This window comes from Humulus lupulus, chromosome 9 (assembly GCF_963169125.1).
Source record: "Humulus lupulus chromosome 9, drHumLupu1.1, whole genome shotgun sequence".
NCBI classification, from domain to species: domain Eukaryota; kingdom Viridiplantae; phylum Streptophyta; class Magnoliopsida; order Rosales; family Cannabaceae; genus Humulus; species Humulus lupulus.
The window spans coordinates 116,241,317-116,313,405 of NC_084801.1; the positions used below are offsets into that span (position 1 = coordinate 116,241,317).

General features: G+C 43.5%; 1 protein-coding gene across 1 annotated transcript; it reads right to left on the reverse strand.

Moving 5' to 3' along the window:
• Positions 1-24,274: 24,274 nt before the first annotated feature.
• LOC133799959 (uncharacterized) lies at positions 24,275-25,282 on the reverse strand. Its single transcript, XM_062237943.1, has one exon. The coding sequence runs from the start codon at positions 25,280-25,282 to the stop codon at positions 24,275-24,277; it is 1,008 nt and encodes a 335-aa protein (XP_062093927.1).
• Positions 25,283-72,089: the final 46,807 nt, after the last annotated feature.

Consider the following 72,089-nt stretch of genomic DNA (forward strand, 5'->3'; position numbering starts at 1 on the left):
GCATCCTCTCTAAACATATGGCTGGCACAAGCTACCCTCTCATTCCCTTCCACCCTCATGAAATCCAGGATGGAAGAAATCATGTTCATCCACTGCTCTGCCCGCAGTGGGTCTGGTCCACCCTCGAAGGTGGGAGGATGTTGCTTCTTGAACCTCTCATACAAGTGTTCCCACATTTTCTCCATAACAAGCTGAATTGGCACTGGCGCCACAGCCTGTTGAACCTGCAACCCAATGCCCTGAGGAGAGGCCTGTTGCCTCAGCTATCGAAGCTCTTCTTCTATTTGGTGAAGTCTAGCTTCCATTTTGGAAAACAACTGTTGCCAATTCTGTGGGGCAGGTGGAGGGTCCTTGACCCTGATTGTCATCCTCGGCCCTATTGCCGCAGAGTTTGACTGATCGCCGAGGCATTTCAACAATATGTCTGTCATCAATGACGCCGCCCATCAGGCATGATAACAACATCCAAAACCACCTTCAAATTCAAATTAACCAGCCATAAACAACAGTCCACAATACACAAATAACATACAACACTCAAGGGGGCCATGCCCTAACATCATGCATATGTTAACACATTCATCAAGCTTTATATGAAATAATCAGGCAAACAGAGCACTTAAGCACCTAATCAAGCATATAATTCAATCGTTACCAACCAACCCTGAGTTGAGCTTGTCACTGGCAGCGAGCGTACATCTTCGGTCAATCTCCAGGAACCATAAACCTTGGCTCGCTCTGATACCAAGTTGTAATGCCCTACTTTCTTAGAGCCATTACTAAGTGAGTTTAAAATGTGCTAATCACTCGCTAATCGAGGTTTTAGGTTAAAAGTGTAGCTAAGTTGAAATAACCTGTTCCAGTCATTAAATATAAAACATTTGATTACTCATTGAAATCTCATAAAGTTTTACAATGGGGATCCCAAAACACTGTTTAGAAAATATTTACAACTCAAAATACAACCAGGGTCTACTAAACAACAAAATTCAGGTTAATACTTATCGTTTCCCAACCGTGGTAGCCAGGCAGGCCAAACATGTACACGTCGCTTCACGCTCTCCGTACTCATGGTTTGTTGACCTTTCCCTTGCCCTTACCTGCACCATAGAGCACCCGTGACCCGAAGCCCAGCAAGAAAACTCAACACAAATAATCAACATATGCATATCTATCAATCAGCATATAACAAAGCCGCCAACGGGCTAAACATATAGCGGCCATGCCGTCTCAGGAGCTTTACCAGGCCCTGGGTTCACGGGGTACACCGTGAGGATGACTTAAGCATCTGAGAAGGGTCTCACCATAACGGCTTGCACTCCACGTGCTCAATGCCATTCCTGGCCCTTTTTCGTACTCAGCCTTGCACTCCATGTTCTTAACGCCATTCCCGGCCTCTTCCCGTACTCGGCATCCTGCCGATCTCAACCTTCGCTGTTCCTGGCCTTCACCGTTCATTCACAAATATGCAATACATAGCATATAATCAAAAAATACTTAAACAAACACATAACATAAACAATAGGGCTGCGCCCTGCAATTCAATCACATAGGCCTGTACCCTGCAATACAAACTATAGGGCCACGCCCTGCTCTACGGGTACAACCGTTTTCTTACCTGTGTCCCAAGCTATTTGAGCACCGCAATCACGAGCACAGTCCTCTAACTAAAGCCTTGAAGAAATCCTAGTCACAACGCATGAATAAATATCAACTATCAAGTTCTAATCCATTAAATAGCTTCGAGGCATAACTCTAGCCTTCGGGACCTTGATTTCTACCAAGCTGGGTAGTAGAAACCTTCCCGAGCCCTAACGTTCAAGTTCTCGAGCTAAAAACCCTCAAAAAGCCAAAATCATGCATTTGGGCCGCGACCCACCCCCCTTAAGGGTCGCGGCGCGCCCTAAATCAGAGGCAAAATGCCTCTCATCCGACAGACTCGGGCCGCATCACCCAAACTTGCGCCGCGACGCCTGGGCAATTCCCTGAAGTCCCTCTGGCCTAAAAACTCAAGCAGGCCGCGGCGCTAATGAATAGGACCGTGGCTCAACCCCAAAATCCAAAAAATTTCCTCCATTTTGGACCTCTAGATCTCCTGCAATTCAACCCAAACCTATACTAAAACAATAATTCAGTCCCAAACCACTCGTACCAAACTCAGGGCAACATATAAGCTTAAAAAAACCAAACAAAATCCCACTATAATCTAAGTTCAATTATCTAGGTTCCAACCTTCAAAATTCCAACAAAGCAAGGAAAGTTAAATAGGATTCCCTTACCTCTGCACTTAATTCAGACTCTGAACGAATTCCTTGAGTTCTCAAGCTTCCAATTCACCAACTCCTTAGCCCAAATCCCCAAAGTTTCCTCCAAAGCTTCAACAACCCAAAAGAGATAGAGAATCGATGGAGAGAGAAAGGGAACCAAAACTTAGTTTTCCATCAGTTTTATTTCTAACCCCTCCTAGAATCCTAGCTGCCTAGACATAAGCCTATCCCTTAACCAAAAGTCTAAAATACCCCTTAAACTTATCCTCAAGTAACCCAAGGGAAATTCTGTCATTTGTCGTGTCTCGCTAATTCCTCGAGTGATCTTATAAATCATTGTTTAATCCCGACATGTCCAAATCATTACTAAATTACTACCCGTTACTCAATAATTCTCGAACACATATAATATTCCCAAAATACCCCTAGGCTCCTCCCGAGCCGGGTATTCGACCCCGTTGTGACTTTCTAGCTAAACTGCTCCCTAAGACTGTCTTGGATCATGCATCACAAACATATCACCACTATCACGTGGTAACACTCATAATACACACAAATATTGCATTTATGCTCTCAACAGGCTAAAATTACAAACATGCCCCTAACAACCAAATGGGGCCCACATGCATATTTAATTCACCTAAACATGCATTTATAATCACATACTCATCAAATTCACATATTAATATAATAAATCAATTATTTCCCTCTAGGCATGCTAATCAAGGCCCTAAGCCTTATTAGCAAATTTGGGACGCTACACTGTTCATCTAATCCATCGAACAACTGGGGCAGTAGTCAAATTTAAAAGACATGACTCAACACTCCTAGTGCCCATATCTGATATAAAAGGCAGTTTTCTGCTTATTCCTCTCCCTGATCTTCAGCTTGTTATAACCAGATCGAAGATCCACCTTGGAGAATACCATCTTACTCAATAATTGAACCTTTAGTTCCTATAACTCTGCTGAAGTTGTTCAATATAGTGCCCTAGACCTGCTTCCATCCTTGGAACCAACATAACCACCATTCTATCTCTTTGTGTAGAGGTACCCCTGAAAAATCCCTGGAAGCACATCCAGAAACTCACAGACTAATCCAGTATATCCTGGTCCCACTGGCACAACCTGAGTGGTATCCACCACACTAGCTAAGAATCCTATGAATCCCTGCAATAGGTCTCTTGCTCTAAGTAAAAATTTCTTGGTCATGTCTTTTGGTTTGACCAACGCCCTGACAACTTTTATGGATCTAATGAACAGGGTGGTCAAGGACTTCTTGGATCAGTTCGTCATTGTCTTCATCGAAGACATCTTAGTATACTCTAGTTCAGAGAAAGAGCATGAGCGACATCTTCGTCAGGTTTTACAGAGGCTAAGGGAGCATCAGTTATATGCTAAGTTTAAGAAGTGTGAGTTTTGGTTGCCAGATGTGACTTTTCTTGGGCATATAGTTGGTGCAGAAGGGATTAAGGTGGATCCATCCAAGGTGGAAGCGGTGAGAGATTGGCCGAGGCTAAGGAATGCCTCGGAGGTGCGAAGTTTCCTCGGGTTAGCAGGTTATTACAGACGGTTTGTAGAAGGGTTCTTGAAGATTGCTTCACCAGTGAAAGATTTGACACGGGAGAACCAGAAGTTTGTTTGGTCAGAGAAGTGTGAGGACAGTTTCCAAGAATTAAAGCGACGACTTATTACTGCACCTGTGTTGAGTCTTCCTTCGGAGGAAGGAAAGTTTGTAGTATACTATGATGTATCGAGGATGGGTTTGGGCTGTGTGTTGATACAGAATGAGAGGGTTATAGCTTATGCATCGCAGAAACTGAAGGAGTATGAACAGTGATATCCTGCCCATGATTTAGAGTTGGCGGCAGTGGTATTCGCACTGAAAGTTTGGCGGCATTACCTGTATGGGGAGAGGTGTGAGATATACACTGACCATAAGAGTTTGAAGTATTTCTTCACCCAGAAGGATCTGAACATGAGACAAAGGCGTTGGTTGGAGTTGGTTAAGGATTATGACTGTGACATTCTCTATCACCCAAGGAAAGCCAATGTTGTGGCAGATGCATTGAGCCGGAGGGGCTCGGGGCAGTTATTTAGTTCCGTTAAAATCTCCAGAGAGTTAGCAGATGAGATGGATAGGGCAAAGATAGAGCTGGTGGTGGGCCGGTTGGCCAATGTTACCTTGCAGTTGACCCTGTTAGAGCGAATCAGGGAAGGTCAATTGGTAGACGTACAGCTACAAGAGGTTCGACAGAATGTCTTAGCGGGGGTAGCTAAGGATTATTCTGTTTCTGAGGCTGGTATGCTTCGATATCAGGGGAGGATTTGTATTCTGGTAGATGAAGGGATCAGATGAGAGATACTGGATGAGTCTCACACAACGCCATACTCGCTTCATTTGGGTACCACGAAGATGTACTAGGATCTACGAACATTATATTGGTGGCCCGGGATGAAGAAGGATGTGGTAGAGTATGTGGCCAGATGTTTGACATATCAGCAGGTGAAAGCTGAACATCAGCGACCAACAGGGTTGCTTTAGCCTTTGGGTATTCCTGAGTGGAAGTGGGAAGATATTACGATAGATTTTGTGGGAGGTCTACCCAGGACAGTGGGACTTTGTGACTCGGTGTTGGTAATAGTGGACAGATACACTAAGTCAGCTCATTTTCTGCTAGTTAAGTCAACTTACACAGTGGAACAGTAGGCAGAGTTGTATGTGAGGGAGATAGTTTGTCTCCATGGGGTTCCTAAGTCTATTGTATCTAATCGAGACCCTATCTTTACATCTAAGTTCTGGGGAGCTCTGCAGAGAGCTATGGGGACTCAGTTGAAGTTTAGCACAGCTTTTCATCCTCAGACTGATGGACAGTCTGAGAGGACGATTCAGGTGTTGGAAGATATGCTTAGGGCGTGTGTGATTGACTTCGAGGGGTCTTGGAGTAAGTATCTCCTGTTGATTGAATTTTCGTACAACAACAGTTATCAGTCCACGATTGGGGTTGCCCCTTATGAGATGCTATATGGAAGGAAGTGTAGGTCACCCATTCATTGGGATGAGTTGGTTGAGAGGAAATATTTGGGGCCAGACATGGTTCAGAAGACCAATGAGGCTATTGAGAAAATCCGAGCCAGAATGCTTGCTTCGTAAAGTAGACAGAAAAGCTACACTGATCCCAAGCGTAGGGACGTGGAGTTCCAGGTTGGGGACCACGTATTTCTGTGAGTTTCACCATTGAGAGGGGTAAGGAGGTTTGGAGTAAAGGGCAAGCTGAGCCCTCAGTTTGTTGGACCTTACGAGATTTTAGAAAGGATTGGATAGGTGGCTTACAGGTTGGCCTTGCCACCGTCGTTGTCAGGAGTTCACGATGTATTCCATGTCTCTATGTTGCGGAAGTATGTCTCAGATTCGACGCATGTATTGAGGTATAAGGACTTAGAGTTGCAGACAGATTTGTCCTATGAGGAGCGACCGGTTCAGATTTTGGACCGGAAGGATAAAGTTCTATGGAATAAGAGGATTCCATTAGTTAAAGTGTTGTGGAGAAATATCAAGGTCAAGGAAGCGACCTGGGAGCTAGAGACGGTGATGCGGGATCAGTATCCCGAGCTATTCAGGTAAATTTCGATGAAGAAATTCTTAGTAGGAGGGGATAGTTGTTACAACCCAAAATCACTAATAAGGCTTAAGGGCCTTGATTAGTGTGTCGGGAGGGCATAATTGATTTATGTGTGAATTTATTAAGTTTAATGCGTGATTATATGATAATCATACTAGTATGTTTATATGAATATAAATGTGACTATATGCTATAATTGTGAGAACCACATTATTATGTGGGTAAATCTGCAGCATGCGACTTGAGGCGACCCTAGGGAGCTAGTTAGCGGGAAAGGCTTAATATTTGACTTTCGGCAAGTCAAGGGGTATTTTAGGTATTGGATGGTTATTTAGGTTATCGGGTTATGGAAATAAATAATTGGAGATATATTTGAGGTTAGGAAGTCTCAGTGGGAATACTGGGGAATTTTACCATTTTTCCCTCGGGGACGTTTTCGGTACCCCGAGCCTCGGGATTAACTTAATTGCCTAAGTATAGACTAAGTAAATCACAGAATTCGGTGGAACATTAGGAACCGACCTTCTTCCCTATTCTCTTTCTCTCTCAAAGGAAAACCACTAGAATCTAAGGAGAACTCAGTTGGAAACTTTGTGATTTGAGCTAGAGTTTTGAGGGATTAGCTCAGTTTTAGGAAAGGAATTCAACCAGGACTGAGGTAAGGATTGAATCACACTTTTGTTGTTGAAATTATGTGGTTTTGATTGAGTTCTAAGGGGTTTTTGGGTTTTGAGCTTGAAAACTGAATTGAAGCTAGGAACTTGGGAGTTAGCTCAGAAACTGCTTAGAGAATTGATTCTGCAGTGAAGGTAAGCTCGAATTTATGGTTTAATATCTTAATTCTGATGTGTTCATGGCTGGTTTTAGTGTTCTTGAGCTTTTGGGTTTCAGAGATTGAAGTGGGATTTTGATAAGTTTTTAAGCTAGGTTTTCATTGGGTTATGTTGCTGAATTCATGTTAGTATTTTTGTGATAATTGAGTTTTGGAATTGGGATAGTTTTGGATGGTTTTGAGTGTGTTTTGAGAGTTAAAAATGGAGGTTTTTCTGGGTTCGAAGGGGTCAGGCCGCGGTATAGTTCTTGGTGAGCCGCGGCCCTCTGAAGCTAATGCATGCTGAGGAAGGAGGGCGAGCCGCGACATGGGGCTTGTAGGGCCGCGGCCCGTGTCTGGTTTTGGGCGTGGGGGAGCCTGTGGTTGGGGCCATGCCATGGCATGGGCGGCTTGTGCCGCGACCCTTAAGGGAATTTGGGATTTTGGGATTTTAAGCATGGGAATTTAACCTAGGGTACTCGGGATCGAATCTACTACCGTGCTTGGTGGAATTCGATGTTTTGGAGATTAGAACTTTGTCTAGAAGCCCTTCTTTACAATTATTGATGGTGTCCCTTATCTTGGTTGTGAATAGGTAATAAGCTAGGGCTCGGGATTCGGATCGTGCTCAATAGGCATCGCTCGTAATCGATGCACTTGGAAACTAAAGGTAAGAAAACTGCACCCGGTTGTGGATTTATAACGGGACTAAGGGTTCCATGTTTGTATGCTTTATGAAGGATGGTATTATGCCATGTAAATAGTAAACAAACAACCTAATAGTGCCGAAGTTTTCACTAGCGCACAGGGCACGGCTCGGCCACTGGTAGCTGAGGACAACTTATTATGCACTGAGCTCGATTTAAGCGGGCCGGAGTCAGTGGGTTAAACAGAGGGTGCGACCTAAGGTGTCGACCCTGATTACCGTGTGACTTGATTGTTATTATTGATTGGTAGATAGTTATGCTGTATAGCTGAGTCTATGATTGAGTCTTCGTGTACCGCCCTGGATAGCCAAGACCGCTACACTGTGTACTTATAAAAGTGCAGGACTTGCTAATCAAGTCATTAGTTTGAAAACGTGTCACTAAACATGTAGCAGCTAAGGTTAAAAAGGTTTTGGTCTTAAAAGACTCATTTCATATATTTACACTGTAGAAAACACGGGATCCCATACAAAACAAAGTTAAAATAAGTTTACAGACTCCCAAAATTACATATGTAACCACTAGCCATACTAAGGCAAAACAGACAGTTTTTAGGTTCCACGTCCTTGCCTACACATCAATCGTGGCGGCTGAGCACCTGGCTATGTACATTCTGCTCGCTGGGCTCTCCAATCAGGGCTGATCTAACTTGCCCTCGCCTTTACCTGCACCTCATAGCACCCGTGAGCCAAGGCCCAGCAAGAAAACATCATAGATAACTCAAACAATAACAACAGACAAATAGCTCAGTAAGCATATATTCTCATCAGATAATCCTCAACAAGTATTCAGCATATACAAACCAATACAGGATACATTCTATCACAAATAATATTCATATCACATAATATTTAGGGACGACGACTTAGGCCGCACCCTCTGTTTAACCCACTGACTCCGGCCCACTTAAACCGAGCTCAGTGCATATTAAGCTGTCCTCGGCTACCAGTGGCCGAGCCGCACCCTGTGCGCTAGTGAGACCCTTGGCACCTTTAGGTCGTTGGCTCACTAAATGGCTTGCATGGCATAATACCATCTTTTCAAGCATCTACAATAGGGAGCCCTTAGTCTCGTCTCATATATTCAACCAGGTGTAGTTTTCTCACCTTTAGTCTATACGATTATCGAATTACGAGCAACGCCCCTCAAGCACGATCCGTTCCCGAGCCAAAGCTTTTATCACCTAGTCACAACCAAAGTATAGGGTTTCATAAATATTCAAATATATGTTTCCAGTTACAAAACTAACTTCCGAGACTCCTAATTCCACCAAGCACGGTGGTGAAACCAAACCTGAGCACAATAGACCACTTTCCCATGCTTAAAACCCTCAAAATCTCAAGTGTACAACCAAGGGCTGTGGCCCCCAAAGCCTAGCCGCAGCCCTTCCCCAAAACAGAACCTACTCCCTCACTAAACCAAACACGTGCCGCGACCCTTGCCTTGGGCGCCGCGGCGCGCCCCCTTGGCCGAGCCCCCTTGGCTTCCTCGCATGCTAGGGTCGCAGCGCTCTAGAACAGAGCTGCGGCCCTCCCCTTCGAACCCAGATTTTACACCATTTCTAAGTCTGAAACCTCACCTTAAACCATCCCAAAGCTTTCCAACTCTTAACCAATTAATTCCCAACTTCTTTAGCATGATCTAAACAACATAATTCCCAAGAAAACACAGCCTAACACACTCTAATCTCCTCCTTTCAATTTCTGAAACCCAAGTGCTATAAACACTCAAACCAGCCACTCAAACCCAATTTAAAACCTCTAAACTTGGAGTTGAAACTTACCTTTATTGTAGAATCACTTCACCAAGCTATGGCCAAGCTAAGCTCCCAAGTTTTTCCCTCTTAATTCTGCCTTAGAACATAAAAATCATACTTGTTTCAACACTTAACTAAAACCCAACTAGAACTCAGAATTCAACCACAGAAAATAGAGTTAGATGCTTACCTTAATCCCTGCTTCAATTCCTTGATTTCCCCTGAGCTAAACCTCCAAATTCTCACCACCAAACTCAGAAATCCCAACGTGTTTCCCCTGTTTTCTGTGTTCTTTTTCCTTCCCTTTGTTTTCCTTAAGCGTGAGAGAGGGAGAGTTGAGTCTAAATTTAAGTCGGTTTGTGTTTTCTTCTAAAGGCTTCCTTAAGTGTATCTCACATATTAAGTTAATCCCGAGGCTCGGGGTGCCGGAACCGTCCCCGAGGCCAAAATTGTAAAATTCCCCAATATTCCCGCCTAAACATTCTAACCTCAAATATATCTCCATATATTTATTTCATGTCCCGATAACCCAAATCACTATCCGCTATCTAAAAGTATCCCCGACTTGTCCAAAGTCATATCTTAAGCCCCGTTGTGACTTTTCCTACTATCTGACCCTAGAATCGTCTTGAGTCGTGCTCAGCGAACCTATCCACATAATAATGTGGTTCTCACATATCATATTAACACATAATATAATAAGTTATCATATAAACATTATTAAGCATATAATTACTCCATTAATGCCCTCCTGGCACACTAATCAAGGCCCTTAAGCCTTATTAGCGAATTTGAATCGTTACAACTATCCCCTCCTAATGAGAATTTCGTCCTCGAAATTTACCTGAATAGCTCGGGATGCTGATCCCGCATCGCCGTCTCTAGCTCCCAGGTTGCTTCCTCGACCTTGCTATTCCTCCAGTACCTGAATCATTCTCTCAGACTGTCCATCAGTCTGAGGATGAAAAGTTGTGCTAAACTTCAACTGAGTCCCCATGGCTTTCTGCAGAGCTCCCCAGAACTTAGAGGTAAAGATAGGGTCTCGATCAGATACAATAGACTTTGGAACCCCATGGAGACAAACTATCTCCCTCACATACAGCTCTACATACTGTTCCACAGTATAAGTTGAACTAATTGGTAGGAAATGAGCTGACTTGGTGTATCTATCCATTATCACCCACACCGAGTCATGAAGTCCAACTGTCCTGGGTAATCCTCCCACGAAATCCATCGTAATATACTCTCACTTCCACTCTGGGATACCCAAAGGCTGCAGTAATCCCGCTGGCCACTGATGCTCAGCCTTAACCTACTGACATGTCAAACATCTAGATACATACTCAACTACATCCTTCTTCATCCCGGGCCACCAGTATAATGCCCATAGATCTTGATACATCTTCGTGGTACCCGGATGAAGTGAGTATGGCGTAGTGTGGGACTCATCCAATATCTCACGCCTAATCCCCTCATCTGCCGGAACACAAATCCGTCCCTGATACCGAAGCAAACCTGTCTCCGAAACTGAATAATCCTTAGCTGTCCCTGCTAAGGCATGTTGCCTACTATCCTGTAACTGTACATCCACGAACTGACCCTCCTTGATCTGCTCCAACAGGGTCGACTGTAAAGTGACATTGGCTAACTGGCCTACCACCAGTTCTATCCTTGCCCTAACCATCTCATCAGCCAATTCTCTTGAGATCTGAGTAGAACTATACAACTGTCCTGGGCCCCTCCGGCTCAATGCATCTGCCACTACGTTGGCTTTCCCAGGGTGATAAAGGATATCACAATCATAATCCTTAACCAACTCCAACCAACGTCTCAGTCTCATATTCAGATCCTTCTGAGTGAAGAAATACTTCAGATTCTTATGATCAGTGTAGATCTCGCACTTCTCTCCATACAGATAATGACGCCATACCTTGAGTGCAAACACAACTGCCGCCAACTCTAAATTGTGAGTCGGGTACCTCTGCTCATACTCCTTCAGCTATCGAGACGCATAGGCTATAACTTTCTCGTTCTGCATCAGCACACACCCTAAGCCCAACCTCGATGCATCACAGTAAACCACGAACTTCCCTTCCTCCGAAGGAAGACTCAACACAGGCGCAGAAATAAGTCGTCGCTTCAATTCCTGAAAGTTATTCTCACACTTCTCTGACCAGACGAACTTCTGATTGTTTCTTGTCAACTCTGTCATCGGCAAAGAAATATTTGAGAACCCCTCTACAAATCGCCTGTAGTAACCAGCCAACCCAAGGAAACTCCGCACCTCCGAGGCAGTCCTCGGCCTCGGCCAATCTCTAACTGCCTCTACCTTGGACGGATCCACCTTAATCCCTTCTTCCTCAACTATATGTCCAAGGAAAGTCACCTCTGGTAGCCAAAACTCACACTTATTAAACTTAGCGTATAACTGATGCTCCCTTAACCTCTGTAAAACCTGTCGAAGATGCTGCTCGTGCTCTGCCTCTGAACTGGAGTATACCAAGATGTCGTCGATTAAGACAATAACGAATTGGTCCAAAAGTCCTTGAACACCCTGTTCATCAGATCCATGAAAGCTGCTGGGGCATTGGTCAGACCAAAAGACATGACCAAGAACTCATAATGCCCATAACGCGTCCGGAAAGCCGTCTTTGGTATATCCTCATCCTTGATCCTCAGCTAGTGATAACCAGATCGAAGATCAATCTTTGAGAACACCGTCTTACCTTGCAGCTGATCGAACAAGTCATCAATCCTTGGTAGAGGATACTTATTCTTAATGGTCAACTTGTTCAATTCTCTGTAATCAATGTACATCCTCAAGGTCCCGTCCTTCTTCTTAACAAACAGTATCGGTGCGCCCCATGGAGAGTAGCTAGGCCTGATAAATCCTAAATCCAGAAGTTCTTGCAACTGTATCTTCAACTCTTTCAGTTCTGCTGGTGCCATCCTGTATGGTGTCCTAGATACTGGTTCTGTCCCCAGTGCCAACTCAATCTTAAACTGTATCTCCCTACGCAGCGGCAACCCTGGCAAATCCTCAGGGAAGACATCCAAAAACTCGCACACCAATCTAGTCTCGCCCGGCCCTGCCGGCATAACTCTGGTGGTATCCACCACACTAGCCAGAAAACCTATGCATCCCCCCTGCAACAGGTCTTTGGCTCTCAACGCTGAAATCATAGGTATGCGGGGTCCAGACACTGCACCCACAAAGACAAAAGGGTCCTCGCCCTCCAGCTCAAAAGTAACCATCTTCTTCCTACAATCAATCGTAGCCCCATATCTAGCCATCCAATCCATTCTTAAAATCATATCAAAATCTCCCAAATCTAATTCAATCAAATCCACCGAAAGTTCCCTACCATCAACCATCACTGGCAGTGCCCTAATCCACCTCCTAGAGACCACCAGCTCCCCTGTAGGCAACAAAGTCCCAAACCCTGCAGTCCGATACTCACTAGGTCTACACAGTCTATCAATCACTCTACTAGAAACAAAAGAATGTGTAGCACCAGAATCAATCAATACTGTAAAAGGAAAGCCAACACTAGAAAGCTGACCTGTCACTACTGAGGGACTAGCCTCAGCCTCCGCCTGAGTCAAGGTGAATACTCGAGCTGGAGTCAAGCTATCCACCTTTCCCGCTTCGCCTTTCTTCACCGTTGGGCAGTCTTTCCTGAGATGCCCCCACTGCCCCACACACAAAACATGCCTTGGCCCGACACTTGCCCAGATGGCGTCTTCTACACCTCGGACACTCTGGATAGGTCTGCCATACCTCACCGCCACCCTGACGGCCACCCTGACCACCCCGACCTCTCCTATTAGAACTAGGAGCGGTTGACGTGTCAGGAGTCTTCCTCTTGAAGTCACTGGGGCCTCCGCCCCTACCTGTCCCTGAATAAGGAGGCACTGCCCTGCGGCCCTCACGCTTCACTGCGCTCTCCTTCCATATCTTGTTCTCCGCTTCCTCTGCGGTAAGAGCCCTCTCAACGGCCTGGGCATAAGTTGTCCCTCCAGGTACCATGGTAATCCTAACATCCCGACCTATCATGGCATTAAGCCCCCTGATAAAACGATCTTGCCTGGCGGCATCAGTAGGCACAAGATCTAGTGCAAACTTCGCAAGCCTATCAAATTTCAGGGCATACTCAGTAAAAGTCATACTGCCCTATACCAAACTCACAAACTCGTTGACCTTTGCTGCCTTAATAGCAATGTTGTAGTACTTCTGGCCAAACAAATCCTTGAAACCTTCCCAAGTCAGTGTGGCAACATCTCTGGTCTGCGATGCCACTTCCCACCAAATACGGGCATCCTCCCTCAACATATAAGTGGCACAGGCCACTCTATCCTGTCCCTCAATTCTCATAAAATCCAGAATTACTGTAATCATGGTTGGCCACTGCTCGGATTTCAATGGATCCGGTCCTCCCTCAAAGACTGGGGGTTGCTGCTTCCTGAACCGCTCATATAACGGTTCCCACTTGTTAGCAACCTCCCCAGCCTGCACAGCTGGTACCACTGTAGGTGGTAAAGAAGGAGCAGCACTCCCTGATGGAGCCTGCTGCTGCAGAATACGAATTAGCTCATCTTGGCTCTGTAATCGAGCCTGCATCTCAGCCATTAACAGCTGCCAGTTCTCATGGACTGGCGAAGGTGTCTGGCCTTGGTCATTGCCCCTGGTCCCGGACCCAGTGCCGGCTAGTCGTGAAGATTTCCTTGGACGCACAACTATCCAAGTCAATCTGCAAATATCGACTCAGCAGTCAGATCACAATGACAGGGTAAAAGCTTCTCCAAAATAATCAATAGAACATAACCAATCACAGGTAACCAACACATATAAGCATCCATGCACCATAAACAATTAATCATCCATATACTCATTTACATGCACGACAATGTTAATAAACATGCCTGAATATTTTCACACAGCAGTCAAGGGCCAGGCCCTATCAATATCTCATGCTTCCTAGCAATTCAATGAATAACAACATGCATAGCTCATCTCAGGCACATAAGCACATAAGCACACATATACACATTACCAAACCCTGACTTGAGCTTGTCTCCACCAGCGAATGTACATATCCAGGCTGTCTTAAGGAACCCTTAAACCTAGGACGCTCTGATACCAAGTTGTAACACCCTAGATAACCAAGACCGCTACACTGTGTACTTATAAAAGTGCAGGACTTGCTAATCAAGTCATTAGTTTGAAAATGTGTCACTAAACATGTAGGAGCTAAGGTTAAAAAGGTTTTGGTCTTAAAAGACTCATTTCATATATTTACACTGTAGAAAACATGGGATCCCATACAAAACAAAGTTAAAATAAGTTTACAGACTCCCAAAAGTACATAAGTAACCACTAGCCATACTAAGGCAAAACAGACAGTTTTTAGGTTCCACGTCCTTGCCTACACATCAACCGTGGCGGCTGAGCACCTGGCTATGTACATTCTGCTCGCTAGGCTCTCTAATCAGGGCTGATCTAACTTGCCCTCGCCTTTACCTGCACCTCGTAGCACCCGTGAGCCAAGGCCCAGCAAGAAAACATCATAGATAACTCAAACAATAACAACAGACAAATAGCTCAGTAAGCATATATTCTCATCAGATAATCCTCAACAGGTATTCAGCATATACAAACCAATACAGGATACATTCTATCACAAAGAATATTCATATCACATAATATTCAGGGACGACGACTTAGGCCACACCCTCTGTTTAACCCACTGAATCCGACCCGCTTAAACCGAGCTCAGTGCATATTAAGCTGTCCTCGGCAACCAGTGGCCGAGCCGCGCCCTATGCGCTAGTGAGACCCTTGGCACCCTTAGGCTGTTGGCTCACTAAATGGCTTGCATGGCATAATACCATCTTTTCAAGCATCTAAAATAGGGAGCCCTTAGTCCCGTCTCATATATTCAACCAGGTGTAGTTTTCTCACCTTTAGTCTGTACGGTTATCAAATTACGAGCAACGCCCCTCAAGCACGATCCGCTCCCGAGCCTAAGCTTTTATCACCTAGTCACAACCAATGTATAGGGTTTCATAAATATTCAAATATAGGTTTCCAGCTACAAAAATAACTCCCGAGACGCCTAATTCCACCAAGCACGATGGTGAAACCAAACCCGAGCACAATAGACCACTTTCCCATGCTTAAAACCCTCAAAATCTCAAGTGTGCAACCAAGGGCTGTGGCCCCCAAAGCCTGGCCGCGACCCTTCCCCAAAACAGAACCTACTCCCTCACTAAACCACACACATTCCGCGGCCCTTGCCTTGGGTGCCGCGGCGCACCCCCTTGGGTTCCTTGCATGCTAGGGCCGCAGCGCTCTAGAACAGAGCCGCGACCCTCCCCTTCGAACCCAGATTTTACACCATTTCTAAGTCTGAAACCTCACCTTAAACCATCCCAAAGCTTCCCAACTCTTAACCAATTAATTCCCAACTTCTTTAGCATGATCTAAACAACATAATTCCCAAGAAAACACATCCTAACACACTCTAATCTCCTCCTTTCAATTTCTGAAACCCAAGTGATATAAACACTCAAACCAGCCACTCAAACCCAATATAAAACCTCTAAACTTGGAGTTGAAACTTACCTTTACTGTAGAATCACTTCACCAAGCTATGGCTAAGCTAAGCTCCCAAGTTTTTCCCTCTTAATTCTGCCTTAGAACATCAAAATCATACTTGTTTCAACACTTAACTAAAACCCAGCTAGAACTCAGAATTCAACCACAGAAAATAGAGTTAGATGCTTACCTTAATCCCTGCTTCAGTTCCTTGATTTCCCCTGAGCTAAACCTCCAAATTCTCACCACCAAACTCAGAAATCCCAACGTGTTTCCCCTGTTTTCTGTGTTCTTTTTCCTTCCCTTTGTTTTCCTTAAGCGTGAGAGAGGGAGAGTTGAGCCTAAATTTAAGTCGGTTTGTGTTTTCTTCTAAAGGCTTCCTTAAGTCTATCTCACATATTAAGTTAATCCCGAGGCTCGGGGTGCCGAAACCGTCCCCGAGGCCAAAATTGTAAAATTCCCCAATATTCCCGCCTAAACATTCTAACCTCAAATATATCTCCATATATTTATTTCATGTCCCGATAACCCAAATCACTATCCGCTATCTAAAAGTATCCCCGACTTGTCCAAAGTCATATCTTAAGCCCCGTTGTGACTTTTCCTACTATCTGACCCTAGAATCGTCTTGAGTCGTGCTCAGCGAACCTATCCACATAATAATGTGGTTCTCACATATCATATTACCACATAATATAATCAGTTATCATATAAACATTATTAAGCATATAATTACTCATTAAATCACAATTACTCCATTAATGCCCTCCTGGCACACTAATCAAGGCCCTTAAGCCTTATTAGTGAATTTGGGTCGTTACACTTCATGCTTTGTGACCATTGTGGTGTGATAAGGATATGAACATGCTTAAAGGGTTATTCAACTGTCATCATTTCTTGTTATATAATGTTATGTTTTCTAGCTGGGCCTTGGCTCACGGGTGCTTCGTGGTGCAGGTAAAGGCAAAGGCAAGATTGATCAGCCCTAATTTGGAGAGCTCTGAGAGCAGAATGTACATGACCAGCTGCTCAGCCACCACAGTTGAGAGGGAGAACAAGAAACGTCTGTTTTGCCCTTGGAGTGGCTAATGGTTGTTTGAACTCTGGAAATTTTTTAAACTGACTTTTGAACACTGTACCTTTTTGGGATCCCATGTGTAAAAATGTTTAGTTATATGAAATGTACCCTTTTGAGACCAAAACTTTTAACCCTAGTTCATTAGTGGTTTCTGTATCACGTTTTTCACTAAATGACTTGTTTAGCAAGTCCTGCACCTTTATAAGTACACAGTGTAGCGGTCTTGGCTATCCAGGGCGTTACATAAACATAACATATCATATAAACATATATAATTCTATCCTATTTTCCTTACCAAAACTGGGATATGAGAACAAGGACGGGATTTGGAACACTCCTAAAACCATTAATAAGAATGTGAGTATTTCTAAAGAAAGAGATGATCAAGAAATGAACTAAACCACCAAGATGAAACTTACCGAAAAGAAACCTTAAGTTCAAAGAACTTAAATACCTACCCAAGAATTGGAAATAATGAGTTAGGATCTGAATGAAAACTAAAGAAAACTAAAGAATTAAACTGAAATGAACTTAAGATTAGGAATACCTTTGAATGTAATAAAACCGAACTACACCTTGATATTGGAAACAAACTATTTATCTTACTTCCCAAGTGTTTATAAATCTTAAGACGATAAAGCTTATACCCAACCAAAGTTTTTATCACTCTATAGTAACCCTAGCAGCTTGAAGGCTCTGAACACAACTTGAAGAATGAGAAACATGGCTGGGTACTAGGTTCTATTTATAGAGTTCAAGGAGTGAACTACCTTCTTTTAGTTTGAATAAATATAATGAATATTAATTAAAAAATATTTGAATATTCGTTCAACAGAGGCTGAAGACTCGGTCAAAACGTTCAGAGGCTAGTCAAGAGGTTAAGGAATGAATTGAGCTCGGTTTCAAAATCGTTTGAAAACATAACCCTAGGGATGATATATCACCCATTATAGGCGATATATCTCCTGGGCTTATGCCCCGAGTGCTCATCGATTCGTTTGTGTGAAGTTCACGTGTTTTTTGTATTCCCCGTGTGGCGATACATCAGCTCCTAGGCTGCGATATATCGGCATACGTGAATATATTAAACATGTAATTGCACATTTTCAACATAATTAAATTGATTAATCAGGTTTTACTGAGTAATACGATATTCCAACAAGTTCTGGAAGGATCTACAGCTTCTAAAAACTTCTATTTTTGAATTATCCACTTAAAAATGCTTAATTGCTCAAAGAAACAAGATTGTGACAAATGTCATGCTCTTAATGATCTTAGAAGGTTCTATAGTTTTCTAGAACTTTCTTTTATTTAAAATATAGTTAAATCCTTAAATAAACATGCACACGACAAGTGTCATGCTCTTATTAATCCTATCTAAACCTTATAGTATAATAAATGACATCTTTATAATAAACTATATTAATCAAACTTTATGTTATAATTAATATTCTTAAACTACAGGTTAAACTTATAAAATCTATAAGTGTTGCTACGAGTGTTCAACTAAGTCCCAGCTTGAACCAAAATCCACAGTAATAAACATATTATAACTACTACAAGCTATTACTACTACTACTACTACTACTACTACTACTACTACTACTACTACTACTACTACTATCTAGCTAAGTAAACATTTTGGGACTCTACAATTCTCCACTACTACAAAGAATTTCGTGCCCGAAACTTACTTACCAAAAAAATTCGGATACCGAGCTTGCATGTCCTCCTCCAACTCCCACGTTGCCTCCCGTTCAGAACTATTACTCCATAGGACTTTGACTATCGGAATACTTTTGGACCACAACTGCTTCATCCCTCTATCTAGGATGCTAACTGGTCGTTCCTCATAACTCAAGTTTTTCTGGAGTGCTATTGTATCGTACTTGAGGACGTGAGATGGGTCTGACACATACTTTCATAGCATCAAGATATGGAACACATTGTGACTATCTGCTAGAGCTGGCGGTAGGGATAATCTATATGCAACTGCTCCCACTTTGTCCAATATCTCAAAAGGACCTATAAATTGGGGACTAAGCTTGCCTTTCTTTCCAAACTGCTTTACTCCTTTCATAGGAGATATTCTTAGGAAGACTTGATCTCAGACCCTAAATTCCACATCACGCCGCTTGGCATCCGCATAAATTTTCTGACGGCTTTGAGCAACGAGCATACGATTTCTAATTAGCGCTACTGCTTCCCGAGCTTTTCTAACAGCTTCGGGACCAAGAAGTTGCCTTTCTCCTACCCTATCCTAGTGTAACGGCGACCGACACCTTCTTCCATAAAGTAACTCATAAGGCACCATCCCGATCGTTGACTGGTAGCTATTGTTGTAGGAGAATTCTATCAGCAGCAAATACTTACTCCATGATCCTTCGAAATCAAGTACACAAGCGCGCAACATATCTTCTAAAATCTGTATGGTGCGCTCAGAATGACCGTCTATCTGAGGATGAAATGTTGTACTAAGACTTAACTTAGTACCCATGGCTTGCTGTAAGCTTCCCCAAAATCTCGATGTAAACACCGATCCTCTATCGGATACTATTGTCTTAGGGATTCCATGCAACCATACTATTTCTTGGACATAAATGTCTGCGTATTGATCTACTGTGTATGAAGTCTTAATAGGCAGGAAATGAGCTGACTTGGTTAGTCTATCTACTACTACCCAAGCTGAATCATGCTGCTTACTTGTTCATGGCAAACCCATCACGAAATCCATGGCTATATCGTCCCATTTCCATTTTGGTATGCTAAGTGGTTGCAATAAGCCTGCAGGCTGCTGATGTTCTACTTTCACTTGATGGCATACTAAACATTTAGACACAAATTCCGCTATATCCTTCTTCATTCCTGGCCACCAATATATTTCCTTGATGTCGTGAGTCATCTTGGTCGACGATGGGTGAACTGGGTATGGGGTACTGTGCGCTTCTTCTAAAATCTTCATCATAATCCTTTGATCTTTTGGCACGCATACCCAATCCTTATATCTCAATAACCCTTGACTTGATATTGAGAAATCTGTGGCCTTCCCTTCTCTAACTGCATCCATATGTGCTACTAATGTGTCATCATGCCCTTGCCCGATCTGTATATCTTCTAACAGACTTGACTGGATAGACAAGTTAGCCAGCTTACCGATGACTACTTCTATTCCGGCACTTATCAGCTCCTGCTATAACGGATTTTCTATTCCGACCAGTGTTGCTAGACTTCCATAACTCTTCCTACTTAGCGCATCAGCAACTACGTTTTCCTTTCCCAAGTGGTATAGGATTTCGCAGTCATAATCCTTTACTAGTTCTAACCACCTGCGCTGCCTCATGTTGAGCTCCTTCTGAGTGAAGAAATACTTTAAGCTTTTGTGGTCCGTATAAATCTCACACCGTTCTCCGTAAAGATAATGGAGCCAGATTTTCAACGCAAAGACCATCGCTGCCAACTCCATATCATGTGTTGGATAGTGTTGCTCATACTCCTTCAGCTGCCTTGAGGCGTAGGCTATCACCTTGTCATTCTACATCAGCACGCAACCCAACCCTTGCTTCGACGCATCACAGTAGACTACAAACTTGTTGTTGGGTGTCGGTACATAAAGTACTGGTGCTGAGCACAACTTATCTTTAAGGAACTGGAAGCTCTCTTCACACTTATCAGTCTAGTTAAACCTCTGCTGTTTCCGGGTCAGATTGGTGAGCGGAGTGGCTATCTTAGAAAAGATTTCTACAAACCTCCGATAATAACTTGCTAATCCCAGAAAGCTTCTTACCTCTGATGCGTTCTTTGGTCTTGGCCAATCCTTCACAGCCTCTACCTTAGATGGGTCTACTACAACTCCGTCCTTGGATACAATGTGCCTGAGGAATTCTACTTGCGAAAGCCAAAATTCGCACTTCTTGAACTTGGTGTAGAGTTGATGCTCCTTTAGTCGCAACAAAACAAACCTTAAATGCTCCTCATGCTTGTTTGCGTCCTTTGAGTACACCAAGATATCATCAATGAACACTACGATGAATTTATCCAAGTATTCCTTGAAGACCCTATTCATTAAATCCATAAATGTGATTGGAGCATTGGTAAGACCGAAAGACATAACTAAAAACTTGTAATGCCCATAATGATTTCTAAAGGTTGTCTTGGGAATATCCTTTTCCCGTACCTTGAGATGATGATACCCAGACCATAAATCGATCTTTGAGAATACAGTCGCTCCTCGGAGTTGATCAAACAAGTCGTCAATTTGGGGTAATGGGTACTTATTCTTAATCTTCACCTTATTCAGCTCGCGGTAATCTATACACATCCTCATACTTCCGTCCTTCTTCTTCATAAATGGAACCGTTGCTCCCCATGGCGAATGGCTTGGTCTAATGAAACCCAAGTCTAGGAGTTCTTGTAGCTGCGTCTTTAACTCCTTGAGTTCAGTAGGTGCCATTCGGTATGATGCCTTGGAGATAGGCTCGGTGTTCGGTACTAATTCGATTGTGAAGTCAATTTCCCGAGTCGTTGGCAATCCTGGCAAGTCGTCGAGAAATACTTCTGGGAATTCATTCACAATGCGAACCTCGCCAACCTTAAGTGGTGTTTCCTTTACCACATCTGTGACGCTGGCTAAGTATACTTGACATCCTTTTTCTATCATTCACTAGGCTTTGAGATCTGATATAAGCGGTGTGCATAGTTCTTAAACTTGTCCCAAAAAGGACAGTCTCTGGCCGTCAGGAGTCTCGAACGTCACTTTCTTGCATCTGAAGTCGATGGTTGCGCCATGCCTTGCTAACCAGTCCATGCCTAGTATCATGTCGAAGTCTTTGATCTCTAGTTCTATCATGTCTCCTTCTAATCCTACGTCCTCAATCTTGATTGGTACGCCTCGTACTATCCCTGATGATAGAACTACTTTTCCCGAAGGCAACTCTGTTACAAACCTATTACTAAATCTTTCACAAGGTTTGTCTAGTTTTTCTATCATTCCTAACGAGATATACGAATGAGTGGCTCCTGAATCAAATAATATAGAACATACATTATTGAGGATAGAAACCTAACCTGTGACCACTTTATTGCTAGCATCAGCTTCTCCTTGGGTTAAGGCAAATACCCTGGCAGGAACCATCTTGTCTTCCTTTTTCCCTTCTGGCTTGAGCTGGGGATATTCTCTCTTCTGGTGTCCTTCCTGACCACAATTGAAGCATCCATTAGTGTTCGCATGACATTCACGAGGATGTTTCTTTTGGCACTTGGCACATTGCGGGTATTCTACATAACCCGGCCTATTCCCTCCATTGTTCGTTCGTGCCCTTTTATCTTTGTCAAACTTCTTGTTGTCATGATGCTTTCTTTTCTGACCATTGTTGTTGCTGGACTAAGTGTTGTTGTTGTGGTTGTTGTTACGACCAGTCTGAGGTTGATTTGGCTATTTAGGCTCAGGCTTACTGGCCTCCTCTTTACTAATATTCGCTTGAAGCCTTTCTACTTTTATTGTCGTTTCTAGAACATCAGCATAGGTAGTATTTCCTGGGTTTTCTAGCTTAACCCCTAGCTCAATCTTCGGTTGAATTCCTTTAACGAACTTGGTCACCCTAAGAAAGTCAGTTGGAACCATTTCCGGTGCAAACTTGGCTAATCGGTTGAACTGCCAAGCATATTCTGCCACTAATAAACTCCCTTGCTTCAGACCAATGAACTCCTCAACTCTTGAAGCGATGAATGCCGAATTGTAGTAATTTTTGTGGAACAACTCCACAAATCTGGTCCAAGTCATTGTGGCAACATCGTGAGTCTGGTGAACTAAGTCCCACCATATTCTACCATCTTTCTTGACCAGAGATGAAACGCAGGAAATGTGGTCTGCGTTGCCGAGGTTCATGTGCGCTAGGATCGACTCCACATTTCTGAGCCATTCTTCTGCCTCAAGGGGTCTGTTGTCCCTTCAAATTTCAGAGCATGTTGCTTACGAAACCGCTCATAAATTGGCCCCATGTGCTGAGCTGGGTATGGCGCATAGTTCTCCATTGGGCATCCCCCATATGGACCAACTTGATGGGGTGCTGGGGCCATTTGCTGAGGCTGTGGTTACGGCAGAGGCGGAGGCTGAGTCTGAGGCTGAGCCTGTTGTCGGTGTTGCTGCAGTAATTCCTCAACTTGTTGTCGCAGTCTGGAAATTTCTGCAGTGTTGTCAACTGGCGGCGGCGGCGCATTTCAGTTGGCAGTAGCACGCACTCCCCTTCTGCGAACTGGAGGGGCTTCATTTGATGCAAACCAAGGTGCTGGACATGCTGATCATACATGTGGGAATGGAGTTGGATTTTCACTAGACCCTTTGTCACTTCCTAGTGGCCCAATTACAAGACTTAGTGCCAAGCGTTTCAAGGAAGCACTAAATGGGTTAATCCAAGAGAATTGGGCTGATTCTAAAAAGACCAAGATGGACTCAAATAATAATCAAGGCTTAGTCCATGTCATCAAAGCAAGTGAAGAGGCTAATTAACATCCAAAAACGTAATCAGCATGGTTTAGTCATTAAAGGGCATGAATTTGATGAGTTTCAAGGATATTAAATAGGGGAATGCCAGTGGCCTTGGCTGGTTATGTTAATGCATTGAAATTAGTCATTTAAGTGATTTTTGGCTGCCTTTTGAAGTCCAAAATGCCTAAAAACGTGGGGAGTTATTATTTTTATGTTTGTGTTGCTTTTAAGGCTGAATTATGACTTTTCCTATTCTTGGAGGATTGTTCCAAGTATATATAGGGGTTTTATGAACATTGTAAGACATGATGTTTTGGAGAGATATTATTATTATTGTGAGGTGTGTTCCTCTTTGTTCTTGAAAGAACTCTTGAACTTATCAAGTTAATCTTGTGGCGTTCAAACAACCAAACTTATCACCTTGATCCTTGAGATATTCTTAGGTTTCCTGGTGTGGCATTTTTAATCCTTTGTAGTCTTGGTTTTCATCTAATTAGGTGACGGGTCAAGGCTCAACAAATCTTGTCTACACGATCTTGGGGTTCCAAACCTTCATTGTTATTGGGTTTCATCACAATTGTTGGTGAGGTTCATATCATCATTGCTCTCAGGGGAGGCAAAATTGAATGTCCGAAGTGTCCTCTTTGGTGAAAGTGATAGGCTGGGATTCAACTCTCTGTTGTTTTGGTGCTCGCGGTTCAGGCACATAGGGAGATCCATCTCCCATTTTTAGCTATTGGACATACCTCTTCTGAGCATTTCTGCCTGACCCTGCAAAGTGTGGTCCCCCGATGATGGTTATTACGTCTTCTCCATCAATTGCGGGAGGTCGATTATCCTCCCTCGCAAGTGGTGCGCAACTTGTTGGGCTAGTTGAGTCGGAGCTGCCTTTTGACCAGGCAAAGCCTCAACTAGATTCTAGTTTCAAACGTACTGTCCGAGGTAGCCTCTTCAGATCAACCCTTCGATCTCTTCTTTTAATTGTCTGCATTCATCATTTGTATGACCCAGGTCCCTGTGGAATCTATAGAACTTGTTTGAATCCCTCTTGGTTCTCTGATGTCGCATTGCATCGGGTCGTCTAAAGGGTACCTGATTCTCATTCATGACAAATATATTCTCCTGAGTATCTGTGATCTTGGTATATATTGTATAAATGGAGAAATTTTTATCTCCTTTCTTTTTCTTACTCCCATCAGCCTCAGGGTTGTTCCCTTCATTATTCTTTCTCTTAGAAGAATTGTCTACTAAGGGTTGTGTTATGGAGGGCATAGCCGAGGTAGTGGCTGAGTTAATGTTTGTCATTGTAGTTATTGAGGACGGAGGAGTCAATTTAAGTGCCAATCTTGCCTCCTCTACATTGACAAACCTCTGGGCCCGAGTGGTGAATTCAGTTATTGTCCTCACATGCTTCCTTTGCATGTCATCCCAAAGAGGACTTCTTGGCAATACTCCAGCTCGTACTGCCATAAGATGTTCATTGTCGTCAACATTGCGAGCTTGGGCCGCCTCTATATTGAACCTCGCCAGGTAGCTCTTCAGTGATTCACCAGGTTGTTTTCTAACATTCGTTAAGGTGGAAGCCTCGTGCTTGATACTCTTCGCAGCTTGGACCTGCTTCTTGAACTCCTTAGACAATTGATCCCAAGACGAGATCGAGTGTCTTCGAAATTTGTCAAACCAATTCTTTTCTGGTCTAGTGAGTGTGGTTTTGAAGATTATACATCTAAGCTCATATCCAATGTTGTTGGCTCGCATCACGGTATTAAACGTGCTCAGGTGGCTGCTTGGGTCGGTAGTCCCATCGTAGGGCGCCACATGAGGTATCTTGAAACCATTGGGGAATGTTGTGTTTAAGATAAGGGGAGAAAAAGGCTTAAGCTCCTCATCGAACTCATAGGCCTTTTCTTTATTTTTCCCTTCTAGAAGGAGCCTAAACGCTTCCTCAAGTTGGTTCATTCTTTCCTGAACCAAATCCACCAGAGGGGGAGCTTGCGCTACTGTGACTTGGTTGTTGTTCGTAGGAACTCCAGATCCTTGTCGCAATATAGGGTTGGATTGATTTCCATATACTCATTGTAGAGGCTCCCTCTGGGCATTTAAGTGTGCCCTCAAGTCCGGGTTTGGCTGATAAAACTGCCTGTGAAGCTTGTTCAGGTGGTCCCGAAGATCAGGATAACCATTCAAATAGTTATCTTAATACCTAGGTTTGGTGTTATAAACACTCACCAACCTGCTGGAATCTTGACTTCCATCACGAAAATTTCCTACGACTGTTGTGAGATTTGATTGCGAGGTGGGTTATTCACATACATCCTAATTCTGGTTGCATGTGACCTCGATACATAACTCTTAGATGGTTTGGGTTGTCTAGCCTGTCTATGCTCCTAATGTACCCCCAGTGGGACCTCGCGTTCTCCCCTATGTCCAGGTTGAGCATGACAGTTACTGTCCCGGATACCGCTTCTAGGAATTTAAGAAGGCTACTGAGGCACTCTCTCCCCAGCTTGATTTTCGCTGGAGATTGTTGGGGTACACCCCGAGCTTGGGAGGGGTGTCTGATTGGTGTTGGAGGATGCCTAATTGGAGACGGTGGTAGCCTTTCATTGTTTATCCTCATAGGATCAGGGTTATTATTATTCCCAGTAGGTCTTGGGTTATCATTCCGAGCTACTAGGGGAGCTCGGTTATTCTCAGGGTCTGCGAGAATGTCCCTAGCGGGGTTGTTCCTGGCAGGGTTTCATGATGACACCCTGGGCAGGTTGTCTCCAGCACTTTCCCTAGGCCTCGATTGAGCCTGTTGGGCCCTTTGTTCGGCTATCCTAGTAGTCGTACTTCCTTGAGGTAGCCCCCTAGTCCTCTGCGGGCGTGCCTGGGTTTCAGCGGCTCATCTTGCCATCTTCTCATTTAGTCGCGTTGCCTTGGCTAACTGTTCATGCAACCTCAAATTTTTGAGCTCAACTACTGGCACATATCTCTCTCAATTGTAATAATCCTACTCATTAGGTCTAGAACTTTGACCAGGCCATTCTCTGGGAGACGATGAGGCACTCTCCTCATTGGGACTCTGATCCACGGTTGGTTGTTTGCCAGGTCTTCGAGGATGCTCCTCAGTTCATTGAGTATTTTCCTAAGGGATTTGGGGAAATGGTTGCCCACTGGTTCAAGGAATGTTCAAGGCAGCCATTGTTGCTAAGCGGGAAGCTTTGTGTTAAATGGTAAGAAGAATTTCTTAATGCTCTCAATGAATGCACCAAACTGTTGATGTCATTTTTCATCAAATTAATTATGTAGAGCAATTAAACAATTAATTATGAAGAAAAAAAAAGAAAGAGATTTTTACGTGGTTCAGCAGTTAAAATCTGCCTTCGTCCACAAGTCACTTTTATGAAAGTAAGTGTTAAAGCTTCAAGAAAAAGCAATTTTTACAAAGCGTTTCTCCGTACAAAATTGTGTGTGAATACAAATGACCAGATCCAGGTTATTTATAGACCTTGTTACAAGAATACATTCTCATAAGTTTAGGGAAGTTACAACATGTATTCTTATTTAAGTTCAAATGAATACCTGAATAATAATAATAATAATAATAATAATAATAACAACTTCTCCGTATATATGTATTTAATGCGTCTTCGAGCTTAATCACTGCCTCAATGCGTTTTCGAGATCACTCAAAGCCTCGAACCCACCATTCCAGTTATCACCACCTCCTTGATTAATTAATCTTTCGAACTCACCTCTTGGGGGAGACTAACGCTTCGAGCCTGCAACTCATGCTTGAGCATTGATGTCGTAGCTATGGAACTTCGTGACAATTTGTACAAGTATAATGCTAACACTTGTTAATCCTGAGCTTACACTATATGAACCTACATGTCAAGGTTGTTTATTTATTCTCAAAATTTGGGTGTAACAACTTACAACCTTAAAAATGCTTCCATCTATTGTAGGAGCTTGCGTTAGTGTAAGAGATCAGTTTGACTGAGGTCATGTAATTTCTCAACTGTTAAATTTTGGTTGTACAAGAAGATTGTCACAATTGAAGGGTTTGTCTTCAATATGTTTTTTTAAGTTTTTAAAGAGGAGGTTTTTCCTGTGTATATAAAGGTTGTGTTGCACATGTTTCAGTTTGTGTGTAAGGAAAAAATAACTTATTTCTTTTTCCTTTTGGATTGATTTAGAGTTAATTGATATGTGCTTAGTATTTACTTATATAGTTTGATAGTGGTACCCCAAAATGTTACTTGTTATTTATATTTTGGCTTCCAATTGGTTGAGGCATATAAAATTGTGTTGGTTGCTTGTTTCATTTTTTCTTTTTGTTGTTGGTTTTTAAATGGATTTCAATGTAGTTGGTTAGTGTTCACTACACCAAAATACCCATTTTGTGTCAGTTGAACGCGCCAGTCAACTGTCAGTCAATGCAGTTGATTGACGCCGTTGACCGAGATGTTACATTTGTGGCAGTTGGAAATTGCCACAAATGAAAGAGTATTTGTGTAGTTGTAGCACTGGCACCGTTATTGGGGAATATTTGCACCATTGGCCTGATGACGCTATTAAGGGGAGCGTTAGCATTAGCTAGGCATTGATGCTAATGTCTTGGCCTAGAAATTAACCCATCTCATCGTTCCCAAGCCCTTATTTCCCCTAAAATGAAAAAAACTGCAACTATGTTTTCTCTCAAAGAACCAACGACGACTCCAGCATTTTCCCTCATTTAGGTGAGTTTTTTTTTCTTCAATTTTAAGGTTAAATAATGATTTATATATGTTTATGAACCTTATATGTAGTGTATTTTTTTTAGTTTTTTGTGTAGATTTTAGATTCTTTGAAAACCTAATATACTTCTTAGTTATATGTGGTTTGCTACTTCAATATCCCACATTACCACAAGTAAGTGCAATTATATTAATTTTTATAAATCGAATTTAATTTTTGTGATTTTATTTATGAATTAGTTATATTTCATATTTTTTTAAAATTTTTGTTAGTTTTATATTGATGATTATGTAATTGTTTTAGGTTTAAACTTTGTATTTAGTATTTTATTTTTTTAGAATATTTTTATTATAATGTCTTTATTTTTTGTTAACTTTTTTTTTATAATTTAATTTTGGGTTTAAGTGGTTAAATGGGTATATATATATATATATTAAATTATGTATTTTATTTAAGTTCCACTTTATTATTTATTTAGTTTGAATATTTTTAGTAAATTTTTCTTCATATTTTGTTAACTTTTTCAACTTTTTTTAAAATTTAATTTTGGGTTAAAGTGTTTAAATGGGTATATATATACTAAATTATGTGTTTTCTTTAAGTTACACTTTATTATTTATTTAGTTAGAATATTATTAGTATATTTTTTTATATATTTTGTGATCTTTTTTCTTTTCTTTTTTTTATTTATTGGTATCTTTGAATATGTTTTTTGTTGATGAATTTGTTGGTGATCAACTTTGAAGGATTTTCGGACGAAAATGTGAATTTACTTAATTAATTTACAATTTCGTTCGTAACTTACATCTGGATAAATATTAATATTTTGTGCAGGGCATTGGATCAATATGATACACACCAAAGAGAAAAATAGTCTATTAGACTAAAAGTTTGTGTTCCTAAAGTAAGTATATTATTGCTTACCTTATTAAAGTTTTGGACATATTTTTATTATATAAATTTGCTAAATATGATACTCACATTTGGATAACTATGTTGTAATAGTGTCGAAACTAAACTAGGCCTACCGAGTGTGGCTATTACATTATGAAGTTGCTAGGGAATTGATTTCGTAGCCTAGACCGAAGACCTACTTGAAAAATGAGGTATTACTTTACCCTTTAAATTTAATTTAAACTAACGCTTATGATTTTATTTGAATGTTATAACTTATTATTTTAAATATTTCTTATTTTGTTCACGAATACGGCTCCATATACGGTTAACGAAATCAATGAGATACGAGATGAGTGGGTTGGATCAATTTTGGCGTATCTCAGTTAGCACACGAGGAAGTTGCTGAGGACTTTTTAGTTTAAGTGTATTAACTTAGAAATTTAGAATACAATAGTTATAACTATATACATTAATTAACTTGGAAATCTGAATTACTTTTGTACATTTAATCACAAATGTTAACTATATACAAATGTTTTTCTGTTTCTGCTATTGTTTTTTTAATCAAACATGTCAAGGGAATTAGCATAAACATTTGCAATTTCCCTTGTTAAAACATTATGTGAAAGTTCCTAACTGACGATTTTTTTTTGTTTTTTTTAACGTTTGTGGCAATTGGGAACTGACGCAAACTTGCTTAGCATTTGTGTTAGTTCCCAACTGTCACAAATGTAGCATTTGTGGCAGTAAGCATTTGCGTCAGTGGAGAACTGCCACAAATGCTACGTTTGTGACAATTTTCTACTAACGCAAATGCTAAGTAGGATTGCGTTGGGATTCCACGTCACTTTTAAAATTAACGCAAAAAATTAATTGTGGCAGTTGGAAACTATCACAAATGACCTTTTTTGTAGTAATATTTTGTTATTAAAGGTACGAGGTTACTTTTTGTTCTCTGCCTTTAATATGTTTATCCACAAAATTAACTTAGTTTAGGAAAAAACTATAAACTATGAAAAATCTAAAACAATCTATATTTATGAAGAAAAAGAGCCACATAATTTTTTTTCAACTTTACGGCTTTCAATCTTTTGTCTCACTATCGGAGGATATGTAGCTTTCGGTGTTTCTATTTTCTTCAGTGTTGCCGATGTTCTCTGGAGTTGCTAGCTAGGCCTCCTTTGGTTCTTCATCATTGTGTTCTGCACAATTGATACCTGGATAGAGCTCTTTGGTCTAATGGTAGTTGTGCAAAAATCTTCTTCGTCATTGCCAAAGTCATAATTGAATAAGCATAGTGAGTACCAACTGTAATGTCCCAAAATTCCTAACAAGGCTTAGTGCCTTGATTAGTTTGTCGGGAGGTTATAATTGGATTTATCTATGATATTTATGATTTTATTGAATTTTTATATGTGAATATGTGAATTATATGAGTTATATTATGATATGATTGTTTATGCATGTGTATGAGTATTAAATGTGCTTATAGGCCCGTTTACGTTAAAAAGGGTGTTGATTGTGTTTTTAGCCAACGACGTGAGAACGTCAAATACGACAAACCTTCAAGAGAATTTAAATAACACAGACAGTTTTAATCAAGAAAAGTAAATAACACAAGGGATTTTATAGTGGTTCAGCCCCGATTGTCGGTAATAGCCTAATCCACTTAGAGTTGTGATTTATAGATCTGTACTCAAGATCAGATGGACTGAGCCAACTGAGTTTCTTCAGTACAGATTGCAAAAATACAAGAATTCTCTCAAATGCCAGCACTTTCTCTCTCTAGAATACTCAGACCCAAATTTTCTCTCTCTAGCAAGAAGAAGCAGAAGAAGCCGAACCCCTCTCTAATCCCATAAGTCCTCTATTTATAGGCTTAGGGTCATACATCTGATATCCCCTAGAACTGGGATATTTTATTATATTTAAATTACAAAAAACATTCAAAATGTAACAAAACCCCCATTTGTGGGAAGAATGAGAGATTCCCGCATATCCTGTTGAAGCTGTTTCTGGGAATCTTGACTTAGTCCTCCTCTAGCTAGTTGATCCACCTCCTACTGACCACCCATGCAAGTGCTGGTCGGACATGAGCATGGTGGTAGGACATGTTTTTGTGGGTCGGACAAGTGCATGGTGGTAGGACATGCACTCCTCTCCTCTAACATGGCACTCTCCTCTAGCATGCCATATCTCTCCTCTAACATGGCACTCTTTTATTTGGGCAACCATGCACTTGTTGGACATATGTATAAAGACCAAATTCTTGGGGTCTCCTTGGACCACATCCTTGGGATCTCCTAGGATGCACTCTCCTTGGGGTCTCCTCGGACCACCCCCTTGGGATCTCCTAGGATGCACTCTCCTTAGCTCTCCTCGGACCACCTCCTTGGGGTCTCCTTGGACCACACCCTTGGGATCTCCTAGGATGCACTCTCCTTAGCTCTCCTAGGACTACCCCCTTGGGGTCTCCTCGGGCCACACCCTTAGGATCTCCTAGGATGCACTTGGCTTGGTTATGACATCTTTCAAGCAGTCCAAACTCTTCACCAGTCTTCCGGGTCACTTTATCACAACTCTCAGGAGTCAATGTATTTATTGAATATTTAATGTGTCTTTTACGGACCATGTACTGCCATTTGTCACCTCTATTGCCACGTCATCAATCTCCATTTTTTGGGATAACAAAGGGCATTTTCATAATTTTGACATGTTGATTGTACATATGTAATTTCATGTGCTATATGTTTGATACCACATTATTATGTGGATATATTTGAGATATTTGACATGAGTCAGTCATTTTTAGCAAGTTAGCGGAAATGTCACAACAGGGATAAATAGCCAGCTCGGGGTGAGCCTAGGGGTATTTTGGTAATTTGGTGAATTACCGGGAATTATTGGGATATGGGATATATTTGAGGAAGATATTAGTATTTTAAGGATTAATTGATTAATTGGGAATCTTAAGAGTAATTTGAGGTTTGGTGGGAATTGGTATCGAATGACCATAGTGCCCTTAAGGGTTAAATAAGAGATTCATCGGGCGAAGGGGTATTATGATTAGTTTGACCAGTAGGCTGAGTGAGATTAGGCTAGTGCTAGACACTTAATCATTTCATGTACACAGCCTTTGTTTCTCTAAAGAGGCTTAGAAGACAAAGCTTGGTTTGGATCCAATTCTTGTGCTTGCCTGAGATCTTTGGTGGAGATTGGGGCTACTAGTGGGATTAGAAGCTTTAAAGATTACCATTCAACGTAAGATTCTTGAAATTCTGAGGTAATTCCCTGAGCTTGCTCTAAATTAGTACTTTGAGGAGGTTTCAGTTTTGTTAAGACTTAGGTTGTAAATTGATGTGTTTGGGGGCTTAAAGGGTTATGGGTGTGTATCATTGGTTATATGGGTGTTAGATTGGTGAAAAAACTGCTGAAATCTGTTGGATTGGGTTTTGGAGTTGGTTTGTGATTTCTAAAAAACGTAGTTTCTGGGTTTCTCGTGGTAGTGCCGCGACACTTGGTAGGAGCATTGTGGCCTACTTGAGTATCTTTGAAGGAGGGTTTCCCTTAGACCGCCACGGCACCACGACCCTTAGTAGGGAGCGCGACGGCTCAAAATGGGAAGAAATTTTGGATCAAACTCTCAGCTAGTGGGGCACCGCGGCCCTTAGTGGTGGGAATTGCGAGTCAAAATGCTTATGATTTATTGGAGGCTTCTCAGCCTATTATGGGGCTACAACACAGCTAGGGGGTGCAGCGACGCTAAATGTGATTTTAGAGTACGTTTATTTTGGGTTTTGGGAAACCAAATCAGAGGTCTTGGGGATGGTTTCGCTACCCGGTTTAGTGGAATCTGAAGTCCCAAGGGCTAGGACTTGTTCTTGAAGCCCTTTATAGGATTAAGATCTTGAAGATTATTTTCCTCCATGTATTGTGACTAGGGTTTCCCGCAAGGCTCGGCTGAAAAAGATTGTGCTCAGGGTTACCTCATTAATTTTCTCAGGACTTGAGGTAAGAAAATCAATACTTGCACCAAGTGTAGGGCATGGGCCCTGATTATAGGACAAGGGTATGACCGTGCCATGGATATGTTTAAAGTTAAGTGTCTGTTTTATATAAGCCTCTATTGTTTAACTGCTTGTATTGATTGGTTGTGATTGTGATGCGTCGGTCGTGAGGCCATTATCGGCATTACATGCGTAATGTAGGCCTTAGTGGCAGGGCCATTACAAGGATGTGATATGTGCCGTAGTGGTGGGTCCATTGTAGAGGCGAGGTATGCATCTACTCGGCATGAGTCATATACTGATTGGAAAATTAATGCGAACCTGATGTGATTATAAAGTATGCAGTACATGTTAATGTGTATTTGGATATCTGTTTTACTTGTTTGGGTTTTCTTGCTGAGCCTTGGCTCATGGGTGCTTCATGGTGTAGGTAAGGGCAAATGAAAGATGGAACAACCATGAGTTGGAGAGTTGTAGGAGCAGCGTGTACATACTCAGCCTGCTCGGCCGTCACGGTCGTGATACTTTTCAGGAACATGGGTTATTAGTTTGATTTTGCCGCTTAGGTCAGCTAATTCTATAATTTTAATAAACCTGAATTGTTATTTAGAAACATTTGGGATCCCTTGTACTTAGTCAAACTTTTTTAATGAAAAGTTTAACTTCATTGACCAAAAATTTTAATACTGAAACATTTGTTTAACCTTAATTACACTTTTAAGCCCAAATGACTCGCTTAAGGAGTTAAGCACTATTTTTAACACACTGTGTAACGGTCCTGGATTAGCAAGACATTACACCAACGGTAAGAATAGAACAAGTTTATCAATTTCAGAGAATCAACATTAGCATCAGTGTTGGAATTTGAAGTTGTAGTTGTAGACGACAACTACAGAAATTCAATGTCATAATTTCTTTCAAAAGTGCAGACGTGAAGAAGTTACATTTTGGTTGCTTACGATACTGATAAGATACCGATTACTTTTTTCTTTATAAAATGCTTTATTTTTAGATCATATTATTTCAGATACCTTTTGGTTACCTCCAAAACATATTTGTTGACATCTTAATATACATGTAACGCCCTACTTCCCTAGAGTCGTTACCAAGTGATTTTAAAATGTGTCATTAGCTCGCTAATCGAGGTTTTAGACTGAACAATGTGATTAAATTGGGATAAAGACTCATTTAATGAAAATTAAGTATAAAAGGATTTGACATCCATTAAAATTATAAAACTATTACATTGGGATCCTAAAATAATATTTCAAAATATATTTACAACTCAAAAAGTTATAGTACAGTCGACCAAAGCGACAAAACCAAATGTTAATAACATATCCCTCAATGAAACCTGAGTCGTGGCGCTGCCAAGTAGGCCAAACATGTACGCGCCGCTCCATGCCCTCCAACTCATGCTTGGTCGACCTTTCCCTTGCCCTTACCTGCACAATAGAGCACCCGTGAGCCAAGGCCCAGCAAGAAAACTCACGCACATAGCATATAACAACTCATTCCAGTAAATGCATAACTGTAAACAGATAACAAACTATTCACATAATGGCCTATGCCGACCCAGGTGCATTACCAGGCACTGGGTTCACGGTCTTCACCGAACGAGTGAGTAAAACACCCTAGATGGCCATGTCATGGAGGCCTGCAATCAGAATGCATGTTTCCATTCGGCTTGCATTCAGCATGCTTGTCTTCGTTCCCGGCCTTCGCCGATCCCGACATTCGTCAATCAGTTATAATCACACAAACATAGCATAACAATAATAAACACTCACACATAGCATTAAACACAGATATTCGGGCCATGCCCTGATCTACGGGCACAAATAGCTTTCTTACCTGTGTCCCAAGCTGACTGACTAGTGTGATCCCGAGCACGATCCCCTAAACCCTAGCCTTGGCGGTAAAACCTAGTCACAACGCAATAATAATAAATATCCATCAAGCCCTAAACCAATTAAAAACTTCAAAATAATATTCTAGCCTCCATGATCCGAATCCTACTAAATCGGGTAGTAGAATCCTTCCCGAGCCCTTAAATTTGAGTTCCCGAGCTTAAAACCCCGTTTTGGCCATTATTCCCTATTTGAGTTGTGGCCCAACCCCTTAGGGTCATGGCGCACCACAAGTCAGAGAGAGTTGGGGCTCTCTTTTGGGGGACACGGGCTGTGGCGTGCCTCAGCTGGCGCCATGGCTCCTGGACGATTTCAGAACCTGGTTCAGGGAAATGCAATAGTAACATAGTATGTTAACAGATTCGATGGGTTGGTACCCACGGATGTAGCTCGGAAGGAAAGGTTTATCAATGGATTGAATCCCAGAATAGCTCAAGGCATTAGAGTCGCCCCAATACATGAAATCTCTACCTATGCTCAGGTGGTAGGGAAGGCTCTTGTTGTTGAGAGCACAGGAAATGAGATTGGGAAGGAGAGTGACGGAGAGCATAGCACTCAAGTAGTGATATCTCCGTTTGTTAGATTAGGTAGGGGCAGAGATCCTAGTGATTAGGAAGGAAGAGTTATCAATGTATTCAATGCCTCTGGTTTAGGAAAAGGGTTCTGAAATGCTGCGGTACGCAATCAGGGCAAGGAAGGAAATTGGAAAATTTTTACCTGAAATGCACTCGGTGCAAGAGGCATCATTTGGGAGGCTTCTGAGCCTCATGGGTTCATATGGATCGCAGCACCTATAGAACAGGGTCGCGACTCAGGCCTGTGAACCCAGTTTTATCCAAATTTTCAGATTTCTAAACTCCATGAAAATTAGTCAAAACATGCTCTAAGGCCATAATTAAGTCCCTCAATAACTCTACTACACTTAAAGCAGTACAAACACCTTAGAAAGCTAGCTAAATCCCCCAATTCAGATCAAACTCAACCTAAGACTAAGACTTAGCTAAACTTCAATTTCAACAGAAATTACCAAAAGAAACACAAAGATAACCTTACCTCAACTGGAAATTCAATCCTGAGTTAAACCCAACCACTTCAAGCTTCAATTCCCCTTCAATTTCCAAGCTTCCTCCTTGAATTTCAGCAAAATCCCCACCTAGAGAGAGAGAGTATCGATATAGGGGGAGAAAAAGGCTCAGAGGGTAACTAAAGGCTTCTCTTCTGATTGAGTCTAGAGCCTTACCCAAGTCTATCCTCTAGAAAAATGACCAAATTACCCTTATGTTAACCTTTAGCCACTTAATGTCTCCAAGGGCAATCCCGTCATTTGTCGCATTCCCGCTAATTCCTCGAGTAGTCCTATAAATCCCCAATTAATCTTACAATACCCAAATAATCTCTAAATAACTATATGTTACCTAGTAACCCCGAACACGTGCTACATTCCCAAAATACCCATAGGCTCTCCCCGAGCCGGGTATTCGACCCCGTTGTGACTATTCCACTATTCCACTTTCTATAACCATCTCGAACGACACATTACAGATATATCTTCACAAAATGGTGGTCTTAAGCACAACACACACACATAATACCATTTATGCCATCAATAGGCCAAATTTACAAATATGCCATTATTAACAAGAACAGGCCCACATGCATATTTAATTCACCTAAACATGCATATCTAGTCCTATAATCATTTAATTCAAGTAATCACGTACTGATACACATATATCACAATTAACCACGTAATAACACAATTAAATCAATTATTGCCCTCCCGACATGCTAAACAAGGCACTAAGCCCTATTAGCATATTTGGGACGTTACAACTATCCCCTCCTTACAGAAATTTTGTCCTCGAAATTTACCTAAATAACTCGGGATATCGATCCTGCATATCAGACTCAAGCTCCCAAGTTGCCTCTTCCACCTTGTTGTTTCTCCAGAGCACTTTCACCAAGGCAATGGTCTTGATTCGCAAGACTTTTTCTTTCTGCTCTAGGATCTGAACCGGTTTCTCCTCATAAGACAAATCTTGATCCAGCTCCAGGTTTTTCATAACTCAGCACATGTGTAGAATTTGATACGTACTTTCGGAGCATGGACACATGGAATACGTTGTGAACCCCTGATAAAGTTAGAGGCATAGCCAATTTGTAAGCGACCTCTCCAACCCATTCGAGAATCTCAAAGGGGCCAACAAACCTAGGACTTAACTTTCCTTTCACTCCAAATACTTTCACTCTTCTCAAAGGAGAAACTCTGAGAAACACATAATCATCGACTTGAAACTCGACACTCCTGCATTTCAAGTCTGAGTAACTCTTCTATCTACTTTGGGAGGCGAGCATCTGAGCTCTAATCTTCTCAATTCCCTCGTTAGTCCTCTAAACGTCCTCAGGACCTAAGTACTTCTTCTAACCCATCTCATCCCAATGAATGGGCGATCTACACTTCCTCCAATACAAAATTTTATACTGAGCCACTCCGATAGTCGCTTGATATCTGTTATTGTAAGAAAACTCAATCAAATGGAGATACTTACTCCAAGATTCCCCAAAGTCCAGCACACAGGCTCGCAACATATCCTCTAGTATCTAAATCATCCTCTCAGATTGTCCATCCATCTGAGGATGATAGGCGGAATTGAACCGCAACTGCGTGCCCATAGCCTTCTGCAGGCTCTCCCAAAACATAGAAGTGAAGGTGGGGTCCTTGTGAGATACTATCAACCTTGTAGCCCCATGGAGTCGCACAATCTCCTTTACATACAACTCAGCGTACTGCTCCATTATATAGGTTGTCCTAATAGGAAAAAAGTGGGTTGATTTGGTGTACCTATCCACGATCACCCACACAGAATCATGTTGCCCCACTATCTTTGACAATCCAACCACGAAGTCCGTGGTGATATCCTCCCACTTCCACTCTGGAATCCCTAAAGGCTGCAACAACCTTCCTAGCCTTTGATGTTCAGCCTTCACCTACTGACAGGTTAAACACTTGGGCACATAATCCGCTACGTCCTTCTTCATCCTTGGCCAGCAATACAGTGTCCTCAAGTCTTGGTACATCTTCGTCGTACCTGGATGTAGAGAATAGGGAGTGGTAAGAGATTCATCCAGAATCTCTTGTCTGATACCAGACTCCACTGGAATGCAAATACGACCTTTATACCTAAGTAGACCCACCTCTGAAATAGAAAAGTCTCTAGCCAATCCAGCTAAGACATCCTCCCTATGTTTCCTCAACTGTGGATCCTCCTTCTGTGCTTCTCTGATCCTCTCAAGGAGTGTTGACTGAAGAGCGATATTGGCTAGCTGACCAACTACCAATTCAATTCCCACTCCCATCATCTCTTCAGCTAACTTTTCTGATATATGTCTCGAACTAAATAATTGCCCTGGGCCCCTCCGACTTATTAGGATTAATGCCATAAAAGCATGTAAATACATTTTATTGGTTTTAAATAAAAGTACAATTTTATTATATTTGAATGTTATAATTATTGTTTGAATTAATTAAATAATCAAATCAAGAAAATTCCATATTCATTCATAAGAATATGATCTTGTATTAGCACAAGAGAATTAAGATCAGATATAATGAATAAAATAGTCAGTAACATATTAATGTAAGGAATCTTTTAATGAATGGTTACTAATACGGTTCGCTAAGCACACGAGATGCAAGTAATCTAGATTCAGATTACTAATGTGGATAGACATCTTAGTAAATGTATTGTATATAATAGTGATTATATATGACAAGACCGATGAAAATTAATTATATTTATAAACTTGTCGTTTGATGTAAAGATTTAATTCTTATCATAATAGATGATCATTTGTAGATCAGCCTAAATCCTGAGTATTCATTAACTCCTGTTTATGTTTATTGGATCTTTTGATTAACTCGTTAAGGTCTCTTAGATAATGAGGCTAATGACCTTGGTTTTGGAGATTCATTATCATGGATGGCTAGGAACATGAATTACAATATTGGAATTCATGCTTTCCTAACAGATCGAATATTGGTTCCTTGAAGGGTTGATTCTAGAACTGAATAGTTTTTTAGCTCAAATCTAAAATTAGATTATAGATTAATTATTTGCTAGTGAATTAATGGTACTTAAGGATCAAGAGGTAATTAGAAGGGTAAAACGGTAATTTTGACCAGCTCTAATTAACGAACAAATAATGGAGGACAAAACTACATATATTGATTACATCAATGGACTACTAGAGAAAACTTTGTAAATATAATTCTATAAATACTTAGAGTGCAATTCCATATTTATAGTGGAGTAATCATGGAATTAATTTAGATTATTAGATTAAAGATTTTAATTAATAATCTGGTTTATTGGAGCTTCGTATTATAGGTCCATGGTCCTCTGATCACCTCTATCCTACACTGTCAAGGGTAAGGATGTCAAAAGTAAGATTTGTAAAGAAAAAGGACTTAATTGTAAAGGAATTAATTTTTCAAGGCAAGGAAATAATTATTTGATAATTATGGGTAATTGAGTAATTTTGAATTAATTAATTATTTAACTATATAGTTTTTATTTTAAAAAACTATAGGTTAAAATTAATATTAATATTGTTTGGATTAATATAAAGAGAGAGAATAATAAATATCTTATTTATAATATGATATTTATTTATTTAATTTAAAACTAATATTTTAAAATAAAGTTAATTTTGAATTAATTGATATTTATGTTGGGATAAATATCTTGTCTTAAAAGTTGATTAAATAAATAAATGAGAAAGTTAGGGCAACCCTAATAGTGCTGGGCGACACACACTATATAGTACAGTGTGCGACACCTAGCATCAGAGATTTTTATCCCTGTGATTTGAATTTTGAATTTCAAATAAATTTGTTTAATTAGTTATTTAATTATTCTTTGTAAATATGATTTAAATAAATAATTAAATGAAAATATGTAATAAGTTTTAATTTGAATTATGTTTTAATTAAAAATTATTTAATTAGATTAAATATCTTTATAAATCTGATATACATGATATTCAGAAAGGATGCTTAATTATCAAACTCTCTAAAGCGATAGTTTTCTCAAAACCCGAAAACTATTATAAACCTTCTATCTGTCGAAATCTCTCTAAATCTCATGTGTTGAGTACATCTAGGGAGTCACATAAATCAACATTTTGAATCCTATGTGCCCACACACGTCCTTGTGTATTTGAGGATTGGCCTGGAAGATTAGGGTGTGAGATCTCAGAACATTGGATAGGAAGATTGTTGATTTATACAAAAAGACTAAATGACACTTGATAGGCTACAAGAGGTAATCCCTGACCTATTTGCATGTGATTTAATATTTATATATGTATATGATCCTGGCTAGTTTAATATTAATTAAAATGGGTCCATATATTTCGCTGCATACCTTTGATTTGATCATTTAATACCAACAATTAGTACTAGAGCAGTCTATACATATATATATATATTAAACACTATGTGAGTTTCTTGCATTTGCTATATGTATATTGAATGGATGGATATATTTTTTGAATGTATGATTGAATGATGACTCGTTAATTATACGGTGCTAATGGGTTAGGAATTTTATATTTTTTCTAGATCTTGTGTAAGCCGTAAAGGGCATAGGATTTTTTGTAAATTTATTTGAGAAATAAATATTTTAAAATCTATATGCAAAGATGGGGAGGAACCCAAGCCATGCACCTAAGAGGCACACGGCTCGAGCCCCTGCTCACCCTCACGCACACCAAGACCCGAGCCTCCTACAGCCGCGCACCAGACGCACCCCAGCCCCGTGGCTCCCAGCGCGCACCCCACGCCCATGCACGCGCGCACCCGCCTGCCTCCGCGTACACTAAGACCGTACGCCAGGCCTATGCGCCAAGCCCCTGGTACCCTGCTCGGCCTTGGCCAATCTCTCACTACCTCAATCTTGGTTGGGTCCACCAGAATCCCCTCCTTACTCACAATGTGGCCCAAAAATGTTACTTGGGGCAACCAAAACTCACATTTACTGAACTTAGTGTAGCCTATGCTCTCTCAGTTGTTGTAGCACCAAACGAAGGTGTTGCTCGTGCTCTATCTCTGACTGGGAGTACATGTAATCCCTAAACACCATATTAATCAAGTCCGTGAAGGTTGTTGGGGTGTTGATTAGTCCAAAGGACATGACCACGAATTCATAATGTCCATACCTCATACAAAATGCGGTCTTTGGTATGTCCTCCTCCTTAATCCTCAACTGATGGTAGCTAGACCGAAGGTCGATCTTAGAGAACACCGTCTTCCCTTGTAGTTGGTCAAATAAGTCGTCGATCCTGGGTAGTGGATACTTATTCTTAATAGTCAACTTATTCAGCTCAATGTAGTCGATGCACATTCTTAAAGATCTATCCTTCTTCTTGACGAATAACACTAGAGCGCCCCATGGTGAAAAGATAGGTCTAATGAATCCTAGATCCAGTAATTCCTGCAACTGAATCATCAGTTCCTTTAATTCTGCTGGCACCATTCGTTAAGGTGTCCTCAATACTGGCTTCGCCCCTGGCGCAAACTCTATGACAAATTCGATCTCTCGATGTGGTGGTAATCCTGGCAGATCTGCTGGAAATACATCAGGGAACTCACATACCAGCCTATTCTCACCCGGTCCAACTGAAACAACCCTAGATGTATCCACTATGCTCCCTAGGAATCCTATGCAACCTTCTTGCAATAGGTCTCTAGCCTTCAATGCAATGATCATAGGTACTCATAGTCCACTCACTATCCCCACAACACACGAAGGGTTCCTCCCCTTACGGTTCAAAAGTTACCATCCTACACTCCCCCAGATGTCATCGCCTACACCGTGGACACTCTAGGAAGCTCCTTTAGTACTCTCGTCTGCCCTGACGTCTACCAAAAGCACCTCTTGCCCTCCTATCTAGACCAGAAGGAACAAAAGAATCAGGGGCCTTTATCTTCTACTCACTGGAGCCACTACCTAGGCTATAACAGGTGAAGGGAGGCACCGTCCTCTGAGCATCGCACCTTGTGGTGCCTTCTCTCTATATTTGATCTTCAACCTCCTCAGTTGTAAGGGCTTTCTCCACTACCTAAGCATAAGTGGTAGTCCTCGAATCCAATGTTATCCTAACACCCCGGGCTATCATCACATTCAGCCCCCGTACAAAGCGATCCCTACATGCCATATCAATAGGCACCAAATCTGGCACGAACTTCGCCAACTAGAAAAACCTCAAAGCATATTCTATGATGGTCATTCTGTTCTGAGTCAGATTAGTAAATTCATCCACTTTTGTAGCTCGGACTGCAACACTGTAATACTTCTCATTAAAGACATCTCTGAATTCATCCCAGGTCATAACAGTCACATCTCTCCTCTGGGACACAACTTCCCACCAGATGCGGACGTCTTCCCTCAACATGTAACTGGCACAAGCCACCCTCTCATTTCCTTCCACCCTCATGAAATCTAGGATAGACGAATTCATGTTCATCCATTGCTCTGCTCGCAATGGGTCTGGACCACCCTCAAACATGGGAGGGTGCTGCTTTCTGAACCTTTGATACAAAGGCTCCCACCTATTTTCTATCATAGGTTGGGCTGGCACTGGTGCCACAACATGTGGAATTTGTGACCCAACATCCCAAGGAGCAGACTCCTGCCTCAGTTCTCGGAGTTCATCTTCAGTTCGCTGAAGTCTAGCTTGCTTTTCTGCAAACATTTGTTGCAAGTTCTGCGGGGCAGGTGGAGGGCCCTGACCCTGGTTGTCATCTTCGACCATATTGTTGCGGAGTCAAGTTGATCACCAAGGCATAACTTCAATATGTCTGCAATCAATGATGCCACACATCAGGCACGATAACAACATCCAAAAACCAGCTCCCAGTTCAATCAACCACAAACATCAAATCAATGCAATGCACACACAGCATAAACATATAGCAATCAAAGGGGTCGTGCCCTAGCATTATATACACTCATCATGCTTCATTTATACTAATCAGGCAAACAACGCAACTCAGATAAGAAATTTAATATATAAGTCACTTAATACCAACCAACCCTGAGTCGAGCTTGTCTCCTACAGCGAGCGTACATGTTCGCTCAACCTCTAGGAACCATAAACCTTGGCACACTCTGATACCAAGTTGTAATGCCCTACTACGCTAGAGTTGTTACCATGTGATTTTAAAATCTTCCACTAGCTCGCTAATCAAGGTTTTAGACTAAAAAGCATGATTAAATCAGGATAAACACTCATTTAAGGAAAATTAAGTATAAAAGGTTTGGACATCTATTAAAATTATAAAAGTGTTACATTGGGATCCCAAAATACTATTTCAAAATATATTTACAACTCAAAAGTTAGAGTACAATCAACCTAAACGACAAAACCAAATGTTTATAACATGTACCTCAACGAAACCACTGCCGTGGTGGCCAAGTAGGCCAAACATGTACGTGCCGCTCCATGCCCTCCAACTCATGCTTGGTCAGCCTTTCCCATGCTCTTACCTACACCATAGACCACTCGTGAGCCAAGGCCAAGCAAGAAAACTCACGCACATAGTATATAACAACTCATTCCAGTCAATGCATAACTTTAAACAGATAACGGCCTATGCCAATTCAGGTGCATTGCCAAGCACCGGGTTCACAGTCTTCACCGAATGGGTGATTACAACACCCTAGATGGCCATGCCATGGCAGCCTTCATTCAACATGCTTGTTTTCTTTTGGCCTAGATTCAGCATGCTTGTCACCGTTCTCGGCCTTCGCTGATACCGACCTTCGCCATTCCCAGCCTCCGTCGATCCCGGCCTTCACCGATCAGTTATAATCACACAAACATAGCATAACAATCATAAACACTCACACATAGCATTAAACACGGTATTCAGGCCATGCCCTGCTCTATGGGCATAAATAGTTTTCTTACCTGTGTCCCAAGTTGACTGACTAGTACGATCCCGAGCACGATCCCCTAAACCCGAGCCTTCGCGGTAAAACCTAGTCACAATGAAATAATAATAAATATCCATCAAGCCCTAAACCAATTAAAAACTTTAGAATAATATTCTAGCCTCCAGGTGCTCAAATCCTACTAAACCGTGTAGTAGAATCCTTCCCGAGCCCTTAAATTTGAGTTCCCGAGCTTAAAACCCTGTTTTCGCCATTATTCCCTATTTGAGCTACGGCCCAGCCCCTTAGGGTCGCGGTGTGCCATAAGTTAGAGAGCGTTGGGGCTCTCTTCTGGAGGACATGGTCCGCGGCACGCCTCAGCCTGCGTCGCAACGTCTGGACGATTTCAGAGGTCCCAAGCCTCATGGGTTCATATAGGTCGTGATGATTGAAGAACAGGGTCGCGGCTCGGGCCTGTGAACCTAGTTTTTTTTAGCTTTTTTAGATTTCTAAACTCCCTGAAAATCAGTTCAAACATGCTCTAAGGCCAGAATTAAGTCCCTCAATGACTCTACTACACTTAAAGCAGTACAAACACCTTAGAAAGCTAGTTAAATCCTCCAATTCAGATCGAACTAAACCTAAGCCTAAGACTTAGCTAAACTTCATTCTCAACAGAAATTACCAAAACAAACACAGAGATAACCTTACATCAACTGTAAATCTGATTCTGAGCTAAACCCAACCACTTCAAGATTCAATTCCCCTTCAATTCCCAAGCTTCCTTCTTGAATTTTAGAAAAATCCCCAGCTAGAGAGAGTGTATCGAGAGAGGGGGAGAAAAAGGCTTAGAGAGTGACTAAAGGCTTCTCTTTTGATTGAGTGTAGAACCTTACCCAAGTCTATCCTTTTAAAAAATGACCAAATTACTCATATGTTAACCCTTAGCCACTTAATGTCTCCAAGGGCAATCTTGTCATTTGCCGCATTCCCTCTAATTCCTCGAGTAGCCCTATAGATCCCTAATTAATTCCAACATACCCAAATAACTACCTGTTACCTGGTAACCCCAAACATGTCCTACATTCCCAAAATACTCCTAGGCTCACCCTGAGCTGGGTATTCGACCTTGTTGTGACTATTCCGCTATTCCGCTCCCTTGAACTATCTCGGACCACACATCATAGATATATCTCCACAAAACGGTGGTCTTAACCACAACACACACACAAATAATTGCATTTATGCCCTCAACAGGCCAAAATTACAAATATGCCCTTATTAACAAGAACAGGTCCACATGCATATTTAATTCACCTAAACATGCATATCTAATCATATAATCATTTAATTCAAGTAATCATGTACTGATACACATATATCACAAATAACCACGTAATAACATAATTAAATCAATTATTGCCCTCCCGGTATGCTAATCAAGGCACTAAGCCTTATTAGCAGATTTGGGATGTTACACTACCAATTAATTATTTTTAGGTTTATTTGACATCTTATTATTTAGGGAATTCACTCGTTTAGTACCCTGTGTTTTGGCAAAGTATTGTTTTGGTACCCTCTATTGCCAGTATTACTCACTTGGTACTCTAAATTTTGAGAATCAGTTAAAACCGGTACCTTCGGGTCAATTTTGGTCATCAATTTTTTTAATGACCAGTTTGCCCTCCATTAATTGGTTTTTTATGAGGTCTTATTTTGAAATTATTTAACCTTGTTAAAATAATAATAAAAGAAAAAAGCTTAATCAATAAATATTGTATATTAAAGTAACCTAAATTAAATGGACCCATTCGTGTCTCTCTCATATTCTTCTCAATGTCCTAGGTCTGAATATTGTTCTTTCTTCTCATCTTCTTCTCCATGTCGTAGGTCTGCATCTCTTAGCCTCCATCTTCTCAATGACGTAGGTTGGTTATTCTCTCAGATCTTCTTCTTTCTCTTCTATTCTTCCATATTCATGCATGGCTTCATACAGTAGCAATTCAGTTAGCAACAATGGTGTAAGGTTTAAAAATAGAAGATGTGGATGGGAAGAAAATGTCTTTTGCAATCAGTGAGACAAGGAGAAATCCAAATAGACTTTTCTATTGATTTCCATATGGGGATAAAGGATGTGACTACTTTAGTTGGTGGGATGAAGAACAATTGAATGAAGGTGACGATGAAGAAGATTGGGAGAATGAAGAGACTTCAAGCCCCTGGAATTCAAAATTGGCAGAACCTATACAAAGCTTAGAAAGCAAAATGACTATTGGAAATTTTTTTATAAAGAGTTCATGTGTTTTTTGTATGTTTATGATGGTTTTGGTTATGTTTATAATCTGCAAGATGTAAATAAGGTTATAGATCAAAATCTGTTTCAATGTAATATTTGCTTTTGGTTATGTTTTGGTTTTGGTATATGAAACTTGTTGCACTGTAATAATACATTGGTTTTGGTATATGAAATTGATTTTGTCAAAAGATTGCAAATTAACTTTGGAAATAGAAATTAGAATTCTTCATTTTGAGAGAACATCAATAGGATTGCAAAATGAAATTCATTGCATCTTTCATCATAAAACCACAATTATCAATGTTTCAAAATAAACAAGCAAACTAGCTATCATAATTTGAGTTGCATGACATCAAGTAACCTAAAATAAGGCTAAGTGTGTCTTTTCTTTACAAAATAAAGCTACCACATTACATCAAAATAATCACCAACCATTTACGATTTATGCCATACAAAATGAACAACAGAAGATATATATAACCTAAGACAAAATAAATATGTTCTTCAAAAGTTGTTGTTGTGGTTGTTATTTTACTGAGTATCCTGAGTTGAGAAAATATCTAATGGTGCTCCAGAAAAGTGCATCTCCTCAGAAGATGGCCCTCCACTCCCAAATTGAACTTGAAACATTGAAATTTATATGTCTTGACCAGATCAGACAATTACCAAATAAATTATAAATCAATAATGTTAATTTTAAATTGTGTACCTCAGAAGTTGTTCCCATTACTGTCCCTCGACCTTTGCCTTTTCTTCTTGGTGTTGGTGCATCTTTTTTTCCTTGAACACTTGTCTTTCCCTGGCCCCTACCTGTTAGTGGTGGTACTTGTGTAATGCCCTGACTAATTCTAAGACCTCGGACCCTTAAAAACTACTATGACATAACTACTATTTTTGAATACATGCATAAAATAATAGAACTCTATTATAAAAATCCAAAATACGGGATCCCGTTGTTATTACATAAAATCATAAAGAAAACAAAACCTTAATTAATTTGTTTAAATACTATATGCGGAAAAATAAATACATAAATTAAGAAGACTCAAATATAAACACCATCCTCGATCTTTTCCAGCAGTCTATTCATTCCGTCCTCTCCCAATACACATGCCAAAGCTGCCATGAATCCGTCCTGCCCTCCAATCTTATTTTCTTGCACCATCTAAAATATAAGAAATGAGCCTAATGCCTAGCAAGGCTGAGGCTAAGGCTGCAGTTGTTGTCGTTGTTGTTGCAACAGATCTTCGTAGCGACATCTTCAGCAAAGTTCTAACAGTCGAGAAAACACGTTAGAACTTACCCTAATAGGTTCTAAGGCAAAACTTAGTCTAAGAAAACATAGCTCGGACCTATCAGTTATGATTTCTTATGAAAAAATTATGTAAATCATCTTTATAAATTAGGGTGTGTTTCTATACTTAAAACATTAAGCCATCTTTGTTATTTTTTAAGTGTGTTTCTAACCATCCTATATGACTTAATTCTCAGGCTTGAAACTTGTCGTTGTTCCAAAGTTAACCATATTGAGGGAGGGTTGGGATCAGTAAAATTGTTCCCACTACTATGGCCCCCTAAACTCCCAATACAGAACCTGGTCCATTGATTTGTATCCACTCTCACCAAACTCAGTCACTATTTATTGAATTTATTCTAAATTTATTATGACTTTGAAAAAAATCAAACTCATACATGTCATTCAAAAATAACAAATTTATTCATTTGGAAAAAGATTTTCACTAATTACAATCACAAATTCAAAATAAATAAATAAACTATACTAATAATAACTAGGGTAAATCTCTAAAAATCAAGATCTTCTACATTTGACTCTTCATCTAACATATCATCATTTATTTCCTCATAATCATCATTACTATGAGCCTCGAAACTACCTCGGGGAATATTCATTAAGATATTATGCTTTTGTTCATTAGTGAATTGAAACTAAAACTTAGAGGTAAACCTAAGTATAAGAAAATAATATCTCATGGCTATCGGTAAATCATCTTCATCATCATAGTCTCCCATAATTCTTCTAATTTTGAAACTACAGTAGGAAAATCCTTAAAAGGCCTAATTACTAAGACATATTGTTCCATAGCTCTCATCATAATTTGCCTAGCAATTTGAAGGTGAAGTATCTCCTTGTGAAATATGATCAATCTTTGAGTGATTCTTTCTAGCACTCCTATTGTATCCCATGGCTCTCTAACCCTTTTCAATGCCTTAATGGCTCAGATATCAAGATAGGTCAATGCTCCATTCATTTTGACTAAAAGCATAATGACTAAAATGTTAGCTATTAACATAAACACTTACATTGGCGGTTAGATCCGAAGCTTTTGTGTGTGTATCGAGAACTTCATGCATATGAACCATGGGCTCTGATACCAACTATAATGCCCCGACTAATTCTAAGACCTCAGACCATTAAAAACTACTATGACATAACTACTATTTTCGAATACATGCATAAAATAATAGAACTCTATTATAAAAATTCAAAATACGGATCCCATTATTATTACATAAAATCATAAGGAAAACAAAACCTTAATTAATTTGTTTAAATACTATCTGCAGAAAAATAAATACATAAATTAAAAAGACTCAAAAATATAAACTTAGCAGTCCATTCATTCTGTCCTCTTACACATGCCAAAGCTACCATGAATCTGTCCCGCCCTCCAAGCTTATTTTCCTGCACCATCTAAAATAAAAGGAACGAGCCTAATGCCCAGCAAAGAAAATCTACTAAAACATAAGACTAAAAACATATATCATAAAAATATATAACGTAAAAATGCATATCATATAAACATAGGACTACAATATTAATGGCCATTAACTCATTACCGTAGTATGTGATAAAACCATCTAGAACCTCTGTCTACTAATTGAGGTAGGTTAGATCACAAAATAGTATATGATAAACCATCTAGGTCCTTTGTCTACTATTCGAGGTAGGTTTAATCATGACTCTAATCTACGATGATGATAAAAATCCTATTATTTATTTACTATCTAAGCAACTATATTTCCCAAGTGACTACAACATAAAACATATACATAAACATGACATAGCATATAAACATATCATAACACATACAATCTAACCTATTTTCCTTACCAAAAACTAGGATATTGGAGACAAGAACGGGATTGGAAAACTACTAAAACCAAACAATAAGAATCATAAGTTTCTAAAGAAATGGAGATAAAAAGGAGATCTAAACCATCAAGATAGAAACTTACCAAAATCCTTAAGTTTTAAGAAACTTAGGCACCTATCCAAAAGCCATAATAACAAGTTAGGATCTGGAATAAAATGAAAGAATAAAAAGAACTATAATGAACTAAATCTGAGGATAAGAATACCTTTAATAAACTAGAACTTTGAGCTACACCTCAATACCGAAATATCACTCTATCTTACTTCCCAAGTGTTTAGAAAAGCTTAGATTTGAAAGCTTTTAATCCCAAAACCCTAGTGTTTTCTCTCTAGAATAAACTTAACAGCTTGGAGGCTCTGAAGAATGCTTGAATGATGAATGAAATGGTTGAGTGAAATGTCTTATTTATAGAGTTCAATGAGTGAAACTAACCCCTTTTAAAATGAATAAATAAATGAATAATAATTTAATTATCTGTTCAACAAATGCCCAGAACTAAGTCAAAAACATTCAAGAGCAAGTCCAAGTTGTTGAGGCTGTTTCTAATTTGGTTCTACAAAGTTCCAAAAATACCCTAAAAGAGCTGATATATCGCCCCCCCCCCCCCTATGCGATATATCATCTACCCCTATGTCACAAGCCTCCGTGGTTTTGTTAGTGCGAAGTCGACATATTTTTCGTATCAACCTTAAACGACTTATCAGCCCCTATAGCTACGATATATCAGCAAACGATGATATTTTAAACACATTTTTGCACACTTTCAGCACACTTGAAGTTTGCCAAAACAACTTTGATTGAGTAAAACATGATCTTAACAACTGCTAGAAGTTTCTAGACCTTGTAGATCTATCATTTATTAATTTATTCATCTAAACTCCTTAAATCCTTAATAGACATGCATGTGACAAGTGTCACACTCTTAATTATTCTATCTAATCCTTAGGTTATAATAATAATAATTCTAGGACCAGCTATATTAATCAAACCTTATGTTAAAATTAATATTTCTAAACTATAGGTTAAACTTATAAAATCATAACTATTTCTATGAGTTTCCAACTAAATCCCGGCTCGAACCAATAATCACGAAAACTAAAATACTACAAGCTACTACTACTATCTAGCAAAGTAAAATTCCAAGACGCTACAAGTTGTGCTTGAGAAGAGCCTTCAGATGGTTGGTTCTGTGATATGATGCTTGGATTCTTGTAAGTCCTCTTGTTATGTCCAAACTCATTACAAGTCTTACACTTTTTGGTGATAGAAACTCGTCTTTGTGGCTGGTTTTCTGTCACGGATGGAAATGGTCTCTCCTCTCCAGGAATTCTTCTTCTGCAGTGCTTTTTGGGTCTTCCTGGTTGCACCTTTATGACATGAGGCAATAATTCTTCACCATCAAACTCAGGCCACATAGATTCGTCAGCTATAGGATGAATTACACTGTGAAAACTCTTACTCCACATTTCATTGGTGAAGTATGGTGAGCAATCTTCTATGTTGGCCTTGATTTTTCTTATATAAGCAGTTGCGTGAATACACGATATTCCTCCCACCTGCCATTGCCCACAAATGCAGTATCATTCATTTAATCTAATAATACAACTTTTCTTGTCATAATCGACTTGAAATTATACTTCACCAACGCTTGTTATGTGTGCAAGTCGACCTTCCTTAAGTAGTTCTTGTACCTTTTGATGGATCTTTGGAGTGAGCTTGTGCTCCCATCTTTCTGCAGTCTTTTTCCTTACATACATCATGTCTAATTTTTTCACTCTTAGCCCTTTCAATAGTCCAATTGGCAGCTTGTATCGATGCTCCTCTATCAAATCATTGAATGACTCAAATAAATTGTTGGTAATGTGTTCTACCTTCGTTCTAGTGTCAAACTTGCTCAAAGTCCAATGGTTGAATTCAATTCATTACCTACTTGAAATGGTTGGTGAACTTGTTCTTCATTGGAGGCAGCAACTGCATCTTCAACTGTAGGTGATTCTACTTCAGGGCCTTTGGGAGTTTCAAATTGAAATGGTATGGACATTGGAACAACTCTCTTACACACACGTGATTTCATACGACCACGTATAGCACCAGGAGTTTCAACCTCGGTTGGTGCTGCTCCATCAGAAGCTTGCATAGTCATATTATTGGTATTAAATTAGAAAAATTAAGAATATGCAGCAGAATAAGATCTTTTAAAAAATTACTAATACCAGTCAGGATCATATATATATATAGATATATTAAATAACACATAAAAAGAATAGAGAATACCTCTCATATCCTATCAAGTGTCCTTGAATCTTTTCGTATAAATCAATAATCTTCCTATCATTTCTGAAAGCTCACACCTTAGCCTTCCAAGTCAATCCTTAAACACACAAGGACGTGTGTGAGCATGTGTGATTCAAATGTTGATTTAGACTCTCTAGATATACTCAACACATGAGACCTAAAGAGGATTGAGAAAAGAAATGCTATAGAAATTTCTAGAATTTATGGTTTAGGAAATTCTATCGTTTCTTTCTTGAGAGAGTCTGATAGTCAAAAAACAATTTCTTAAACTTATTCTTCAAAGTATCGCTTCTTTCAAGTTTATAAAGATAATTAACTAATTTAATTAATCTTTATTTTTTAAAAAAAATAAAATTTATTAGTTACAACTTATTTAATTATTTAATTTAAATCATATTTAAAAAGAAGAATTAAATAAACAAATTAATTTGAAATTCAAAATTCAAAATTCAAATCTTAGGGATAGAAAATTTCCCTAGTAGGTGCCACTAAGTGGTGTGAGCCACTGAGTGGCTCTCCATGTTTTCTCATTTTTTTATTAATTAATATTTAAGATAATATATTTAACCCAAAATAAATATCAGTTAATTCAAAATTAACTTTATCTTAAAATAACATTTTTACATAATTAAATAAATATCTTATAATAAGATAAGTATTAATCTCTCTCTATATTGATCCAAACATGATTAATATTTATTTTAACATAAATTTTTTCATAATAAAACTATATCTTTATAAAATTAATTAATTCACAATTAATTAATTAATTGCCCATAATTGTCACATAATTACTTCCTTGCCCCAAAAAATTAATTCCTTCGCAATTTAGTCATTCTCTTTACAAATCTTCCTTATGACATCCTTACCTTTGACAGTTTATGACAGAGGTGACCTGGAGATCATGAACCTATAATACAAAGCTTCAATAAACTAGATTATTAATGAAACTCTTTAATTTAATAATCTTAGTTATTAATTCCATGATTATGCCACTATAAATATGGAATTGCACTCTAAGTATTTATAGAATTGTATTTACAGAATTTTCTTTGTAGTCCATTGATGCAATCAATAAATGTAGTTATGCCCACCATTTATTGGTTTGTTAATTAGAGCTGGAAAAAATTACTGTTTTACCCTTCTAATTGCCTCTTGATCCTTAAGTACCATTAATTCACTAGCGAATAATTAATCTATAATCAAATTATAGATTAGAGCTCAATAACAATTCAGTTTCAGAATTAGCCCTTAAGGGAACTGTTTACCGAGATTTTCGGAAACTATACTAATGAATATTAGCTAAGACTAATGATATGGAGTTGAGAGGATTAACACAAGATTTTTACGTGGTTGGGGCGTTAATAAGCCTTAGTCCACGAGTCAGTTGTATTAGAGCTTGGAAAGTCTTTTACAATGGAGTTTCTCTCTAGGTTTTGACAGAGTAACTGTATACAAGTCGAAGAGAGATCCCTTTTTTCCAGTGTTCTATTGCCCATATTTATAGGCTCATGGGAACACTGGGTCTGGGCTTGGTATGACTCAGGCCCATCAAAGATATGGATATTATTGGCCTCTCTGGCGGAAGCCCAATATAAAAGATAAAACATACATAAATTCCAGACCAATTAAGGCCCAATAAGGTGGCCCAAGAACTATATTTCGCCCGACAAAACGGTGCTTTTGGTCTGGACACTTTGAGTTACGAGGCAGATTTAGGGGAAAAGACCAGTCAGAGTACTTGGCAGTGCAGATCTGAAACAACGGCGTGCAATCCCGAGGTGGCCTTTTCCGCAGGTGAAAAGTAGGGACAACATCCACGCGGAGTGGGGCGGCTTCAGGGTCCTGGACACTTTTCCCACCAACCGGGGACGACATGACCCGGGTTCGTTTACCTTTGTCCCTCTTCATTTACCACAGGCCCGGACCGTTACCAAGCTCTGGGACCAGGCACGTATACCGCCGGGGGGTCCGAGCTGTCTGCATGTCTCTTGGATGACTGTCCCGGATAACCATACCAGACCCCCGTCTGTCCCAGAATTGCACTAGGCCCGTGCCCCCTTAGATATTCCCGTACACAGTGGCCTTGGGCCAGGCCGACATTTTGAATGCCCTGACCATGGTCCTAGACGGTCGTTCCAAGGCCACGCAGGAAATGGCGATAACATTTACCCCCCAAGCCTTCGCCTAGGCCCGCCAGGAGGAGGCTTGCATTGCTCCCGGACGCTCGCATGGTTGCCTTCCCAGTTCCTACTTGGGATCGTGGGTCTGTGACAGAGGGCAGTGATGCTGGCCGTATGCTGGGACCGGACCGTTTACTAGTGTCCGGGTACGTTTACCTTAGTCCCGCTTCGTGGCAAGGGTACACGTGTCACCAGGTGATTGCTGCACGGATGGGTCTCGACCTCGAAAGGTCGCCTAGACATCTCAAAGGTCGCTAGGCCTAGGCTAGCGTGTCAGCACAGATCGCAAAGCGTCCTATCCGGACAGGGGTCCATCATTAATACTTTCGGGTTGAGGTGGACTGTAGGATGGGGCGACCTTTGGCATCCACCCCTCCTGGACCGTTAGATCTGAGATGGCGAGGATCCAGCCTGAGAGGGCTCATAAATGCACCTGCACGATTCTGGACCGTTCGATGGGGAGACACCTGTCCGTTGGATTGGAGGCCAGGAGTCAGCCCTTTATAAATACCCCCACAGATGCTCATTTGACGTTTTTACGCTCTCGAGCCATCTTAAGCATTGATCAGCTTTGCCTGTCCGACATCGCCGGTGACATCCACCATCGTCTGCTAACTCTATGTCGTCACCTGTTCCCTACGACCCCAGTGTCTGCCCGTTTTCCTCAGAACTCGCCTGGTGTCTATCCTATCGACAAGCTGCTGAACCAGCTGCACCATTTCAAGAACAAATTTCTGCCGTTCTTGCCGTCGGACAGCCACCATCTTCTACGGCCAACAACTCACAGTAAGTCCTTCTGACCTTCTTGATGAATATGTTAACTTAGGCTGTTCTTTTAATTCGCATGTTTAGGCTACTAGAATCTGATTGCATTTAAGCGTTGTTAAGAAGGCCGCCTGGTTCGGGTTGCTCCGTATCCGAATGCTTCCCGGACAGAGGGCGGGGCCATAGTAGCTCTTTTTCCTTTCCCGATCAGGGTCTCGTGGCTCTTCGGTGATCCCAGACCCGATTCGAAGGGGCTCCAAGCAGCCCTTAGGAGACCCCCCGTACCTCAACCGAATTTCTTGGGTTTAGGTACTGCCTACTTGGCTTTCTTTCTTTGTTCCCAGATCGTCAACTATGGCCACGGGCGCCACACTCCATTCTGAGGAAGAGTTCAATAGGGCCATTGTCGTCATTCCTGGGTCCCGGACACCCAAGGGCAACAGGTCGGAAATGGATGTGGTGCCCAACCTGTTCCGGAATTACCGGATGATGTTGCTCCTGGAGCAGCATCTGGGCATCGAATCAACTCCCGGACTCTTTCGCAACCGCATGGCCAGGATTGAAGAGCGGGCGCTCACGTCCGTGGAGGGATTCGGGGCCTGGAGCGCCGGCCACATCAGCGCGGGAGCCACGCTCCCGCTTCACGACTATTTCGTGTGGTTCTTGACGTACGTGGGAATCGCTCTGTTTCAGCTCCTGCCGCAAGCGTACCGACTGCTCGCGGGATGGCGAGTGTTCTGCATCGCGCAGGAGATCACGGAGCCGACTCCTGCAGAAATCTTGTACTTCTACAAGATGGAGCCGCAGGTCAACGTCAAGGATAAGACCTTGGACGGCTTCTACAGACTGAAGCCGTGAGGTAGCTACCCCGCTCCCACCAGCTCCTGGAAGCATCCCCCGGACGTCCATCATTATTGGTTTATGACGTCCGGGTTCCTCGTGGAGAAGAACCCTGCACTGCTGCTGGACTTCCAGCGAGTGGGTAAGTGCTTCCCCGATCCATTTTCTCTATGTTTTCATTCTCTTTTTCTCCGCTTCTTATCATGCTCTTCCGAGTGGCAGGACCTTTCGCTCAAACTCCCCTCACCAAGTTCATTATGTAAAGGAGGAGGTTTTACTTCGGGCTAAGCGCGGAGGATCTGGACGTAGGTGGCTACGTTACGGATGACAATCTCTAACTGGTCGGGATGCTCACGGCCACCCAAACCATCCTCATCCCAAACGTTTTCGTCCGGGAAGAAATGGCCTTGGACCACATCGCGGAAATGGAGAGGGCGGTGCGAGCTGACGCGGCCCAGCGGAAGAAAGACCAGGCCCAGACGGAAGCGGGCTCTTCGGAAGAGCTGGAGGAGCTCTTTGAGGATGCCCTTCCGAACACGGGGACTCCCGGGGCTAGCGTATCGGGGTGAGGTAACTCCCCTCTAATCTTGACTTATGCTCCTCAAGTTGGGGACTTAGCTAGGGATAGGCTAGTACTCTGAGGCCCCGCGTTCGGGGCTGACGGGGAGGTGAGACCTTCGGCTCCCGTCCCCGTAGGCTCGGAGGTCCTTATGTTTTTATCCGGGTTCCTTCAGTACGGGAACTTCCCGAACCCGGATGACATGGGGGACCGAGTCCATTCCTTTACTTTAGAGGAGTTGAGTCGCGCCCCGGGCACAAATGAGGGTTCGTCCCGGGTCGTTATTAGATTGGATATTTATTTCTCTTTTTTATTTTTTGTCCGGCTTGCCATACTAATTCCCTTTTTCTATACTTTTGCAGGAGACTCCAACATGTCTACTCCCGCCAGCGAAATGAGGCAGCTGCTCAAGGACAGGGCGGCCAGGAAAGCTTCCAGGAAAATCCGCGAGGCGAAGGGCCTGGAGCCCAGCCTCAATAAGGAAGTGTTTGGGACGGAGCTTCGTCTCGGTGGGGGAGCCCTTGCCGCGGTCCCGTTCAAGCCGTGGAGCAGGCTGCAGTCTCCACCCCCGCCCAACACCCGGTAATTGACTTGGAGGCGGGTGCAGCAGCCAGCCGAAGCTCTGGGAAAAGAGGCTTGGATGCTGGCGCCGAAGAGGGCAACACCGGGAAGAGGCCCTGGACGAGGCGGGCTGGCTCGGCTGACGAGTCTCACGGTGAAATTTGGCTCGCCGCGAAGGAGTTCCCTGCCTTGCCTGTTCTCCCCATACGTCTGACTCTTCTCGAGGAGAGGGAGTCCGCTTTGCGGGATGAGCAGTCCCGGCTGATCAACCGGTCCTGGGAAAACGATCGAGGCTGGAGGGACAAAAAGTATAGGGCCCTGACGGTCCTCCGTCAGGTAGAATTTGCAGAATGCCCGGCCGCGTTCAGGGCCCCTCAGCCGATCGTGGATCGGCCAGCCGCCGAAACGGGCTTCCGCCCTAAACTCAGACAGGACACGGCCCCCCTGGCGGCTGACTTGCTAGACCAGTTGGGGAACACCATGTCCAAACTCCAGCTCAAGAGGTACGCCACGATAGCCAACCCGGACGTGTTGTTCATCTCCCAGGCGCTCTGCCACCAGGCCACTACGGTAATTTTTACTTATCTCTTATTTTCCCCCTCTTGTTGATGAGGATTTTTCCTAACTTTTCTTTGCTCCATGTTGATCTGTTGTCCCATCGGAGTGCTGATCTGGTGGCCGAGCTAGCCATGAAGATGGAGACGGCCAAGCTGGAGCTGGAGCTGGAGGCGGCCGTGAATCAAAGGGAGGTCGCCAAGGAGGCCCTTGGCCGGGAGATGGCCCGTGCCCAGACGGAGTGCGAGGAGTTCAACCGCGCCAAGGCCGGACTGGAAGAGGCTTTGTCCTGGAAATCAAAGGAGGCCGATGAGCGGGCAACGCTTTTGGAGGCGGTCGCGACTCAGTCCGTCCTGGATAAGGAGGAGATCCAGACCCTGAAGGTCCAGGTCTGCGAACTGGGCGACTCTCTTCTTAAGGAGAAGGCGGCACACGAAGTATCCCACCTCGAAAAGGAGGAGGCAGAGGGCATGCTGGAGGTCACCTTCGATGAGGCCATTTACATGGCCTGATGCAAGGACAAGAGTATGAACCTCCTTGTCTTCCCCGATCTGGAGTCAAAGCGGGCCGAGTTCGAGGCCAAGGAGAAGGAGGACGCGGAGCTCCGGACGGATGAAGTCTAGGCCTGAATCCCGGCCTTGTCTCTTGTAACTTTGACTTGTAATTTTGACTTGTAACTAAGTTCAAAACACTGCTATTTTCTTCAGTTTTTATATAGGTTTCTGTTGACGGTGAGAACTCGTCAACTAAGTTGAGTTGGAAAAAATTATCAAGTAAAGATCGTCAATAAAAAAGCTGTAGAAATCTAAGCAATAACTCAAGAACAATGACAGAAAAACAATGGAGAAATCAATCTTTCATTCACTCTCAAGCACTTGCTACAGTAAATTTTCCAACCCCCCCCCTCTGGTGGAGTTAGAGTTCATTTTATAGTAGGCTCTAATGGCCCTGGGTACATGGTGGTCCAGGAGACCAAGTGGTACATAAGTACTATGTCAGGATTGTGGTTCCAGAGGTTGTGGTCGTGCATCCAGTACAGGGGCAGGCGTCAGGAAGATGTCTCCACTACTTATCCGTACCCATGTCAGAGGAGTCGTGGCAGACGTAGTGGTGTAGGTGGTAGTGGTGTCGACTCTGACTCCTGGCCGTAATTGTACGGGCCACACCTCCTATCCCAGCATTCCCACTCCCCCATTGGTACGGGTGTCCGTATTTGGACATACAAGGTCTTGAGGGCCGTACCCAGTATGAGATTGTACAAGTATGTTCCGCTTAACTCATACCCGGGCCCCTGGGCATTGGGGCCCCATGGTATAGGGAACGAGACACTTTGTGCACGTAGCGGGGGTGGCATGAGGTGAGGCTCTCGGATCCTTGAAATGAGATGCCTGAAGCATCCCGAGGCCACCCACGAGCATGGGTAACAGGCATGTGACCTCGCCAGAAGTCTAAGGGTACGAGGCGAGATGCCTCCCTCATGAGCCCCTTGGTGGCATGGCTCTCATGATGCTCACGAGCCCCCCTCGCGAGGCCTCCTGCGCGTGGCCATCTGATGGCACGGCCGAGCGAGATGGCTGAAGCTTCGCGGCCGCGGCCGAGCAGGGCCGAGCGAGGCTAACGGTGTCCGTGCTTGGGTGGCCGAGCGAGGTCGTTGGCGTCTCGCGTCTGGGTGGCTGAGCGTGGCCTAGCGAGGCCGTTGGCGTGTCACGTCTGGGTGGCCGAGCGAGGCCAATGGTGTCTGCGCCTGGGTGGCCGAGTGAGGCCTAGCGAGGCCGTTCGCGTCTCGCGTCTGGGTGGCCGAGCGTGGCCGAGCGAGGCCATGGCGTCTTGGCCTCTATGCCGTGTGTATGGGGGCCTCATGGCATTGATCCCATGTGGCACGGATCCGGACTCGTGTCGTGATGGTGTGATGACTTCCCGAGACGATGATGACCCGAGGGCCTCGCATTGATCTCATATTTCCCCTTGGTGAGATTTTGAGCATCAACACTTGCCCCCCAGTATAGGAGAGTACCTTTAGGTGCTCTTGTAGACTATTCTCCTTGATCCTTATAAATAGGCCTTCATGCAAGGCCTCATATTTTCACCTTTCTTCCTTGGCTTAGTGGTTTGGAGAATCCTTCCTCTTTCAAGAGGTAAGGGGTTCAATCCCCCACAACCTCACTTTTGCCAAAGTTTCATTTGTTTTATTTTTTCACTTTTTTTTTTTTTTTATATAAGCTAATTTCTTGGCATGTCTATTTGGAGGCTAACACATCCTTTTGGTTTATTCTTGCAGACGCGTACTTTCGACCCTTTGGTGCTTTTCGCCCCTCGACCTCCTTTTGACCCCAACTACGCTCCATCTTAACCGCTTAAGGTATATTTTCTTTTTCCCTTACATTCATTGGGTCCAAATTGGCATTGTTCGGGATGGGGTACCTTGGCCTAAGCTTGTAGTGAGTTTGACCATGTGCATGCCCCTCTTTTTTATACCCTGTAGTGGGCCATTTAGGACGTTTTCATCTAGAGATATTAAGCCTATTCCTTTGTGTTTTGTAGCCATCCCCTCATATATACGTGAACCCCTTTTTGCTTTCGGGACGAGGTCTCATGGCCAGTGACGGCCCGTCCGACATACCTCCGGGGGCTGAGTTTATTGACCTGTCCTCAGACTCAGAGTCCCCTGAGGGTAACCTCTACCAGGATTATGAATCCTTAAGGCAAGCCCGCATCCGCCACCTTGAGTACATGGCTGAACTTAGGCGTAAAATTTGGGTGGTGGAGAGCGAACATGACTCGGTGTCGAGAGGAAACGGAGCACCTCCCCCCCCCCCCCCCCCCCAGACCTTAGTGACCATGTAGTGAGCCTTAGGATGACACTTTTTGAATTGCAGTGGGAGTTAGAGTTTATGGAAGGACACCTTCCGCCCAAACCTCCCAACCCATTCTCGCCTGATGACGGTCGTGGGGCTGCCTCCGCTTCTCCTCAGCCCCTAGTCTCGGTTTTTCCTAGCTCAGCGCTTCTGTCGTCGCTCCCTCGATGGAAAACTCTTGCTAGGAGGAAAAAATGGCAGGTCAAGTGTTCTGTGTCTTCCTCACATTTTTCTTTTGATTTTGCAGATATGCCGAAGGCACGCCGACAGGTATCTATCCAGGAACAGGACGATGCTCCTTTACTGGCGTCCGAGCTGGTGTCGCATGTGTCCGAGAACAAACTAAAAGAAATTGTGAAGCACTATCGTGTTCCCCCAGAATACGCCTTGTACGCTCCCCAGGAGGCATGTCGGGCCGACCGCCCTAGGACCGGCCTTGTGGCCTTGAGCGAACACATTTTGAAGGCGGGTGGCACCATTCCCTTGCACCCGTTTTTCGTAGCGGTCCTTAACTACTTCGACCTGGCCCCCCTTCAGCAGTCACCCAACAGTTGGTTGACCCTAAGTTGCCTTTTTGTGGCATTCAAGGAACTGGTTAAACGCCCTCCTACGGCACAAGAGGTGCACTTCCTGTACAACTTCATGGGATCCCCCAAGTCCAAGGGCTTCTACTATCTGCAAAAGGCCAATAATGAGCTCCCCTTGATAGAAGGCTCAGTGTCCAATACAGGGTCCTGGAAGCAAGAATTTTTCTTCGTAGAGGGCCCTCTCTCTGTCCGTGAACACTTCCGCGCCACCCCCAGTAAGTTCCATGGTCCTCCTTTTCTTCTTGTTAGAACTTATTGTTTTGTACTCCTGCTTGCACTGACAGTGGCGTGGATCATGTAGAGCAATTTGCTGTTCCTTCGGTCATTGGGTCGGAGGCGGACGCTATGAATGACCTCATTAATGCTGACTCCGCCATGAAGAAGGCGGCATTCTTATTCACCGTGGCAAATCTCAACCGCCACCAGTTGTCCCCGGTTTCAGACCCCAAACTCCTGTGGTCGATCCCTGGGTCTAAGAAGATAATGGCTGCGCCGGTTAGGCCTCTCCCAGACAATGGTGAGGCTGAGGAGGTGTCGAGGGAAGCCCTCCTTGAACACGGGGAACCTTACCAGCGATCCTTGTCCCCCGGGGGATGCCCCCCTTATGACTCCTATGACCAGGACATGGCCTTCCAACCTCAAGACTAGAGCCTTAGGACTACGACGCCTTCCCTCAGGCTCCTCTCAACCCTAGATCATCGGGGGCTTATTATGCCGACCTTGTGGAGCCCCCTTCTGATCTACCAGAGCCTCAGTTTTCCACTTTCACCGCGCCCCCTCCCGCTTCGGCAAGCGAGTCGTCTGTCCCCATCCAGCCAGGTGCCCCTGGTATGGATGGGGAGCCCTGGGTGACTCGGATGGCAACGTCTTACGGACAGCGATACACCCAACTTGCCTCGAGCCTCCCTATATCCGACTGGAATGGCCTTGGGAACGTGACCCAGTTGGACCTTTGGGAGAACCTAAGGCGCTCCATGATTTGGGTGAGTCCCCGCCCCTCGCATTGACCCTATTATGTATAGGTGTTTATGCATATATTTCTTTTGTCACTTATTTTTGTTGTTGTTAACTTTCTTGTTCAGGCCTATACTGTGGCTTTGCGGTTTGCCGACTCGGCTGGCCATCTCTCCGTGTCGTGCACTGAGAGGGATCGTCTTGCAGCACGGGTTCAAGAGCTTGAGAAAGAGCTTAATGAAACCAAGGCTAAGTTGTCAAGGGTCCGGACCAAATTTTCCAACTTGCTACTAAAGAGGAAGGAAGTAAGGGCCAAGACCAAGGGGCTACAGGACAAGGTTACCAGCTTGGAGCGTGAACTCCAGGAGGCCAAGGCCATCGCCGCCGCGTCGTAGCAGAGAGTTACCCAGTTGGAGGCCGAAGTCGAGGCCCTCAGGGCCGAACTTCAGTCGTCGCATGAGAGAAATGCTTCCTTGGAGGCGGAGAGGGCTACCACCGAGCGCAGGTCCATAGACTGTGCCCTTTACTATGTGTGGAGGCAGGATCCTAATTTTGATTTTTCTTCTTTCGGTGAGCACGCCGTTGCTCGAGCGGCCGTGTGGAGTGCCCGCGGTAGGAGGCCCTGAAGTAGTTATTTCATAACATTTGCCAGGTTGCCTTCCGTGGGTATACGCTCTCTTCCTTTTTTTTTTTTTTTTGTATTTTGGGCCTTTGTAATATGACTGTCATTACTATTTTTCTTTGGTAACTCTTGTATTGTCTTCAAGACTTTCTTTTTCAATGTATATATACATGTGTTGCTATTTATCTTTTATTCTACTGCATTTGAGGTCCTTTTGAGCCCGTATGATGGGGTTTGGTTGGTTCCCCTCTTTTATTTACCAGGCTGGAGGTCCTTCGGAACCCATGTGAAAGGGTTCGTTGGTACCTCTTTTGGTGCCTCTTGATTACTTTTATATGGATATTTTGACCCCTTGGTTCCTAACTATCCTTTTATATATTCTTGCGCGCGCTTATTATTTGTTGCGAGAAGCGTCCTTCTCGTTGTTATTCATAGTACTATTTTTGCAAGGGTCTCTTTTAGGACCCTTTTTGGCTAGACGGCTTGGTGGCCGCACTAGACTTATTATTGTCGTTACCATCTTTTTTTTGTAAGTCCCTATGGCCTCCTTGGTGTTCACAAGGGTAGCTAATCCTTGTGATCCCAGGGGATGCCTTGTAAGGACTTCGTTTAAGGCCCTGGTATAGGGGGTCCCTCTGGGATCCCCCATTAAAGGGTTCCCTTTGTTTTTTTAGGGTCACTTCCTCCTGATGGAGGGCCCTTTTTAGGATCCTCCTAGTGCGTAGGGTCCTTTTTAGGGTCCTCCTAACAGGGGGTCGTTTTTAGGGTCCTCTTGGTAGATGGTCCCTTTTAGGGGCCTCCATTTTAGGAGGGCAAGGGGTCCTTTTTAGGTTCTCCCTGTCAGTTGCATGCTTTCGCCTCCTGTCCTACCCCCCAAGTGCTTGGTGAAATTTATTTCAACAGGCACTTTGGCTGATGCCCGCGTAGCGAAGAAAAGTACATACGAAGTTGCAAACAGTTTCATTCATAAAATTCTGGCTATAGCGATACATATGAGATTTTCATAGAAAATAAAATAAAAAGACTCACACCTACTCAGGAGGTTATCTAAGTAACCTCTTTGATTCTTCTCTATCATACTAAGATAGCGTGCAACACTTTTCCTTTCAGCACCGAGCGTGGGCACCTTACTGGTAGTACTTCATAAGGTGCTCCGCGTTCCATGCTCGAGGTATGATGGTGTCATCCATGCACGCCAGCTTATAGGTGTTCGGGGGTATGCACTGAGCAACCTGGTAAGGCCCCTCCCAGTTCGCCCCCAGCACTCCTGCTCCTGGGTCTCGCGTGTTAGGGAGTACCTTCCTCAGCACCAAGTCGCCAACTCTGAAAGTTCTCTCTCGCACCCTCGAATTGTAGTACCTTGCGGCGCGCTGTTGGTATACTGCCACCCTCATTTGTGCTTTTTCTCTCTTCTCTTCAAGCATGTCCAGGCTCTCGGCCAGAGCTACGCGGTTGGCCTCGTCTCCATACGCCTGTACCCTGAGGGACTCAACCTGCATCTCAACCGGGAGTATGGCTTCGCATCCGTAGGCCAAGGAGAATGGGGACTCCCCAGTAGTCGTGCGTGGGGTGGTTCTGTAAGCCCACAACACATTTGGTAGCTCCTCTACCCAGGCTCCCTTCATCTTTTCTAGCTTCGCCTTCAAGTTCTTCTTAAGGACCCTGTTTATGGCCTCCACCTGTCTATTGGCCTGCAGGTGTACAACCGCGGAGAAACTTCTCCTTTTGCCTCTTCCCCTACAATACTCCTCGAAAGCTCCCCCCTCAAACTGGGTACCATTGTCAGAAATAATTTTGTAGGGTACTTCATATCTACAAACAATGAATTTGTTGACGAAAGAGGTGATGTGCTTGGCTGTTATCTTCACGAGGGGTTCTGCTTCTACCCACTTAGTGAAGTAGTCCACTGCTACCACCGCGTATTTCGCTCCACCCCTGCCTGTAGGAAGAGCGCCGATCAAGTCTATCCCCCAGATAGCGAAGGGCCAGGGGCTGGTCATGCTGGTCAGTTCACTTGGGGGTTTCCGAGGGTAGTTGGCGTGCCTCTGGCATTTGTCGCATTTCGTGGCAAAGTCATGTGCATCTTTCTCCATGGAGGGCCAGCAGTATCCTTGTCTCATGGCCTTCCTAGCTGTGGAGGGTCCGCCCTCGTGGTTGCCACACTCTCCCTCGTGTATCTCATGCAACACTTTCAATGCCTCCTCCCCTTCCACACATCGCAGGAGTGGCATTAAGAACCCCCTCTTGTATAGAACCCCTTCTATGAAGGTGTACCTAGAGGCCTTGTACACCAACCTCCGGGACTCGTTTTTGTCAGCAGGCAGGGTTCCTTCTTCCAGGTATCTCTTAATCGATTCGATCCACGACTCCTTCGGGGCACTAATCATATGCACGCCCGCGTTCCCGATGCTAGGTTTGGGCAAGTACTCCACGGGTATCGACTCCGAGATATCACCGTCCTTGGTGGACGCTAGCTTCGCGAGTGCTTCAGCATGGGTATTCCTTTCTCTGGGGATTTGCTCTATGCTATATGCCACTAACCGTCCCAGATAGCCCTTCACCCTTTCCAAGTAGGCTGCCATCTTGAGTCCCCTCGCTTGGTATTCCCCCTTTACTTGGTACACCACCAATTGAGAGTCGCTGAAGATACGAAGGCACGTCACTCTCAGCTCCTGGGCCAAACACAAGCCAGCCAGGAGCGCCTCGTACTCTGCCTCGTTATTGGAGGCCTCAAACCCGAACCAGATCGCACAATACATTTTGTGTCCCTCGGGCCCGGTCATCATGATGCCCACTCCGGATCCTCCTTCATTGGACGCCCCATCAACATGCAAACTCCATTCCTCCAGATCCCCTCGCTCTTCCTCTATAACAGGCTGCTCCCCTTCTTCACTTCTTCCTCCATTCGGCTGATGGGTGAACTCTACTATAAAGTCTGCCAACACCTGTCCATTGATGGAAGCTCTTGGGGTATACACAATATCAAATTGACTCAACTCGATCGACCATTTCATCAGCCTCCCTGAGGTCTCAGGTTTATGCAATACCTGCCTCAAGGGACTATCTGTCAGGACTTCAATCGCGTGCGCATGGAAGTAGGGCCTCAACTTCCTCGAGGCCACCACTAACACATAGGCCAACTTTTCAATCTCTGGGTAATGGTTCTCTGCGTCCACCAAACGCTTGCTGATATAGTACACGGGTTGTTGCTGCTTCTTCTCCCCTCTAACTAAGGCTGCGCTTATGGCATGCTCAGACACTGCCAAGTACAGGTATAGCCTCTTGCCCTTCTCAGGTTTTGCCAACAGGGGTGGCTTCCCCAAGTGCTCCTTCAGCTTGACAAATGCCTCTTCGCATTTTTCATCCCAAGCGAAATTTTTGCTCCCTTTGAGGATGTCAAAGAAGGGGAGGCACTTATCGGTGGACCTTGAAATAAATATATTAAGGGCCGCCACCCTTCCCGTTAAGCATTGCACTTCCTTCTTGTTCTTTGGTGGGCTCATATCTATTAGGGCCTTTATCTTATCAGGATTGGCCTCGATGCCTCTGGAATTGACCATGAAGCCTAAGAATTTTCCTGAGGATACACCGAAGGTGCACTTGACGGGATTCAACTTCATTCGGTATTTCCTAAGTGTGTCGAACATCTCACCAAGGTCCTCCTTGAGCTCTGTTGCATCCTTGGTCTTCATTAACATATCATCCACATACACCTCCATATTCCTCCCTATCTGGTTAGAGAACATCTTATTCACCAACCTCTGATAAGTGGCACCCGCGTTCTTCAGCCCGAAGGGCATCACCTTGTAACAGTAGAGCCCTTTGTTTGTAATGAATGACGTGTCCTCTTCATCTGCTAGGTTCATTGGGATCTGGTTGTACCCCAAGTAGGCGTCCATGAAACTCAGTAATTCATGTCCTGCCGTCGCATCTACTAGCTGATCTATCCTTGGAAGTGGGAAGCTGTCCTTAGGACAAGCTTTATTCAGGTTTGAGAAATCGACGCATGTCCTCCATTTCCCATTTGGCTTTGGCACAAGTACTGGGTTCGACACCCACAAAGGGTAAAAATACTCAGCTTGTCGACCTCCTCTTTTAATGTTGCGTACCTTTCTGGGTCTAGCGCCCGCCTCTTCTGCCTAACAGGCCTCACTTCTGGGGAGATATTCAGATGGTGGCACATCACACCGGGGTCTATACCCACCATATCCTCATGACTCCATGCGAATACGTCTAGATTATCCTTCAAAAATCTTATCAACTTCTTCTTCACGTCACTTTGCAGGCTTCTCCCTATCTTCAACTTTCTTAACGGTTCATCCGTCACTGTGACCTCCTCTACTTCCTCCACTGGTTCCGCTCTTGACTCTTCCACGACTCGAGGGTCTAACTCCTACGGGTTCCCCGCTGGCACACATAACGCCTCATGTATCACCATGGCCATTGGTTCCCGCAGTTTTACTGGCGTGCGGAGTAAGGTGTTGTAACACTCCCTTGCCTCTCTCAGTTCTCCTTTCATGCTAGCGACCCCTCCTGGAGTCGAGAACTTAATAACCTGGTGATATATTGAAGTTATGGCTTTCAATTCTCTTAGGGATGGTCTCCCCAATACCGCATTGAATGCCGATGCGCAATCTACTACGACAAAGTTTGCCATGACTGTAGTCTGTCGGGGTTGCTCCCCCATGGTGAGTGCTAACTCGATCATCCCTAAAGGTTGCACCGAATCCCCCGTGAATCTGTATAAGGACGATTGGCAGGGATTTAGATGACGAATGCCCAGTCCCATATTTTCCAAGGCAGGGCGATATAGGATGTCCACCGAGCTCCCGTTGTCCACTAGGACTCGATGCACGCGCATGTTTGCCAACTGAACTGTCAACACCAGCGGATCGTTGTGGGGAAAGTGTACCCCCTGCACATCCTCCTCAGTGAATGTTATCGAGTCATTTTCCCCCTTGAAACTTTTCGGGGGTCGCTGTTCTAAACTCATGACGCAGGGTGGTGGGCTTCGTCGAGCCTCTCTTGCATATTTATCTCGCCCCTTCCGAGAGTCCCCCCCAAATCCTGGACCTCCGAAAATGGTTCGGACCTCCCACTGTATTTCTGGGGCTCGCCCTTGTGCCTGGAGTGCCGCAGGCTCGTCCTCTGGCTTTGGCCTTTCTCTCCTGACATAACGGCCCAGGTGTCCCCAGCGAGTGAGCTCCTCAATTTCTTCCTTCAAATGGATACACTCTGTCGTGGTGTGACCGATATCCTTGTGGTACTGGCAGTATCTACTGGGGTCCCTTTTGGACCGATCCTTTCTCATTGGCCGGGGCTTTTTTAAGGGAACTCGATCTTCATTGGTGAGGTAAATATGCTCCCTGGTATCTGTGAAGTTCGTATAGTAAGTATAAGCCGCTTTCCTATGATCATTCCCTCGCTTGGTTTTCCTCTGCTGGTCATCTCTTGACCCATCGTATGCCCTTTTCTTCTTTGTTACATTCAACCCGTCGTTAGCTGGGGGCTTCGCGTGGGGCTCCTCCTTTCCTGCCTTTAAGTTTGAGTGGCCATCCTCCACACTGATGTACTTCTGCGCTCTCTCGTATAAGTCATCTAAGTCGGTGACTTCCCTCTTCAACATGTTGTCCCACAACTTGCTTCCTGGGAGCACTCCGGCTGTAATGGCCATTTTTAACTCTCGGCGAGTTAGGCTCCCCACTTTCGCAGCCTCCATATTGAACCGGTGAATGTAATCAAGCTCTCATTCTCCCCTTGCTTCACGTTGGCCAGGCTGGTACCTGGCATCGTGTAATCCCGCACGGCATGGTGCTGTTGGAGGAATTCATCAGAAAACTGCTGCCAGGACCTGATGGACTCTGGCCTTAATCTTTTGAACCATTTGTAGGCGGGTCCTTTCAAAGTGACAGCGAAGCAGTGGCATCTGGCACCGCTTCCAATCCCTCTCAGTTTCATCATATCGTTAAACGCATCCAGGTGGTACTTTGGATATGTGTTCCCTTCGTAGGGGGTCATATTGGGTTTCTTAAATTTGGTAGGGAGCCGGATGGCCTGAATCTCCCTCACAAAGGGCGACTCATGGTCAAATTCTTCCTCACAGACCTGGCCGCCTAATGCAGTGACGATCTTACTTCGCAAGCTCCTCATCTCCGTATCCAGGTCCTGCCTCCTCTTGCTTAGAGAGTCCCTCAAAGCGGACGGGCTAAGATTCGCCTTTCCCTTGCCCTCTCGGGGTGCCATAGGGGGCGTGGTCCCTTTGCCTGCCCTCTTTTTATTGAGCTCCTCCCATAAATCTGAGGGTGGTCTTTTAGAGGTGACCTCGTCCTCATTGCGAGGGGCAGCGTTGGTCCTTGGCGTTGGTTTCTGGGCCTGCTTAGGTGGTTCAAGGTTTTTGCGTTGCTTCGCTCAGGGGGTGTTACTGGTAGAGTGTCGGGTTCTCCCATCATCTACTGGTACGGTGGTCTCCACCCCATCCTGGCCTTTCTCCTTCCTCTTAGGCAAGGTCACGCTCGATTTACCCTGCAACAGGCCATTCAGGACCTCTTGCATGTTCTCCAAGGTGGTCTCCAACCTTTGGTTCTTACGGTGGAGCTCACGTATTTCCTCTTCATAGAATCGAGACTTCGAACTCGAGCTCACGGAATGGACCCGGGGATGCTTGTCATGCCTACGGGTAGAGGGGCCCGGGTCCTGCCGGCCGGAGTTCGGTACCTGTGGTGGTTTTGGGAGAGGGAACTCATTAGCATTTCCCAGTGGTTCTCTTGGAGGACTTTCTCCAGGTGGAGCGGCCGGTGACGAGGCCACTCTATAACCTCCGTGAACCTCAAGCTCCTTCGGGGGCTCCACGTCTCTAGGCGGAGGAGCGTCCTTCATGGAGGCCTTCAGCTGGACTCCGTTCAGGTGAACCTCTACCTCTCGTGGTTCCCTGAGTCGCTTCGAACGTCTTGGCATCTCTTCTCGCCGGAAAAAATGGTAGAACAGTAGCTTGGAACTAACGTTCCCACAGACGGCACCAAACTGTTGACGGTGAGAACTCGTCAACTAAGTTGAGTTGGAAAAAATTATCAAGTAAAGATCGTCAATAAAAAATCTGTAGAAATCTAAGCAATAACTCAAGAACAATGACAGAACAACAATGGAGAAATCAATCTTTCATTCACTCTCAAGCACTTGCTACAGTAAATTTTCCAACCCCCCCTCTGGTGGAGTTAGAGTTCATTTTATAGTAGGCTCTAATGGCCCTGGGTACATGGTCGTCCAGGAGACCAAGTGGTACATAAGTACTGTGTCAGGATTGTGGTTCCAGAGGTTGTGGTCGTGCATCCAGTATAGGGGCAGGCGTCAGGAAGATGTCTCCACTACTTGTCCGTACCCATGTCAGAGGAGTCGTGGCAGACGTAGTGGTGCAGGTGTTAGTGGTGTCGACTCTGACTCCTGGCCGTAATCGTACGGGCCACACCTCCTATCCCAGCATTCCTACTCCCCCATTGGTACGGGTGTCCGTATTTGGACATACAAGGTCTTGAGGGCCGTACCCAGTATGAGATCATACAAGTACGTTCCGCTCAACTCATACCCGAGCCCCTAGGCATTGGGGCCCCAAGGTATAGGGAACGAGACACTTGGTGCGCGTAGCGGGGGTGGCGTGAGACGAGGCTCTCGGGTCCTTGACATGAGATGCCTGAAGCACCCCGAGGCCACCCATGAGCAAGGGTAACAGGCATGTGACCTCGCCAGAAGTCTAAGGGTACGAGGTGAGATGCCTCCCTCATGAGCCCCTTGGTGGCATGGCTCTCATGACACTCACGAGCCCCCCTCGCGAGGCCTCCTGCGCGTGGCCCATTCGTGTGGCCATCTGAGGGCACAGCTGAGCGAGATGGCTGGAGCTTCGCGGTCGCGGCCGAGAGGGGCCGAGCGAGGCCAACGATGTCCGTGCCTGGGTGGCCGAGCGAGGCCTAGCAAGGCCATTGGCATCCGCGCCTGGGTGGCCGAACGAGGCCTAGCGAGGTCGTTGGCGTCTCGCGTCTGGGTGGCCGAGCGTGGCCTAGCGAGGTCGTTGGAGTCTCGCGTCTGGGTGGCCGAGCATGGCCGAGCGAGGCCAATGGTGTCCGCGCCTGGGTGGCCGAGCGAGGCCTAGCGAGGCCGTTGGCGTCTCGCATCTGGGTGGTCGAGCGAGGCCATGGCGTCTTGGCCTCTATGCCGTGCGAATGGGGGCCTCATGGCATTGATCCCATGTGGCACAGATCCGGACTCGTGTCGTGATGGTGTGACGACTTCCCGAGACGATGATGACCCGAGGGCCTCGCATTGATCTCATATTTGCCCTTGGTGAGATTTTGAGCATCAACAGTTTCTTTTCATTATTCCGAGTAGAAATTTCATTTTGTCGCCATGCCTAATTGATTGTGAGGGTTTGGTCCCGGTTCCAACGGCCTGGACTAGACCGAACAACTTAACTCGCTGAGTTTTTAATCCTGGCTCCAAGGCCAGGGCCAACGGGGCTAAGTTTAACCTGGAACCTTGTCCTCCCTTTATTAGTTATACGCCATGGCTTTGCCCTGGGGCATACTGGATGGTTCTTCTTCCCAGACATCACTCATCCGGAGCAGGATGAGCCTTGGGCTCGGTCCTTTATAATTTATATCCCGGACATCTTTCGTCCAGGGTGGGACCGGCCTTAGTCTCGGTTCCTCTTTACTTTATACTCCCGGACATCATTCATCCAGGGTGGGACCGGCCTTGGGCTCGGTCCTCTTAAGTTACATCCCCGGACATCGTTCGTCCGGGGTAGGACCGGCCTCGGGCTCAGTCCTCTTTACTTTATACTCCCGGACATCATTCGTCCAGGGTGGGACCGGCCTCAGGCTCGGTCGTCTTTATTTATACCCCCAGACATCATTCGTCTGGGGTGGGACCGGCCTCGGGCTCGGTCCTTTTTAGTTATACCCCCGGACATCATTCGTCCGGGGTGGGACCGGCCTCGGGCTCTGTCTTCTTTACTTATACCCCCAACCATCGTTCGTCTGGGGTGGGACCGGCCTCGGGCTCGGTCCTCTTTAGTTATACCCCCGGACATCATTCGTCCGGGGTGGGACCGGCCGTGGGACTTGGTCCTCTTTACTTATACCCCCGGACATCGTTCGTCTGGGGTAGGACCGGCCTCGGGCTCGGTCCTCTTTACTTATACCCCCAGACATCGCTCGTCCGGGGAGGGACCGACCTCGGGCTTGGTCCTTTTTACTTATACCCCTGGACATCGTTAGTGCAGGATGGGACCAGCCTTGGGCTCGGTCCTCTTTACTTATACCCCCGGACATCATTCGTCCGGGGTGGGACCAGCCTCGGGCTCGGTCCTCTTTACTTTATACTCTCGGACATTGTTCGTCCAGGGTGGGACCGGCCTCGGGCTCGGTCCTCCTTAGTTATACCCCCGGGCATCGTTCGTCCGGGGTGGGACCGTGGGGTTTGCGTCACCCGGATCTCGTTGGTCCGAGCCGGGACTAGCCTGAGCTTGCGCCCCGCCAGGGTTTTGCCTATACCCGGGATACCCCCCGCAAATGAGCGAAGACGGGTCTGGGGTCACTTGAGAAAGATTATCATTGTTTTACAACATTTCTTTATGACGTTTTGTACACGCCATTTTTATTATTCAAAGGGGGTCGCCCTGAGGCGTACACTGTTTACAATGAAAATACTAAATTGGAATGCACTCTCCCGACTACTAATAGTATTTATGGAGATGCTCCGCATTCCAGGCTCGCGGGACTTCCAAGCCATCGAGCCGCTTTAAGCGGTATGTCCCGGGGCACACCTCATGCTGGATCTCGTACGGCCCCTCCCAATTTGGGCCCAGAACCCCCACTCCCGGATCTTGAGTAGCAAGGAAGACTCTTCGCAAGACCAAGTCGCCGGTTCCAAACTTTCGGCTTTTGACTTTGGAGTTGAAGTGTCGTGCGATCCTGCCTTGGTACATCTTTAGCTGCACCTGCGATTGCTTCTGGATCTCCTCGATGAGATCTAGCGATACTTGGAGTAAGGCA

Bases quoted from the DNA above. Each gene is read 5' to 3' on its own strand.
- LOC133799959 (XM_062237943.1), bottom strand. From the start codon at position 25,282: ATGAACCAACTTGAGGAAGCGTTTAGGCTCCTTCTAGAAGGGAAAAAT.